The sequence below is a fragment of the Gymnoscopelus microlampas genome, assembly GCF_963454915.1.
Source record: "Gymnoscopelus microlampas genome assembly, chromosome: 1".
In the NCBI taxonomy this organism is placed as follows: domain Eukaryota; kingdom Metazoa; phylum Chordata; class Actinopteri; order Myctophiformes; family Myctophidae; genus Gymnoscopelus; species Gymnoscopelus microlampas.
This window is the reverse complement of record NC_139962.1, coordinates 2,789,926-2,862,014: the sequence shown is the minus strand read 5'-3', so window position 1 is coordinate 2,862,014 and position 72,089 is coordinate 2,789,926. Positions and strand designations below refer to the sequence as shown.

Here is a 72,089-nt window from a genome sequence, read left to right as displayed (position 1 = left end):
TGTTTGACACATAAACGCTAATCAGAAGCTGAGATTTGATGAAATTGAAAAACGGGCTTCACAGTTAAGTTCAGATGGTAATGGTCAATGGCTGTGTGCAAAATCAGAGAAATTGCTCCAGCCACTGAGGAGAACCGGGTAGTGACACCACTACAGACAGACAGACAGAGGTTACTAGAATTATAGTAGGATACGTGTATGATTTGTATTAGCTGGTTAGGCTCCCTTCAGAGAAAGCTTTACAACTATTCCACACAGCTCACCACCTGTCTGTTCATATACATGCCCTGCTTTTTAACCAAGCGCTTAGTGCCCTCTTCAGGCCACCACATAACATGTATGTTTACCACTCATAAACTAGATTCTAGAATAACTCTTTGCTTTAAAGCAGCACTATGTAGTTTGGGGTATCAGTGGCCACTTTGGACACAAAGAACATCTTTGACTTCATTCCTATGCTACTGTATTTACTGCTACTTTAACATCAGTCATAAATTATGACTGATTCATATGATTCATATGCTACTGTATTTTAACATCAGTATTTTAACCTCAGTCTGTGACGCCCTCCCACTCTGTCTACCAGTGCTAGTCTGTTGTGGATGCCTGGTAGATGGAGCTGGGAGGCCCTCAGCTCTGATCTGGAGCACCTGAGCCTATTGCTCTGAGGGCTTTAAAAGCAGTCCTATTTCTGTCAGATTATCTCTTCTCCTCTCTCCCCAGTTTGTTTGTTAACATACCTTGGTTTACACCTTACAACATTCACACTGCACATACACTCGCACCCATACACTGCCTTCACACTGATGCTCATTCATATTTACTGACGTGTTATGTTTGTTGTTTAGTTGGTTTATCTTTAAATAAAGACATTTTATACACTTTTAACTGTGCCTGTGTCTCCCTTGTGTTGCAACCTTGAGTCAGGTTGTAACAAATGGGGGCTCGTCCAACTTGGTAGGACAAAGTGAACTGTATCTCTATCCCTAGAACGCTTTAAAACTGGTTGTTAGCACTTTGGTCATCTTCATTTAATGGACTTGGGGCCCTTCAGGGGCAGTGTTCTCCAGTGGTGAGTACTGGTGCTGAGTACTAGTGCTACCTGTAAGTGCTAAATTGATGGGAGATACAGGTGCAGGTTAGACATTTTCAGTATGTAACTTTGGTAAAGTTAAACATTGTCTGGTTTGGCTATTGGTTGAGTTTGTTCTATTTTTGAGAATTCGTTTTTTCTAGTTTGGTGAGGAGAGAGGAGCTTTGTGATTGGTGCTTGTCTCCCTGGTGGTACAAGGAAGTGTGGAGCTATTCCCCTGATAGGTTTAAGAAATGTGTCCTTGATAGGGGGACTCATTTGTTTATTATTTTAGTAAACTGTTTTTTATTTATTTTGTGTCTTCCGTGCGGCCCTGGGGGCACATCCATGGCTTTGAGAGGGTCGCCATTTCATGGTTGTCCAATCTACCCATCGGGCTTAAGTGAGTAAATACCTCCCGCCTGTAGGACACATGAAGACTAGGGTGAGTTAGCCAGGTGGGGGAAAACTGTCTCTGTCATTGAGTCTGTATCCTTGTATGTACCGGGGAGGGAGCAAGGGTGGTCTTCCTAGTAACCTTGATCGTGGTTGCTACAGTAGCAGTATGGGGGGAAGGTTTGCTTATGGTGAAATAAAAAGTGGAACTTCCCCTGTTTTTATTGGTTTTGGTGCATTAGCTCAAGTAGTTATGTTGCGTTGGACAGTTAAATCATTTTTTTCCTGAAATTATTGTTGGTGTGGAGGACATGTAGGGCTCTCAGGAGTTGAGGGTTGTGTGAGGGAGTATATCATAGATGTCAATTGGAAAAACACTTGATACATTGTACCGAGGTGCAGTACATTTGGACTCACATTTGGATTTCAGTTTCGTCTGAAGTCATTTGGATTGGGTGCTTAGGCGTGGTGTCTGTCTCCTTAGTCTTGAGAGCAAGGAGGACACCGGTAATGCCTGAGGTCCGGTCTAGCGTCATAGTTGACGTTTTGGTGAGGTCCTTGTTCTGATTGTGTGGTCATTGTTTTGGTTTCTCTGAAGTTTGCATGGGATTTGGCCTGTGCACTCTCAGAGATAAATTGTCAGTTCTCCCTCACCTTGTCCTTAGATTGTCCTTTCACAGTACATTTCAGATCTAACCTGTTAAATCTGTTGTTCTTCCCATGCTAGCTGGGTCAATCCTGTTATCTTAAAGTGATTCTCGACTCTGTCAGTTGCTGAGATGGTGGTTGAGCTGGATAGGGAGTCTACAGCATTTTCCTAATTGAGCTAATGGTACATTTTGGTGTGATCAAGATGGTTTCAGTGACCCTAGGGTCCCTGTTTTATGGAGAGCTAGTGGCACACTGGGTTATGTGCACTACTGTGTTCTCTTGGTTATGTGTAAAATGAATCATGGTAGTGTCATTAATTGTCTGTATATACGTCAGAGGCAGTTTGATCAGTGTATAAAATTTCATCTGTGTTAACGCTGGCCCGGTGAGCCTAAGTGCGGAATTCAGGTTTGGGAACGTGACAAATGGTCCAAACGGTGCTTTTCTGTTTGCATGCGTTGTGGGTTATGTCACTTGTCCGTTGTGTGTTGCCTTGGTTTAAAAGGAGCTCACTCGTTGGTAAGGTGCCTCCTTTGGTTTTGTCCTGTTGAGGGCAAGGAGGACTTGTGCGTCCCCTGACTAAAAGTCTAAAATAATGGCTTAGATGAGGGGATAAGTTCATTTGGTTGTTCCATAGTTTGTTAAAGTCATGTTTATTCTAAAATTAATTTGGGTTCCTGTAGACCGGTCGTAATTCCGCAAAATAATGGCTGGTATATTTGAATCTGGGTTTGCCTACAACTGTCTCTACAACTGAGACAGTCTGTATGCTTGGCTTGTATGGTCCCTCGTTGGCATGGGAGTTAGCCTGTGTGTGGGGATCATTGGTGAAATTGTACACTGACTGTCTGGACATTTGACACTTGAGATGGACAATGTGGTAGCAGACATTGTTGAATACACTATTCCATGATTAACAATAATTTATTCTGTCTTGTGACCTGTATTGCCCTGGTTCTTTAGCTCCTCCTCTTAATTTGCTTCCAGGTACCAGTTGCTGAGGTGTGGAGGGAAAGTGTCAGGTTATAACAGGCCATAGATAAATGAAATGTATTGTTTTTTAGAGTTTTGTTTGTTTGGGTTAAATTGAGTTTTGAAGTTTTGTTTGTGAGTTGGTCACTTGTTTCGGTGTTCCTGTTGGGACAGCGTTTTTATGGAGGGGGGTGTGATGCCCTCCCACTCTGTCTACCAGTGCTAGTCTGTTGAATGCCTGTGTAGCAGGATGGGCGTGGGTTCCCACGCTGCCCACGGCCCCATCCTCCGCCCACTCATCAGTGGGCTGATTGATAACAGTATTAAAGCAACGCACCCCCACACTCAGTTAGCTGTCTGTCTCCACACCTGGTCCACTATCCATTCAGGCTGGCCTGTTGGGCTCGTCTGCACTTGCATCGCGCATCAGCGCAGGTATGTCTCTCCGTCTTGCTGTTTATGCTATTGTCTTATGCTGCGTGGAGCACGGTCTTGAACTTGACCATGACCGTTTGTGTCCTCTGTAGCCCTGCTTTGTGTCTACCCCTCCCGTTGGCGTTTGCGCCGAGCGTGTGTTCTTCACACTGCACAACGGGTACGTTGGTGGTTCTTCCTCTCCACAGTATAACAAGTAATATATATATATATATATATATAATTCTATGTCAGGCAGACACTATAATAATCATGGCCTTTATTATTACTATAGTTATTCCTACCGGTGTCCGCCGCTGCAAGCGGGCCATTGTGGCTTCCGCCTTTTGCTGCATAGTGGTACGTTACTGTCTGTCTCTCTGCTCCTGTCTTAATGAACATTAGTATTATAAATTGGTAGAATGACAGGGCCCCTTTATCGTTTCAGGCACTGATACCTGCTGCTGCTTTGCGGGGTTTCAATCACCCACGCTTTACTAACCCTGACGCTCCACGCTGAGGTTCCCTTCCCCCCGTGCCTAACGGCTGTGGAACAACTTGCTCAGCCAAGCTCACGCCTTTACATGGGTTAAAACTAAAGTACTCTTTTCCGACGCAACCGTCCACTCAGGCTCTCAGCCAGCCTCATTGTTTGTTTTGTTTATTATTTAGTATTATTGCTTTCGTTATTGTTTATTTAGTGTTATTGCTTAGTTTGTTTATTTAGTGTTATCGCCTATTTTGTTTATTTCGTTGTTGTTTATTTTTGCTTATTTAGTATTGGTTTATTTTGTGTTTATTTGCTTTTGTTATTCCCGGCAACTATAGGCCTACAGACGGCACTCTAGTATAATATATCTATATATATCCTCTATAATATATACATATATATATATGATACCAATTGATTGAATCTATTTCCCTGGCACTGCTTAACGCTTGATTTCCTGTCTTGCAGGCCTGTGGCTGGGGACCCCTTGGTGCGAGGGAGCAGGTGGCGGCTGCCCAGTGGGTCGTGGTATTTCTCCCCCCTTTTTGCTGTGTTTTTAGTGTGATATAGTCTTAGTTTGTTTTGCTGTGCCATCTAGGGGAGCCCTTCCTCTGGGTCAGCCGGCCTGCTCAGCCTCCCCCTTATCCCCCAGCACTGGCCCTATAGTTCTTATTATTAAGCGCATTGCCCCACTAATTGGTTTTAGCATATTAAACGTTTTTGCCACTTTTTATTGTTGATGAGACTACACTGTTTATTATTACAATAAAGCTTTTTGTACTTTCTAAATCCTAAATACTGTTTCTGCCTTTTTATCATGTTACACGAACTTGTGGGAGGAGTAATTTATGTTCAGGTGGTTGTTTAACACTATAAATATTTCCTGGGGTGCAACTCCCCAGGTGGCGTAGTTGGCTACATATATAATTAAATATACCGCCCTGCTACAAATTGGCGTAGTCGGCAGGACGTACAGATTAAAGGCAGAGACGTGTTTAGTTTTATTTTTGTATTTTTCACTGTGTTGTATTTTTCTTTAGGAACTGTATGTGGGGAGTGGTTGCGTTGCAGTATATTTTTCTGTTGTTAACATTTGTTTCTTTTGTTTAAAGCAAAGCAGCAGTGGGTATCAGTGGACGTGAAAGGACCCATTGGTCGCCTAGACGGGCTCCCTGGTTTCCACTTCAGGACCTGGGTCCTGTTTCTCAATTTGGTTGTAAGTGTCGAAGTTATCTGTCCCCCGCTATGGAGGCTGAGCTGCAGGAGCTCAGAGAGCTAGTGGCTCAGCTAAGGGCAGATAATTGTTCATTAAGACAGGAGCAGAGAGATACACAGCTAGGTACTAGTATAGTTTCCTCAGACGTGTCAGTCCCACCTCCTCCTGCACCCCCGTTGGGTGGTGCCAGTGCTATTGCACCAGAAAGGTTGGTCTTTGTGCCGCGAGATAGAAAGTGCCCATATTTTGGTGGCAAGTCGGGTGTAAGTATAAACGAATGGGTGGAAGAAGCACAGGCTTGTATGCGTGCTCGCTATCTTTCGGCCATAGACCAAGCTTTTTTCTTATTTGATCACCTGGAAGGTGAGGCACGAGAGGAGATAAAATATCGCCCTGCTGCGGAGAGGGAGGATCCCAACCAAATTATTGGCATTCTAAAAGACCTATATGGGTGTTCACAGTCCTATGTAGCTTTACAGGAGGCATTTTTCTGCAGAAAACAGCAAGACGGAGAGACACTGCAGGAATTCTCTCTCGCTCTCATGAGCCTAATGGAGAGAGTCAAACAGCGTGCACCGGCTAGCATGTTTAATAGCGAGGCCTTGTTACGAGATCAGTTCACTGAACATGTCTTGGACAGCTCCCTTAGACGGGAACTAAAACAACTGGTACGTCGTAGTCCAACCAGTACCTTGTTGGCAGTTCGAGAGGAAGCGATTCGGTGGGAACGGGAGGGCATGCCAGGGGGTGCGAGGGGTCGTAGCTTTTCTGTTCCTTCGGCACATGGCACCCAGTACGCTGTACATGGTGGGGCGCGCCCAGCAGGCAGTAACTCGCCTCAGCGCTCCGAGTTTACCGAGTTGAAGGAGATGCTTAAAAGACAACAGGAGCAGTTAAACCAGCTCACCCAGACAGTGTCGCTCCTAAACAGCACTCAACAGCCTAGTCGTCCACCTCGTGGTGGCCCGGTGTTCTGTAGGAAGTGTCAGCAGCCCGGCCACTTCGCCAGGGAATGCAATGCCCAATGGTTTCCCCCCTACCCTCCACCTCCCCCTACTGCCTTTCCACCTTCAGGTGGGGGCAGGCCGTCGCACTCTCGTGCACCGACGGAAAACTGATACCCACCGAACTGCAGAGCCACAGTTCGGGTGGGGACCCTACCGGCTCGGGAGTTCTTACGGATGCAGGCATGATATCCAGCCTGATGTCATCTTGCCCACATTTGGATGTTTGCATGGGTGGTGTAATTGTTCCTTGCTTGATCGACACTGGGTCCATGGTGTCTACAATGACTGAGTCCTTCTTCCTGCAGCATTTCGAACCCTGGGGACAGGATCGTCTTCGATCTTGCCACTGGTTACAGTTGAGTGCAGCTAATGGCCTTCCTATTCCCTACGTGGGCTACATGGAGCTCGATGTGGAGCTTTGTGGGAAGTCGGTGCCAAAATGTGGGGTGTTAATCGTTAAAGATCCCCCCACCACTCTTACTTCTCAGGCGCCGGGGGTTCTGGGGATGAATGTCCTGGTTCGGCGCTATCGGGAGCTTTTTGGCCAGCATGGGGCAGCGCTCTTTAAAACACGGTCTGTATTACAGGCCCCCAGTTCCATTATAGAGGCTTTACAACGGTGCCATAAGGCCGAAACTAGATCTACTGGGGGTGGCCTGGGAAGGGTTAAGGTTCGTGGTAAGAACGCATGGCGCATCCCTGGGGGCACGATGAAGCTGGTTGCTGCCACTTGTACAGAACAGGAATCTCCCACCTCTGTTCTCTTTGAGCCCCCGGAGTCGGGCCTGCCGGTGGGTTTGTTGGCCTCTCCAGCCCTGCTTAGAGTGACTCGAGGCACGGTCTACGTCCCCGTAGTCAATGTAGGGACCATCGATGTATTACTTTATCCACGGACTATCTTGGGCCATTTGAGTAGCACTCAGGTAGTCACCTTGCCTTCAGGTGTCACAGAGGTTGGCTCAGTTACAGCTACCATCTCTTCTACAACCGCGTCGACTTCCATACCAGAACAGATTGAGGCGCTTGATTTGGGTGCTCTGTCGAGCGAAGACCAAGGTCCGGCCAGGGCCCTGCTTCGGAAGTACAGTGGAGTGTTCTCTACTCACGAGGGGGACTTGGGTTGCACCGACCTGATCTCCCACGAGATCCCCCTTCTTGACGAGGCTCCTGTTCGCCATCGGTACCGGCGCATACCCCCCTCTGAATATGAGGTAGCAAAGGCCCACATCAACCAGTTACTGGAGAACCATGTCATCAGGGAGAGTAGTAGTCCTTATGCGTCCCCCATAGTACTGGTAAAGAAGAAAGACGGTAGCCTACGCATGTGTGTGGACTACCGGGGGCTGAATGCCAAGACTAGGAGGGACGCATTCCCTTTGCCTCGTATTGAGGAGTCCCTGGACTCTCTGTCCGGAGCTCGGTGGTTTTCTGCCATGGATCTCGCTAGCGGGTATAACCAGGTTCCAGTCGCTGAGAAGGACCGGGCTAAGACCGCGTTTTGCACCCCATTTGGCCTCTTCGAGTGGAACCGAATGCCATTTGGGCTCTGCAACGCTCCTGGGACTTTTCAGCGACTGATGGAGCGTTTGTTCGGGGACCAGCAATGTCAGACCTTACTCCTCTACCTTGATGACATTGTCATCTTTTCTTCCACTGTAGCCCAGCACTTAGAACGGATGGAAATCGTCCTTGGCCGGCTGCAGCGGGAGGGCTTGAAAGCAAAGCTGGCAAAGTGTGCTTTCTTCCAAAAGGAAGTTCATTACTTAGGCCATGTCATTTCTAGCAAGGGAGTCGCCACAGATCCCAGTAAAATCGAGGCTGTCGCTGACTGGCGTCAGCCGGCCACCGTATCCGATTTACGTTCATTCTTGGGTTTCGCGAGCTACTATCGCCGTTTTGTGGAGGGGTTTGCCAAAATGGCGGCCCCCTTGCATGCACTGGTAGCTCAGCTGGCAGGGACGAAGTCTAAGAGGGCCTCCCTTAGAACATCAGAAAGAGACTTTCATTCCTTCTGGTCCAAGCAGTGCCAGCTGAGCTTTGACGCCTTGAAGAAGACTCTTACATCCGCCCCTGTCCTTGCTTACGCCGACTTCTCCTTACCCTTTATTCTGGAGGTAGACGCCAGCCATAGCGGGCTGGGCGCCGTCCTTTCCCAGGAGCAGGCAGGCAAGGTGCGCCCTGTGGCTTTTGCCAGTCGTGGTCTCCGTCCCACTGAGCGTAACATGTCCAACTACAGTTCTATGAAGTTGGAGTTTGTGGCGCTCAAGTGGGCTATGACCGAGAAATTCCGCGAATACTTACTGGGACAACGGTGCCTCGTTTATACCGACAACAATCCACTCGCCCACCTGTCTTCGGCCAAACTGGGCGCGGTGGAGCAGCGTTGGGCCAGTGAACTGGCGCGATTCAACTTCGAGCTTAAGTACCGCTCAGGCAAGAGTAACCAAAATGCTGACGCGCTTTCTCGACAGCATCCATTAGGGCCTATGGCACTGCAGGGGTTGGTTCCTGGGACAGCCCTTCCAACGGTGTTACAGCTGGCTGAGCCACCGGCGCAAATAGCTCTGGCCACTCAGGCCACCATTACAGCACTGCCAGGCCATAGCTTGTCCGACCTGCAGACTTTACAGACGGGGGACGCGGTTGTCCAAGAGGTTCTCGGGTACTGGAGGCAGGGGACACGTCCCAACCCTACAGAACGTAAACAGCTGTCAAAAACAGCGTTAACGCTGCTTGGTCAATGGGACCGCTTGGTGGAGAGGGAAGGTGTACTCTACCGTAGGGTTTTCCGCCCGGATGGAGCGGAAGAGTCATTCCAATTGGTCTTGCCTATTGTCCTGAAGGACAAGGTCTTGACACAGTTACATCAGGAACATGGACATCAGGGAGTCGAGCGCACCACTGAGTTGGTGCGTCAGCGTTGCTATTGGCCCGGCATGTCCGCTGATGTGGCCCGCTGGTGCCTGGAATGCGAGCGGTGTCAGGTGGCAAAGGACACCCGACCGCCCGCACGAAGTTACATGGGTCACTTACTCGCTTCCCGGCCCAACGAGATTGTGGCCGTCGACTTTACCATCTTGGAACCTTCTCGGACGGGGTTGGAGAATGTCTTGGTCATAACGGATGTCTTCAGCAAATATACGCTGGCCATTCCCACTAGCGATCAACGGGCGTCAACTGTTGCCCAGGTTCTGGTGAATGAATGGTTTTACAAACTGGGGGTCCCTGGCCGCATTCATTCGGACCAAGGCCGAAACTTTGAAGCGTCCCTCATCCAACAACTCTGTAACCTGTACGGCATTCAAAAGTCTCGCACTACTCCGTATCACCCGGCGGGGAACGGACAGTGTGAGCGATTCAATCGAACTCTACATAACCTCTTGCGCACTCTGCCCTCGTTCCGTAAGAGGGACTGGGTCGATTATCTTCCCCAGATGCTATTCTGCTATAATACCACCCCACATCAGGCCACAGGCGAGACCCCTCACTACTTACTGTTTGGGCAGGAACCGCGGCTACCAGTGGACTTCCTGTTGGGGAGGGTCCCGGAACCGGTAGCGGGTAGCGTAAATGCCTGGGTCATCGAACATCAGACCAGACTCCAGATAGCTTTCGAGGGGGCTCGGGAACGGTTGAAGGTTGCGGCAGACCGCCGGAAAACGCATCATGACCTCAAAGTCCGGGACCCGTCCTTGGAAGAGGGACAGCTAGTCTATCTTCGTGACTTCAGTGTAAGAGGCCGCCACAAGATTCACGATCTGTGGCACTCTGAGGTCTATAAGGTACTTAGAGCGCCCATGCCCGGGGGGGCCGTATACACTATTGCACCGGTCAGTGACCCGAGCCGAGTGAAGCATGTCCATCGCACCCTCCTTAAACAACGGATTGGGAGAGAGTCTCTGGTCGGGACCTCCCCAAGTGACCAACGGATCGAGAAGTCACCACCCTTGCAGTCACCACCCTTGGTGGGGGAAGACCAGAGTGATGGGGACTGGTTTGTTCTGCCTTCAGAAATGCCCCCGTCCCGACGGGTTTCGCCCGCAGGTCCACTTCTAGTAGGGGCTCCCCTGCGCCCTTCTGGCCAACCAGATTACATCTCGGTTGGGCCTGTTAATCCGACTGAGCACCCTACGGTATCCATAGCCTTACCTTCAGGATCCTCTGTCCCTCGGTTGGACGAACCATCCGGCAACGGAGACCGTGATCCACAGATGAGTCCAGAGTATGGGGAATCTCCCGATGGTGATTCGGTCCCCATTGTGCTGGCGGCTCTTGAACCATCTGCGGTTGTGCCTGGGGACTTAGTCGAGTCCAACAGGGTACTTCCACTCTCTAGATCACTGGTCTCTCAACCGGATGACCCATCCAATAGTAGCGAGGCTGTCCAACGCCGAACTCCGAGGTCCACAGCTGGCCAACATTCGAACCTTTTCCATCTTCCACAGGCAGTGGATAGAGGACTGGTCCCCACTCCTGTTTCAGCATCAAATGCTGTCTCAGCCTTGTATAGACCCTGGAGTTAGGGTTTGGTCATGTTGGGTTGAGTCATCGTCGGGCCGACGATGCAATTGGGGGGGATGGATTGTAGCAGGATGGGCGTGGGTTCCCACGCTGCCCACGGCCCCATCCTCCGCCCACTCATCAGTGGGCTGATTGATAACAGTATTAAAGCAACGCACCCCCACACTCAGTTAGCTGTCTGTCTCCACACCTGGTCCACTATCCATTCAGGCTGGCCTGTTGGGCTCGTCTGCACTTGCATCGCGCATCAGCGCAGGTATGTCTCTCCGTCTTGCTGTTTATGCTATTGTCTTATGCTGCGTGGAGCACGGTCTTGAACTTGACCATGACCGTTTGTGTCCTCTGTAGCCCTGCTTTGTGTCTACCCCTCCCGTTGGCGTTTGCGCCGAGCGTGTGTTCTTCACACTGCACAACGGGTACGTTGGTGGTTCTTCCTCTCCACAGTATAACAAGTAATATATATATATATATATATATAATTCTATGTCAGGCAGACACTATAATAATCATGGCCTTTATTATTACTATAGTTATTCCTACCGGTGTCCGCCGCTGCAAGCGGGCCATTGTGGCTTCCGCCTTTTGCTGCATAGTGGTACGTTACTGTCTGTCTCTCTGCTCCTGTCTTAATGAACATTAGTATTATAAATTGGTAGAATGACAGGGCCCCTTTATCGTTTCAGGCACTGATACCTGCTGCTGCTTTGCGGGGTTTCAATCACCCACGCTTTACTAACCCTGACGCTCCACGCTGAGGTTCCCTTCCCCCCGTGCCTAACGGCTGTGGAACAACTTGCTCAGCCAAGCTCACGCCTTTACATGGGTTAAAACTAAAGTACTCTTTTCCGACGCAACCGTCCACTCAGGCTCTCAGCCAGCCTCATTGTTTGTTTTGTTTATTATTTAGTATTATTGCTTTCGTTATTGTTTATTTAGTGTTATTGCTTAGTTTGTTTATTTAGTGTTATCGCCTATTTTGTTTATTTCGTTGTTGTTTATTTTTGCTTATTTAGTATTGGTTTATTTTGTGTTTATTTGCTTTTGTTATTCCCGGCAACTATAGGCCTACAGACGGCACTCTAGTATAATATATCTATATATATCCTCTATAATATATACATATATATATATGATACCAATTGATTGAATCTATTTCCCTGGCACTGCTTAACGCTTGATTTCCTGTCTTGCAGGCCTGTGGCTGGGGACCCCTTGGTGCGAGGGAGCAGGTGGCGGCTGCCCAGTGGGTCGTGGTATTTCTCCCCCCTTTTTGCTGTGTTTTTAGTGTGATATAGTCTTAGTTTGTTTTGCTGTGCCATCTAGGGGAGCCCTTCCTCTGGGTCAGCCGGCCTGCTCAGCCTCCCCCTTATCCCCCAGCACTGGCCCTATAGTTCTTATTATTAAGCGCATTGCCCCACTAATTGGTTTTAGCATATTAAACGTTTTTGCCACTTTTTATTGTTGATGAGACTACACTGTTTATTATTACAATAAAGCTTTTTGTACTTTCTAAATCCTAAATACTGTTTCTGCCTTTTTATCATGTTACACGAACTTGTGGGAGGAGTAATTTATGTTCAGGTGGTTGTTTAACACTATAAATATTTCCTGGGGTGCAACTCCCCAGGTGGCGTAGTTGGCTACATATATAATTAAATATACCGCCCTGCTACACCTGGTAGGTGGAGCTGGGAGGCCATCAGCTCTGATCTGGAGCACCTGAGCCTATTGCTCTGAGGGCTTTAAAAGCAGTCCTCTTTCTATCAGATTATCTCTTCTCCTCTCGCCCCAGTTTGTTTGTTAACATACCTTGGTTTTTACACCTTACAACATTCACACTGCACATACACTCGCACCAATACACCGTCTTCACACTGATGCTCATTCATATTTACTGACGTGTTATGTTTGTTGTTTAGTTGGTTTATCTTTAAATAAAGACATTTTATACACTTAACTGTACCTGTGTCTCCCTTTTGTTGCAACCTTGAGTCAGGTTGTAACAAGTCATAATTAATGACTGATGTTAAAATACAGTAGGGCACTAAGGGCTTGGTTAAAAAGCAGGGCATGCATATGAACAGACAGGTGGTGAGCTGCATTGACTTTTACTTTCGTAACTACGAGAATCTTAGCAACCCCCCCCCCCCCCCCCCCCACCCTCACCAGTTTGACCTGGAATGTCACCTGTAAAGTCCGTATTTCTCCAAACATGTACAAATGCAAACTATAGGGTGCTTACCCGCTTGCCCCAAATGTCAACTAGGTGTCTGAAGTATGTGTGTGTAATGTATTAGTCCATATTTTTTAATAGAGAAGTGTTTTTATCCCGTCTCTGGCCGACTCTGTCGGAGTAGTGACGGTGCGCATCCGGTGAAAGCCGGAATTACACTCAATGTAAACAGGAATTAAGCGAGAGGGAAATGGCGTTCGGCCACAGACGGGATTAAAACACCTCTTTATTGAATAATATGGACTAATACATTGTGGAAATACTCCGGACACCTAGTTAACATTTGGGGCAAGCGGGTAGGCACCTTGTATTTTGCATTTGTACATGTTTAGAGATATACAGGCTTTACTGGTGACATTCCAGTAGATATGAAAGTAAAAGGCAGACCCATACAATACATACGATAGTCCTAAGGCTATGATTATACCTGCCCCTATCTAAAGGTCATCACAGATGATCTGTCCAATGGCTACCAACCAGTACATCAATACATACAGTACATACCATAAGGTATACATACCATGATTCATCAAATAAAAAAAGGAGGGGAAATAAACAACCACAAATTGTGAACGCAGGCCCCTCTGCTCTGGTTAAGCATATCCCATTGTATATGTTGTCAGAGTTCCATTGTTATAAATAACTTAACATAGCCTACAGCAGCATTCTGCATGAAGAGACAGCATGTTGTGCTTCCCATCTATGTTGTTTCACACTCACACCACCAGGTACACCAATATGTAATAAAGTAGAACCCATGTTTATGAATGAATGTTAACATTAAACACTGTAACATCACTGCACAGCTGTTGACAGATGTTGTATAAGCTCTGATGTACATGAAAACATGAGGCAGAGAAACTACTGTATGTCTCCATATACTGTATGAATGAATGAATGTTTTATGAATGAATGTTTTATTTCCGTGTCCGGACAATTTCTTGACCCATCCCTCATGGGATTATCAGACACATCAATTTTAAATGATTGATTTGAAACAAACCACATACAGTACATACATTTATATATACCTGCACATAGAATACATACACATTTATAAAGGAATTCATCTATTATAAGTCACACTTCTCCTTCTATCCCACGCTTTATAAAGATATTCTGAAAAAGCAAAAATATGAAGAAAAATAAATTCAATTAAGGCACCATTCTCATAATCTATCAAGTTTAGATCAGGGGTGTGGACTTTTTTAAACAGTATATCTCTCAAGTCATCATACAAGGGACAAAATAAAATAAAATGTATTTCATTCTCCACCTCATTCAAATCACAGTATTCACATATTCTATCCTCCTCAGCTACGCCTCTATATCTTCCCGTTTCAATATGTAATGGCAGAATGCCACACCTTATCTGCGCACAAAGTGACCTCCAACTTTTTGCCAAATTATACAAAACATAATTTTCACATTTAAAATCTTTTTTTACAAGACAATAAGTTCTTAATTTTGGCTTTTGCCAAATTTCTTCAGACCAGCTTTGTATGTATTTTTCACGGATTCTGTTTTTAAACTCCTCCACATTCACAGTTGTTCTTTGGAGATAATGGTCTTCCAGACCACATGCACTCAATACCTCAAAGATCTCAGAGGCCCATTCCCCTTCTCCGGACAGATCCCAGTAAAAAAGTTTGACTAGCTACCCTATTGGATGGCAGACACAGCAACCTGTTCCAGAGACTCACCATGCTGGCCTTCCATCTAATTTCACAGGAGTCCCACCCCATATCTCCATTAAATGCTGCAATTGGCGCATACTTATGTAGTCCCAAAAAGAATCGAATAGCCCGGTTCTGGACACGTTCATTTAACTGAAACCTTTTGTACCCCCAAACCCCCGAAATATAGTCTAAAATGGGACATACACATGTGTGATACAATTTAGAGTATGTAAGATAGCCCATGTCCTTCAACGTTTTGGTTTTGCCAATGAGGCCTCCCAATGCCCTACCGGCAGAATCTGCTAGGGCAGATACACCGTGAAGAAAGGACATGTTTTCATCTAGAAACAAACCAAGGTACTTGTACTTATCTGTAAACTCCAGTTGTTTATCACCCACACTAAACTTGAAGCTACTTCTTTCTGTACCTGGGTTTCTAAAATGCATTACTTGTGTTTTCTTTTGATTAATACACATTCTCCACTTCTTACACCATTCATTAACACAAGTCAACATTTTTTGTAAATCCTCTTCACTTTCTGAGAGTAAAATAATATCATCAGCATACATCAATATATCTACAAATACTTGACCACATGTAACCCCTTTCTCCAGTTGTTTTACCTGTCTGGCCAAATCATTAATAAAAACAGCAAATAAAGTTGGGGACAAAACATCCCCTTGTTTAACACCAGAGGGCGTAGGAAACCACTCTGTAAAATAATCATTCACTTTCACACAGGCAACAGGTTGTCTGTATAGAGAGGAAATAGCTTGATAGAACTTTCCATTTACCCCAATTTGATGAAGCTTATACTTTAGCAAGTTGTGATCAACAAGGTCAAACGCTTTCTAACCACTGTAGTCACTGCATAAATATGATCCAAACATGCTCTTCCCTTCCTAAAACCATTTTGTTCTTCTTCCAGTAAATTATTTATTTCCAAGAAATCAACCAATCTATTATTTAGAACAGAAGAATACAATTTATATACAGTACTCAGTAGACTAATACCTCGATAATTCAGTGGAATCTTAGGATCATCCTTTGATGATTTTGGGATTGGGGTTATGATTGATTTAAACCAGGTAGATGGTATAATACCCTGATCAAAACACATGTTCAACAAATAAAATAATAGATCAAACAAATTGGGAGCTTTCAACACTTCGTTTGGTAATTCATCTACACCAAATGCCTTCTTAACCTTAGCAGACTCTATTGCCTTTAGCACTTCTTCTCTACTCAGACTTATATTTAAGGTATCATCAGTAGTTGAATGTAAGCATTTATCTGTAAAACAAGATATGTGATCAGAAGAAACATTGCCCGTACTTTCTTCTTGTCTTGAAAATAAACCAGAAAAGGCTCCCTCCCATTCCCTTAAAACTTTAACTGGGTCAGATGATATTTCCCCTTCACTCCATACCTGCATAGGAATCTTTTTTGAACGTTTGGGGCCCAGATTCTTTATCTCATTCCAAAATTGTTGTGGGTTCTGTGTATGTAATTGCTCCATTTGTATAATTTGTCCTCTTTGATATCTACGTTTGTAGAACCTAAGTTTTTTGTCAAAACTATGTTGTTTATGCTTATAAGTAACTTTAAGTTGCTTTCTTAAGTCTGGATTTTTACATTTCAAAAAAAGACGTTCAGCACTGCACATATCTGACCATAAAACGCCCAATTCCATATTCCAGTAGGGATTGTTCTGATTAGATTTTCTAAATTTGGGTTTGTCCACTTTTGTATTCAATTCAGAATGTACTAAAATACAGAACTCTTTGTACCAGTTATCCAACTCCTCTTGATGTTTATTTAGAGTCTGTAATCTTTCAATTAAATTTAGCATACTGTATGTTTATACCTATTGTTCAATTTGCACTGAGACAAAGATCAGTACATGATGTACTACTAGACCATACCCGTGGGGGGATATGCGCACATGATCTGGCAACCCGGAAGCCAGCGAACACAAAAACGCTAATAAACAGCTGAGATTTTGTGTAATGGGAAAATGGGCTTCGCTGTCAGGTGCACATGGTAATGGTCAATGTCTGTGTGCAAATTCAGATCAATTGCTCCAGCCACTGAGGAGAACCGGGCAGAACAATTTTGGCCTCACCACCACGACACCATGTACCCACGCACTACAGAGGTTTGTCAAATTATTGGAGGATTCCTAGGTTTCACTGTCTGTCTGTCTGTCTGTCTGTCTGTCTGTCTGTCTGTCTGTCTGTCTGTCTGTCTGTCTGTCTGTCGGACTTAATTTACCTCTGAGTCTAAGGGAACCAAATGGACCTGTAAGGGTCTATTTGGTTCCATGTGTACACTCTGGACCTGTAGAGGTCCCTTGGGACCCCTGCTGGGCCCCTGGACATGACATTGAGTACCAATGATGTAATAACAGCATGGCTTCCATGTGGCTCTAGGAGGTCATGTGACCAGTCTATGACGTCAGTACGGTCAGTATGATGTCATAAGTCTATGACATCAGTGCTCTGTCATCAGTCATCTCCATATTTGGGCAAAGCTCAGCCCAATCTGACCTCCTCCACTGATATCCAGCATACACTTTAAGTTCTACCGGACCCCCGGACTTCCGGCCACCATGGGGACCCCCGTGGACCCCCGTGGACCCAAGGCCGTCACAGAGACCCCCGTGGACCCCCGTGGACCCAAGGCCGCCACGGGGACCCCCGTAGACCACCGTGGACGGGGGTCCGGGTCTCTCTCTCTGTCTCTACCACCCCCCCCTCTCTCTCTCTCTCTCTCTCTACCCCCCCACTCTCTCCCTCTCTATCTCTCTACCCCCCTCTCTCTCCCTCTCTCTCTGTCTCTCTACCCCCCCACTCTCTCCCCTCTCTCTCTCTCTAAGCAGAAATACAGGAAGTTCCGCCCGAAGAAGTTACGTTGATACTGTGTGAACTGCATACCATTCCAAAGCATGAAGACTGTGAGGTGATTGGTTGATAAAAGAGCTTCTGGACTAATAGCCACCCAGCCCTCATCTCTCTCTCTCTCCCTCTCTCTCTCTCTCTCTCTCTCTCTCTCTCTCTCTCTCTCTCTCTCTCTCTCTCTCTCTCTCTCTCTCTCTCTCTCTCTCTCTCTCTCTCTCTCTCTCTCTCTCTCTCTCTCTCTCTCTCTCTCTCTCTCTCTCTCTCTCTCTCTCTCTCTCTCTCCTCTCTCTCTCTCTCTCTCTCAGCTCAATTGTTTTAACTCTTAGAAACACTTTATTTACCAACCATAAACTTAAAAACAAGGACTTTATACTCATATACAAAACAACAAGACGTTGAACAACTAACAGAGAAGGACCCACTGACTCTTTCACTTCATCTGTTGCTGAACTCACAGGTAAGACCAGCTAACAATACAAAGTACGTAATGTAATGTTACCTTTTAAAAGGGTAATACACAGTGTTGTGCAGGTTACTTCATCTTGGGACTGTGTGTGTGTGGAAATAATCTATGATTATGAAAGATAATCGTGGATTATTATTAATGATATAGTAATGTACTTTGTCATCTGTCCTGTGGGAGAATACATGTCCCTTTAAGTTGAGTCTAGCAGGCCAGATTAGACCCCCTGGTGAGGTAGCTGCTTCAAAGGGCCCCTCGCATACCAAGCGGGGGAAGGTTGTGAGATAAGAGCCTTTGGTTGACTGAGCAGGGCCAGAGCTAGCCGGCCCTTGTGTGATGTGTAACAAGAGACAGGACCAAGCGCAAAGCCTTGTGGGTAACCAGAACTTCCTGTTGCTTAAAGATCTGCCCTAAAGGCGGACCTTATGTGTGAAGTTTATATAATAGGCTGCCTGAGCACAGGATTTTAGATTCAGAAGGAACAGTGCCGTGGGTTACCTGAAATATGGGTTTTAAGTAACTTACCGAGATCCTACAAGAGAGTGAGAGACCAATAGTGAGTAACATTGTAATTTTGTACTTGTGATGTGTACGTCTGATGTGAAGTCATATCCTTAATACTCTGTGTGTTATGTGCTTATTCTCTCTCTCAGGTTTTATTACCTAACCACTAACTACCGGTGCCTAAAGTGCTAACCGTTGCTAACTGGTAACTAAGTTTTAGACTAGATTATGTTTGTAATGTTTGTATAGTAAATAAAAAACCATGAAAGACACCAGGTATGAGTAATGTGCTTACAACTCTCTCCACTCTTCTTGAACCCTTTCAATGGGTCTAGCGATTGTAGCTTAGCTGCATCAAACGCAGAAAGTGCGATTTGCTACAAAATTGAACAGTAATAAAACTAATGGTGTCCCCGGAGGGGACAACCTAGAGTTTTAAGCAGCTTAACCGTGTTATACAGAGGGTATAACACAGTATTAAACTGTGCTGGCCTTTAATAAGGCCTTCAGAGTTGTGTATTACTAAAGTAATAAAACTACTGATGCCTCCGGAGGAGGCATGTTTGAGTTTTAAGCATTGAATTATGCAGTTATTAAACTTTAGAGTCTCTTATATAAGAGACATCTATCAGTTTTAAGTTTAATTACAAGTTATTAAACTGTAGTAGTCTCCGGAGGGGACTTTTCTACTAAGTTTAAGCGGCCTTTAATAAGGCCTTTGTGTTATACAGAGGTGTAACACAGTACTAGTTTGTCTGAGAGGGACAACTAGGTATAAGTATAATTACAAAGTCATTGACAAAGTTTAAGTGTTACATAGTAATCAACCACTAGTGTGTCTGAGAGGGACAACTAGTTGTGTGTATTGGTTACATAGTCATTAAACTGAGTTTAAATGTTACAGAGTAATTAAACAATTATAAACCCGTGGTAGCCTTGGTAAACTCTAAGAAAGTATTTGGCCATAGAAGCGGATGAACCTTGAGAAAAGGTCCCGTGGTAGCTTCTGTAATTCTAGGAAAGAGAGAGGCCCTGGAAGCGGATGATATAATTGAGTGCTGCTGTGTTGTTGTAAAGATATGACACAGATAAAGCCGTGGTAGCCTATGGCGCTTGAAGCGGAACGTATAACTATACTGTCTCTTTAGGTGAGGAGTTAGTTGCAACAAAATAATTATAAGGCCTGGTATGGGACAGGTCTTAAATAGGCTCACAGAACTAACGCTGGCGTAATGAACCAGTGCTAGTTGTGTGAACAAAGGGGACAAAGGGCCTCAACTAACACAAACTGTAGGAAGTCATCTGTCCACGGAGGCGAAGGGAGATACACGGAGCCGGCGGCCTACACGACGCTAGGACCGAGGCAGTAATACCGTACGGGCCCGAGGAACCACCGGGAAGAGACTCGCTATCAGGTTGCTATGAACAAAGCCCCACAGTTCTGCGAAGACCGTGGAGGACAAAGAGACTGTAGATTGTGAAACGCTGCGTGCTAAGAATAAGGAGCTGAGGGAGAAGCTAGAAGCTAACCACAGGTTATGTAGCTAGGCTACCGTTAAAAGTTTGATTAGCGTACCAATAAGGGGGTTTAGAAAGCTAACAGTCCTGAGAGCTACTCTTAGTGTCGCTAGCTCACAGTGCTAACAGATCTATTGTCTAGCATAAAGTGCTAGCTGCTAGCTAACTGCCACTGTTGGGTGGTGGGGGAGTAAAATTAGCATTGTCTTGTAAGCTAACCGCCAAATCCTAACACGCCTTGAGAGGTGGTAGTTAGGTTTGGTTAATATTCTAATCATAGATGCTTGCTTTGAGCTGATTAGACAAACTTTAAAATAGTATTCATGGTTTAACTAGGCTTTATGAGAGACCAGACACTGCAATATAGCTAAAAAATTAGACTAACAGACAGTGAATATGAGGTGATCTTCTCATTGGGAGTTAAAGGCCATTGTTTACTGATAAGGGGTGGGGGAGGTTTCCTACCACTAGTGTAATACCATGGTTAACCAGACGTTATGATAGACTAAAACTGTGAGCAACTAGATGGTTAGTTACGATAGCAGTGGATTAAGTCATCATTGTGGGTTAAATGCTATTATTTACTTTGGTAGAGCTAAATAAATCCTGCCAGTATTGATTAACAAAATAACTAAATGTGAATAGACCATTAACAGGCTTCTTGCATAGAATGCTACAGGGTGGGTGCTATTACAGGTTAAACGCAGTGTTAATTAATTATTGTTGTTATATAGCTAAAGGCTTAACAACACTACTACTTGCTAAAAGAACTGACGATTGCTTTCACAGCCTATCGAATTAAGACTAACTGAAAAAGCCTACCTAAAAGTCCTATTGGCCAAAAAGGCAAGGTAAAAAGGGGAAATGGCAGAGTTAGCTAAATTAGTGAAAAAGGTGAGGGCAGCACAGTCAGAATTTGAGATGGCAGCAGAGTACCTAGTCTACAGTGTTAGTTATCTATCAATAAAAGAGGTAGGTACAGCAGTATTGGAGCTAAAAGCCGATTTAGATAGATTCCTTGAGATTGCTACTAGTTCTATCGCCATACTAGAAGATGTTGGCGAGGATTCATCTGAGATCTGCAGTATACAGGATGCCTGTTGTGAAGAGTATGACGAGACCTTGAGGCAGGTCTGGTTTGAAATGGTGAGGGTTGAAACGGTGAGGTCACGCTTCACACAGCCCAAAGTGAGTGAACTCCCCCCTGCTGTGAGGGAAGAGCAAATGACCTCCCCCACAGAGATAGCAGCAAAGCCGGTTGTGCCTGGAGAGGGGGTTGGAATCACCAGTCCTACAGATGAGCCGGTCGTAAAGGACAGAGCAGCTGGAGGAGGTGAGGATGTCACCAGTCCTACAGATAAGCCGGTCGCTGCAAAGGGGGGTCGGAATGTCACACCTACAGCCGGATCAACTGGGCCAGCAGTGCTCAGAGTCCCAGATGGCATCACTACTGCACCAGGAGACGACGCTGAGAAGGTTCCAGAGGGAGCCGTGCTAGGAGCCGACATCGCAGATGAGCAGGCGGCCAGCAGAGCAGTCTCGATGGACAACGCGGCGGAGGGAGTGCCATCAGAGGTCGAACCAGGCGTTGCTGTTCCTGCAGACGAAGCTGCGAACGCAGAGACCCCACTCTACGCTGCAGAGGGAGGTGAGAAAGTTACTCCCACTGTGCAAGCGGCTGAACCAGAAGCTGCTACTGCTCCAGAAGACGACGCTGAGAAGGTTCCAGAGGGAGTCAACGTCGCAGAGGAGTCGGCGGCCGAGGAGGGAGTGCCATCGGAGGTCGAACCAGCTCCTGGAGACAAGGCCACGGGTGACGTGGTGGTCGAGGCGGAGGCGTCAATCGTGAGAGCCACGGAGGAGGACCCACTCAACGCAGAGGGATACCATCCACCAGAGGCCGCAAGAGAGGCGCTGGCGTGGGCGTCAGAGGACGTCTACACTGACTCACTCATCACGGAGGAGGTCCAGGGAGTAACTGCGGGGTGCCAGCCGCTGGAGGTCGCTACTGGAGAAGCTGCACCAGGAGAGGCACCGTCGGAGGTGTCAGCCACGACAGCTGCCATGGAGGACCGTCCAGAGGGCGCCGCTATGACGGACGTCGACACCAGCCCACCCAAGATGGAGGGGAAGCACACCACTACGCCAGGGCGGAGAGCCATGGCCAGCCAGCTGGGTGGTCCTACGGAGCCTCGGGGTAACCAAGGTGGCAGGCTACCTGCTCGGGGTAACCAAGGTGGCAGGCTACCTGCTGAAAGCGGCGGTCCCTCTGAGCCTCCAGTTCACAACGGTGGCAGGCGACCAGCTAACAGCAGACTGGTGGCGTTCGAGAAGGGCGGCGTTTGCCCCAAATCCGCGTGTCACAAAGGTGGCAGGCCTGGGAGCAGGCGACAAGCTAAAGGCAGACCAGGGTCTGTCCGAAATAGGGGGCTGGGCGCCAACCCAGCAACCCCAAAACCACTCAGAAGGAAGTCTGAGTGGGTGTGGCCTGGCGGACAGGTCCTTTCAGTTCTTACCGCCAGGATCCAGGCAGAGAGAATGCTTCGTCCTGGTGGGGCTGGAATAATTAGAAAAAAGAAGGTAAAGATAAAAGATAAGCCTTCCTCACCCTCTGCGGAGGGAGCAACCAGCTCTTTCTTGGCAACAGCTGAGAAGAGGCCCCAGGAGGGAGCTGCTGGAAAAGCAGTCCCACTGGCGGTTGGTGGCGCCAGCAACGTGACACTGGCAAACGAACTGACACTTGCGCTGCCACCCTCAGAGTAAGGGGGCAGTGCGGACGAGAAGCGAAAAGACGCCATGCGAGGTGTCTAAAAAATCGAAATGTCTTATTTGAGCGACTGTTTACATAGGAATTTCGAAATATATTTTGTAAATGAATGTATCATTTCTAGGATTTACAATATTACCACAGAAGAAATAACTTAACGCATAATGAAATGTATTAAGCTACTTGTAACTTCCAAAACGTCCAAAATGCAAACATAAGTTGGGAGGTTCTTCCGCACAACAACAATTATTCTCTACTGATATTTGACTCATGGTATGAGCAATCAGACCTGTTTGAATTATTATTTGTTGATTGTCTAAAAAGCATTTTTGTATGTGTGCTTGAAGTTTAAGTTAAGGCTTCTTAAGGTGTAATTGTAGATCAACTATTTTAATAATCTTTTAACCCTTTTGCCCAAATTGCAATGTCAGTTACCATGGCAAAATGCCCTAAAATAGGACATTGACTTAGTGGGAGGAGAGAAAAAAGACAAGACACGTGGGTGTCAAACAAATGGGCCTTGGAGGGTTCATGCTTGAATATAGATAATAACTACAATTACAGTTAATTTGTCCTGGGATTTAGGAAAAATCTCAGAAATAAACTAGTGGAAAAGAATTGTTGCTAAATTAAATTGGTCTTGATTTACTATGAAGTAAAGTCAATTTGAGATCAAATATTAGCCACAATGTCCAAAAAGTATTTCAAACAAATTGAGAACATTAAGTTGAACTGTTAATTGTTTCAAAATATGGGTTTGGAGCCACTGAGAGACAATGTGTGTTGAAAATGTAACCTGTATGAGTATGGGATCAAAGCAGTTTACAGAGAGCCATACTAAATAATTGTTTTACCGAGCCGTTATCTAAAGAGCCAAAAAGCTCACGAGGAATGTTTTGTGTGTGTCCTGGATCCTAGATCAGACACACAGGTGGCAGGTGTGGAAATAATCTATGATTATGAAAGATAATCGTGGATTATTATTAATGATATAGTAATGTACTTTGTCATCTGTCCTGTGGGAGAATACATGTCCCTTTAAGTTGAGTCTAGCAGGCCAGATTAGACCCCCTGGTGAGGTAGCTGCTTCAAAGGGCCCCTCGCATACCAAGCGGGGGAAGGTTGTGAGATAAGAGCCTTTGGTTGACTGAGCAGGGCCAGAGCTAGCCGGCCCTTGTGTGATGTGTAACAAGAGACAGGACCAAGCGCAAAGCCTTGTGGGTAACCAGAACTTCCTGTTGCTTAAAGATCTGCCCTAAAGGCGGACCTTATGTGTGAAGTTTATATAATAGGCTGCCTGAGCACAGGATTTTAGATTCAGAAGGAACAGTGCCGTGGGTTACCTGAAATATGGGTTTTAAGTAACTTACCGAGATCCTACAAGAGAGTGAGAGACCAATAGTGAGTAACATTGTAATTTTGTACTTGTGATGTGTACGTCTGATGTGAAGTCATATCCTTAATACTCTGTGTGTTATGTGCTTATTCTCTCTCTCAGGTTTTATTACCTAACCACTAACTACCGGTGCCTAAAGTGCTAACCGTTGCTAACTGGTAACTAAGTTTTAGACTAGATTATGTTTGTAATGTTTGTATAGTAAATAAAAAACCATCAAAGACACCAGGTATGAGTAATGTGCTTACAACTCTCTCCACTCTTCTTGAACCCTTTCAATGGGTCTAGCGATTGTAGCTTAGCTGCATCAAACGCAGAAAGTGCGATTTGCTACAAAATTGAACAGTGTGTGTGTGTGTGTGTGTGTGTGTGTGTGTGTGTGTGTGTGTGTGTGTGTGTGTGTGTGTGTGTGTGTGTGTGTGTGTGTGTGTGTGTGTGTGTGTGTGTGTGTTATTTATTTTTAATAAAAAATAAATAAAAAAATGTAATGTTTATTTTATTTGAAAGTGAAATATTCCTGTAACTAGTCATATTTTCCTACTAGACTAAGTAACAACCACCACAGCTGGGTTTTAAAAACAAAATCTAATTGCTTTGATTTAATTGACATGATTTCCCATGTTAGCCAGTCTGGGCTCGCTTGGCAGACAAAGAACTGTAACAGTGCTCCCTGGGCCACAGAAAACATTCACTGACATACTTTACAGTACGCTTTGTAATCATCTCCACTGACGCTGTCAAGCCAAGGCTTTGCCTCTTCCCACTCATGTCTGTACTGTTGGAGACGTTTTCTCTTTTGAGGACGCGGTGGAGTATCGGCTCTGTCTGTAGACATTTTAAAAATGTGTGGTGCCGGTGCAGTGAGCAGCACTGGTGTCGGTAACTATAGCAACGATGACAGTGCAGGGCAGGTAACTAGGCAACGGTGACAGTGCAGGGCAGGTACAGACAGAGGTCAGGTACAGACAGAGGGCAGGTACAGACAGAGGTCAGGTACAGACAGAGGGCAGGTACAGACAGAGGGGCAGGTACAGACAGAGGTTGGCACAGACAGAGGGCAGGCACAGACAGAGGGCAGGTACAGACAGAGGGCAGGTACAGACAGAGGGTTGGCACAGACAGAGGGCAGGCACAGACAGAGGGCAGGTACAGACAGAGGGCAGGTACAGACAGAGGGCAGGTACAGACAGAGGGCAGGTACAGACAGAGGGGCAGGTACAGACAGAGGGCAGGCACAGACAGAGGGCAGGTACAGACAGAGGGCAGGTACAGACAGAGGGCAGGTACAGACAGAGGGCAGGTACAGACAGAGGGCAGGTACAGACAGAGGGTTGGCACAGACAGAGGGCAGGTACAGACAGAGGGCAGGTACAGACAGAGGGCAGGTACAGACAGAGGGCAGGTACAGACAGAGGGTTGGCACAGACAGAGGGCAGGTACAGACAGAGGGCAGGTACAGACAGAGGGCAGGTACAGACAGAGGGTTGGCACAGACAGAGGGCAGGTACAGACAGAGGGCAGGTACAGACAGAGGGCAGGTACAGACAGAGGGCAGGTACAGACAGAGGGTTGGCACAGACAGAGGGCAGGTACAGACAGAGGGCAGGTACAGACAGAGGGCAGGTACAGACAGAGGGTTGGCACAGACAGAGGGCAGGTACAGACAGAGGGCAGGTACAGACAGAGGGCAGGTACAGACAGAGGGTTGGCACAGACAGAGGGCAGGTACAGACAGAGGGCAGGTACAGACAGAGGGGCAGGTACAGACAGAGGGCAGGTACAGACAGAGGGTTGGCACAGAGTGCACCCGTTGCAGCCACAGGAAGTGTATGCCCTTGCGAGGTCCTGCGTGACCCCCGCCGGCACAATGTAGCTGGCTTTAATATTTAATGTGTTTTATTTTGTTCATTATTGTTAAATTCAGTGTTGACGTGTGTGTGACTGACAGACGTGTTTGTATGGGGTCTGTAGGAAAATACAGGACAAATCGCGTCCTGTATTGGTTCAATACAGGACGCAACATTTATTTCTCAAATAAAGGACGATTCAGTATTTTACAGGACAGGTGGTAACCCTAGACCAGGTCTAAGTCTCACAGAATGTATTGACAACAATGTGGTAGCAATGCAGATGGACCAGTAATGCTGTGTGACTGCTGGGTGACCCCTCCTAGGCCGGGGAGGCATGCGTTAATCCGACAGACCTTTTCTCCGACTATGTGGCATCCGCGTGCGGTTAGGGTTAGGGTGCGGGTTTGGTTCACTGTTTAATGTCGGAGCACTGCGCTGTCGGAGGAATGCACTGTCGGACTAACGTATTGCACCCCCTAGGCCCTGGGGCTAAGCCACCGACCTACTTGAAAGCCAGCGTTGCCTCTGGTGTGTGTGTGTGTGTGTGTGTGTGTGTGTGTGTGTGTGTGTGTGTGACTGGTTTTAGGAATTGCATGAACTGTTCAACAATGTGTGTGTGCTCTGTCATGAGGTGACGTCGTCAGTCTAACCATATAGTAACCTAGATACCTCATTGACCTCTGCAGTTCATTGGAGCGATCTGTATCTCGAGCGCCATTTTGGAGAAGGCAAGCTTCCCGACTAACTGGCCAATCACAGCGCGTCTTTTCCAGGAATCTATTTGCATAAAAATATCCTGTTATACTTTTATACGACTAGATTCTGCCAAGTCCCGGAAAGACGCGCTGTGATTGGCCAGTAGTCAGGAAGCTTGCCTTCTCCAAAATGGCGCCCGAGATACAGACGCGTCATAGGAGGCGTGTCTACCTTCATATGTCTATGAGTCTAACAGCCGCCCCTCCCCCTCCCCCCTCCACAGCTCAGTCAGCAGCCAGGCTGCATAGCAGGCCCAGGCAGCAGACAGACAGGCAGTGTCACAAGATTCATTCACTCTTACACACAGTGAGGATGTGACTTGCAAACGAGTGATAGAATACTGATCGTGTGAGTGTCATCATTCAGAATACTACACCACCCAAAAAACACCCATTTCGGTACCCCCCCCCCCCCCCCCCCCGCCTCCTAGGTCGCCAATAGAGCGTCGCAGTTCCGCCACTTCCTGGTGCCGGAAGTGAATACTCGATGCATTTTTCCCATTGACTTTTCCAAAAATATTTATATCAATCAATTTAAGCCTAGAATCAAGCCATCCAGGATACTGGTGAATCATGACCATAAAACCTTTTTTTCTGTGATCTTTTTTTATTTTATATTTAATGATATGATATACTATATTTAATAAATACCCTTTGTTTTGCCGTTTTCAAAAACGTTTTTTCACAGAATCAAACGTTTTATGGTCATGATTCACCAGTATCCTGGATAGCTTGATTCTAGGCTTAAATTAATTTATATAAATATCTTTGTAAAAGTCAATGGGAAAAATGCATTGAGTATTTACTTCCGGCACCAGGAAGTGGGCGGGAACTGCGACGCTCTATAGGGAGTACCACAAAATCCTAAAGGGAGCGTCAACATGTGTCACTTGGTAGATGCGGCCATTGTTGGGGACGGAGGTTACATAAACAGCTGGAAAACAGTGACTTTCTCCTCCGAAAATAGCCAATCTACAAGCGCAGTGCACTTGTAGATCGGCTATTTTCGGAGAACAGATTTAATCTGTAGATTACCAATCTCTTAAAAAAAAACACCCTATCTACATTCATTAATAAGTGTTCTTGAATCTTGAAACAGTGTCATTCATATGTAGCGTACCATGAGTTATTATAAAACATTACTAAGTTCTGAATCAGGTCTTCATGATTAAAAACAATGAGAAGTTATAATGTCTACATTACAGAGAACCGAAAATACCATGTGTTCTCAAATTATAGAACATTACTACAGTTATGAATCAGTTATGAATGCTTTATTTGTGCAAGTACAACAGATACAAAATAAAGTGTCTACTGTACATTAACAGTCCCAGTGCAACTCTGCTACAAGTAGAAAAAGGTGTCTTTGTAACTTTCAAGTACAGGAAAATGTAAATTACAAGCCATTGGCAAGACAAAAATGACTCTTTCAGAGTGACCAAGGTTCTATCTAGACCAACAGGTTTTCGTGCAACGACTACAGCATACAGATGCAAAACAGCTTCTCTAGAAACAACACTTTACAAGTGAAATATAATTTACAAATGAAACACAATTTACACGTGAAGCCAGACAGGGTAATGATGCTCCGCGTGGCAACCCTTTGGTGACAACACCAGTGGGGACAGGGGTCCAGGGACAAGGAAGTGGGAGAGGGGTACAGGGACAGGGTAGTGGGACAGGGGTCCAGGGACAGGGGAGTGGGAGAGGGGTCCAGGGACAGGGTAGTGGGACAGGGACAGTGGAGTGGGACAGGAGTCCAGGGAGTCTCAGGGCCGTTTCAGACTATGGTTTCGGGTGCGCACTCCAGACCGCTCCGTTTCCGAGTGCGCTTGGCTGGCCCGCATTCACACTGGCCAAGTCTCTAACGCGCTCGAATACACTTGCATATATACCCCCGATCCTATAGGTGGCGGCATGCACATAGTGCTTCCCCAGTGGACACAGACGTCATCAACTATGCGACAATGTTTGTGCTGGTCGCGCATAAATATAGGGTTGCCGCTGGGGACTGGAGAGAGTCAGGAGCGCACTGAGCGCACAACGACGCGAGCGCACAGAAGTCAAGGCACAGACTGCTGTGTTGTTGGCGCGCGTGTTGTTGACAGACAACGGATGCACGCTTATGAGAAACAACACAAATAAAACCTGGTGAAACACTTGTGTGCATTTGCGCAAGATGAGGATACAGGAAACATTCAGTCTAAATGTCCAGTTTGCTAACCTTCACAACAACTACTACTTTTGTATTTGAAACCTTACATTTCTCTAAATATTATAAACTTTCACGACAGCTTAAGTACAAAAATATATAATTTATGAAAAGGCAACTAGCCTATACAGTGAAGTCGGACTGAATGACTGAAACCTTGTATTGTGAATTGTACTTCCATGTACTGTTTCTCATGTCTTACTAAATAAAGTAACGTCTTTTCTTTTTTTACTCTCTTTGTGTGGGGATTATCTGGCACATGTATGTATCTGTTATGAAAGAGAAATTGCATCATGAGTGAAACGGCTATAGTCCTTGGGAAACCATAAACCTACGTAGGCATACATCTAAATGAGTTATATTTACTTACAAATTTCAAATTACAAAGCCTTATAAGCTATATATTTCTGGGATGCATAGTAGCTGAAACTCCACAAGATATCCACAAGATATACTATTATATATATATATATATATATATATATATATATATATATATATATATATATATATATATATATATATATATATATATATATATATATATATATATATATATTGTTGCTGTCATTATATGGCCATGACACGGCCTCTCTTTCTATCTCGCGCTCTCATTCTATTTCTGTATGTAATGTTTTATATAAATAAATAAATAAGTTTTATATATAAATATTGCGGGTTTTAGCGCATCATCCCGCGGGTTCATTTGGTTATTTAATGATGAAATTAACCCGCGGGATCCGGCCATGGTTGAACCCCTGTGGATTGATCTGCGACGTCTTTTTGTTGACTGTTTTTGGCGAGTTTATATACCGTCACCTATTCCAAATAGCGGGCCACTTCCGTCAAACAGTACGCTTGCTTTCACACTGCAGCGTACCGTCTCCGAGGACGCATGATTCGGATCCGAGACTGCCTCCGGAGGTGGTTTCGGGAACGGAACGGGGATCCGTTTCGGGGAACGATACGCAACGTTCACACTACCACAACATCTGCCAAGTGGCCCAGGGTGCGCACCCGAAACCGTAGTCTGAAACCGCTATCAGATACCTAGAACCAAATCAGCACAAATCATTCCATACATTTGGGCCAGTTGGGTCTATTTGGTCTATTTGGCTCTGGTAGGCCGCTATCAGCCATTCCTTTGGTCACAGCACAAACCCCATTCTAGCACCTGCCTCGGCGGCGTGCCTCACTAATAATTAGACTTTCAGCCCCAATCTCCTGGAAGCGAACTTGAGCCACTTGAGCCATCCTACAGATTCTGTCCAAACATCATGTAAACCGGTACACATTATCTCATATAGTCATGTGATCAAGACAGATCTAGCTGACTTTTCATATTGCATCCTGATTGGCTAAGATTAGCATCTAAGTTTGCATGTCTGTGAAATAACTTCATTAACATTAATTCCTCAACTTCTACAGATTCCACTCACTCTATAATGACTGAATTCCTAGCATTGCTGGACCACAATAACCTACCTGACCTGGCGGAGACCTGTGCTCCGAGAAGCACTTTTTCTAGTAGTAGTTTTCTTTCTATGTGTGTGTGATCCATTAATGACTCAATGTAATCCTCTCCCACATCTCTTCAGTGAACAATGGCCAGTTATCCAGAGTCCAGCTCTGCAGATCTAGCAGTGATTGATGGGAAGAGTCTGGACGAGAGCTGGAAGCTGATTGGTGCAGGTGGATTTGGGCAAGTCTATAAAGCCAGACATCTTCAGTGGGGACGGGATGTGGCCATTAAACGATTATGTCTTGATGACGGGTAAGTGCAAAAGTACAAACTGGCGATGATGCAGTATTTCAAATGTCTTCCACTCCATGTGTTCTTGGAAACCTGTTGCACACACACACACACACACACACACACACACACACACACACACACACACACACACACACACACACACACACACACACACACACACACACACACACTGTCACTTCGTAGAGGCGGCCATTGTTGGGGACGGAGGGTACATAAACAGCTTGGAAACAGTGACTTGTAGATCAGCTATTTTCGGAGAACAGATTTAATCTGTAGATTACCAATCTCTTAAAAATAACACCCTATCTACATTCATTAATAAGTGTTCTTGAATCTTGAAACAGTGTCATTCATGTGTAGCGTACCATGAGTTATTATAGAACATTACTAAGTTCTGAATCAGGTCTTCATGATTAAAAACAATGAGAAGTTATAATGTCTACATTACGGAGAACCGAAAATTATAGAACATTACTACAGTTATGAATCAGTTATGAATGCTTTATTTGTGCAAGTACAACAGATACAAAATAAAGTGTCTACTGTACATTAACAGTCGCAACTCTGCTACAAGTAGAAAACAGTGTCTTTGTAACTTTCAAGTACAGGAAAATGTAAATTACAAGCCATTGGCAAGCCAAAAATGACTCTTTCAGAGTGACCAAGGTTCTATCTAGACCAACAGGTTTTCGTGCAACGACTACAGCATACAGATGCAAAACAGCTTCTCTAGAAACAACACTTTACAAGTGAAATATAATTTACAAATGAAACACAATTTACACGTGAAGCCAGACAGGGTAATGATGCTCGGCGTGGCAACCCTTTGGTGACAACACCAGTGGGGACACTGTGGGGAATCTGTGAGCAGACTTATTATTCGTATCTATTGTTATTATTTTTGGTCGAGCACCCAGCCGCGTGTCTTTTGGCTGTTTTTCAGCTTCTCTTCCAATTTAGCCAAATATGCTCACATTAAATACTTCTTATTTGTCTTGTTATTACTATCCTTCAGGTCCAGCTCAGATAAGTCCTTGCTTCGTGAAGCTAAACTGATGCGACGGGCAGAGAGCCCCCATGTCATCCAGGTCCTGGGCGTCTTCAAGGGCAGTCTACCATCTCTCTCTGGCACACACGTTTGCCTGGTCATGGAATTGATGGAGAGAGGATCCCTCGCCTCCTTGCATGTCAGCTTTTCCCCCTTTATTGATTCACTGATTTATTCAATGATCCAGTGATGTTTAACCATTTTCAATCTAATGAGCTGAAACTTGATATAAACGTATTCATAAAAGAAAACTACACGATGTAACTACATTACATCACCTTCTAAAATTCATAGAAAAAACAACATATTGAACATAAAGTATACCAGTAATGGTATATGAACATTAGTACATAATATATAATATATAAAACATATAGTATACAGTACCTAAACCGTATTCCGTATATTTAGTGATGTATTTTGTATTTGACAAATCAAATGTAGGTGCACACAAACAATGAGCTTCTCTCAGGTTTTTGGTTTTGGACAGCCATGCGTTTCCAGAGACTGTTCTGCTTTCAACAGTGTGTCCGTTATTTGTTTTCAAATTACCCCCCATTTGCAAGAGAGACATTTCCGACTTCATAAAGTCCGAAATGTATGAGTTTATGAAGTATGAAAAACTCAGAAAAGCGTATTTAAGGTGGCACGTTCCATTCACTTTCACTTTCAATGGAACATATCCTCTACCATCGCCACTTCCACTTTGCAATTGGTCTAATCAAATGTTACATTTCAATCAGATTTAGCAATAAGGAAGTAGACTACTCTTGAATTAAATGAATCAATAGAAGAAGGCTTTACTCAATGCGTAATGGCTACGCGCTGTGTGGGTGTCCAGACTCAGAGGATTCCTGTGCGCCGGTAAGGCAAATTTATGCTTTGTCGTACGAAGGGGTCGCGCACCTAAAATACCCGATCTACAAGCTCACAGCATGTGGCAGACCCGACACGTTGTGAGCTTGTAGTTCGGCTATTTTTGATGTGCGATCCGCTGCACGTCAAAGTATAAATCGAGTTTCGGGCAAATTCAATCAACATCATCTATGAATTAATCCACTGATTAGATTACTTATAGCCTATTGGCCTGACGTGCCGGGACAGCTTGTACACGACCCAAAACCTGTCTGGTCTCACGTGGTATGAGTCTGTAATCCATTGCCTGGAAGACTTTAGGTTAGGGGGAGGGGACAAACAAACCAACTCCAAAACTCCAGAAGCCATAACTGGTGGAAGGTTGGGCTTTGGGCTAGCAACCCGAACTTGTAAAAAAACTCTTATGCTACAGAAACATTGATGAAAAACTTAAAACCCCAACGTCTTGGAAAGGAAGCCTCTTCAGTGTCCCTCACCGAAGAGAACATGACGACGTACATGGAAAACCGCAAGGAGACGCGTCCGAAGCTTTTGACCCCTAGACGACCCACCAACATTGCTACATGGAATGTGAGAACTATGTACGCAGCCGGAAAGACGGCTATAATAGCGGAGGAGATGAAGAGGTACAGACTATCTCTCCTTGGTCTGTGTGAAACCAGATGGCTCCAGTCAGGGCAGGTCAAGTTGGCAAGCGGAGAATCCATACTGTACTCTGGACACCCAGACGACTCGGCACCACATACAGAGGGAGTTGCGTTCATGCTTTCCACAGAAGCGCAGAGGGCCCTCATCAGCTGGGAACCCGTCAACTCACGGATTATTACAGCCAAATTCCAAACTACACATAAGAAAATAAACCTCCAGGTAGTACAATGCTACGCTCCCACAAACGACGCAGACGATGAAATCAAGGAACACTTCTACAACCAACTATACCACATACTTGAGACCAAAAAAGGAAAAGACATCATGATTCTGATGGGAGACATGAACGCAAAGATAGGAGGAAACAACAATGGCTTTGAACTGAACATGGGAAGACAGGGACTAGGAACCATGAACGAAAACGGAGAAAGATTTGCAGCGGCTTGTGCAGACAACAGCTTGGTCATTGGTGGGTCAATTTTCCAACACAAGGATGTCCATAAAGCAACCTGGGTGTCTGCTGACCATGTAACAGAAAACCAGATTGACCACATCTGCATTAGCCAAAAGTTTAGGCGCTCATTGCTGGATGTCAGAGTGAAAAGGGGAGCTGACGCTGGATCTGACCATCATCTAGTTACAGCAAAAATCCAGCTAAAATTAAAACGCACAACACATAGAGAAGGTAGAGTCAAATTCAACATTCAGAAATTTCAGGATATAGGCACATCAGAACTGTACCAAGTCACACTACACAACCGGTTCCAAGCACTACAAGGTCTACAAAACCAAGAAACCCCTAGATCACTGGAGGATAAATGGGCTAGTCTGAAAACGATATGGAAAGAGACATGTGAAGAAGTGGTAGGGAGAAAGAAGGTAAACAACAAACCGTGGCTTTCCATGGAGACGTACACGAAAGTGGGTGAGAGAAGGGGGAAAAAGGAGGTACTAAACAGAAGTAAAACCAGAGCAACAAAGGCTAAAGCACAAAAAGAATATGAAGCAGTAAACAAAGACGTGAAGAAAAGTGTCAAAAGGGATAAAAAGAAGTACATAGAGGATCTGGCACAACAGGCAGAGGAGGCAGCAGGAAAAAACAATCTTAAAGAACTTTACATGACTACAAAAAAACTCATAGGCAAGTTTCAACAGACACAAGCGCACATTAAAAACACACAGGGTACACTACACACAACTAAGGAAGACCAACTAAAGAGGTGGACAGAACACTTTAGAACACTGCTCAACAGAGAGCCCCCCCAACAGACAGCAGAGATCCCACCAGCCACAAACCTGTTGGAGATAAACTGCAACCCTCCCACCAAAACAGAAATCAAGAAGGCCATCAAGGCCCTCAGAGGAGGCAAGGCAGAGGGGCCAGACGAGATCCCAGCCGAAGCCCTCAAGGCAGACATCGAAACCTCCACCAACATGCTTTACCAGCTCATGCAAACCATCTGGGAGGAAGAAAATGTCCCATCAGATTGGAGAGATGGCATCATTGTTAAGATCCCCAAGAAAGGAGACCTCAGGGAGTGTAAGAACTACAGAGGTATAATGCTGCTTTCAACACCAGGGAAGGTGCTCAACCGCATCCTACTTGAGAGGCTTCAAAAGGCAGTCGATGGGAAACTGAGGGAAAACCAGGCTGGCTTCAGGAATAATAGATCCTGTGCAGATCAGATAGCCACACTCAGGGTTATCATCGAACAATCGATTGAATGGAACTCTCCTGTCTATGTCAATTTCATAGATTTTGAAAAGGCTTTCGACAGTGTGGATCGGGAGATGCTGTGGAGACTGATGGCGCACTATGGCATTCCCCCAAAGTTGATTAGCATTATTAAGAACACCTACCAAGGGATGCAGTGTCGTGTCCTCCATGAGGGATGCCTATCAGAGGCCTTTGAGGTCCTGACTGGGGTGAGGCAGGGATGCATGCTCTCGCCCTTCCTGTTCCTCCTCTGTATTGACTGGATCATGATAAAAGCAACGAACAATAGCCGAACTGGCATTCAGTGGAGCCTGACCGAACAGTTGGAAGACCTGGATTTTGCTGATGATTTAGCACTCCTAGCACACACACACCAACAGATGCAGGAAAAATCAGGCAAACTAGAGACAGCAGCTGCTTCACTTGGGCTTAAAATCAACTCATCAAAAACTAAGGTAATACGGATCAACAATAAGAACAACACCCCAATAATCATGGACCAAAAGCAGCTAGAGGAGGTAACCAGTTTTACATACTTAGGAAGCATAATCGCGGTGGACGGAGGAACGGATGAGGATGTCAGTGCTAGAATAGGCAAAGCCAGGACCACATTCAACATATTAAATAAAATCTGGAAAGCAAAAGACATTTCCCGCAAGACCAAACTGCAAATCTTCAACTCAAACGTCAAATCCACCCTACTCTACAGTTCAGAAACCTGGAAGATAACAACCACCATACTCAACAAAATACAGACATTCCTCAACCGCTGCCTCCGACGCCTCCTAGGAATATACTGGCCCAACACCATCTCCAATGTCAACCTGTGGGACCTCACTAGACAGGACACAATAGGAACACAAATCGGGAGGAGAAAATGGAATTGGATAGGGCACACACTGCGAAGACAAAATAAATCAATTACAAAACAGGCGCTAACATGGAACCCGCAAGGCAAGAGGAAGAGAGGAAGGCCTAGAGCCACCTGGAGAAGAACCACAGAGCAGGAGATGAAGGCGCAAGGGCTGTCATGGCAACAACTGGAACGGAGGGCACAAGACCGAAGGGGATGGAGGAGTTTCATCAATGGCCTATGTTCCTCAGGGAATTTAAAGGCCTAAGTAAGTAAGTAAGTATTGGCCTAAAAAGGAGGAAACTGTGCCTGCATGTGCAAAAGATGTGTAAACGAGTCAGAGAGTCTGTGTGTCTGTCTGTCTGGATAGATGGATATATCCATAGACCTTTATTGATTCCCGTCAGGAAGTTCAGGTGTCATAAATATTGATAGCAATGTTGATATTCCACTGTTAAATATAGTCTATAAAGTGGTTAGAATCAGCACCATACCACGGAACGGATACTGCCAAGGTGCAACCTCCGTGAAGTTAGCACCCCATATGATGAGAACATGAATGGTGTCATTCTTTAGTACTGGATTTGTGCTAATACATTGTGCCGTAAAGTTACTAATATCAGTGGCGTAAAGTAATTAAGTACATGTACTCAAGTAGCCTACTGTACTGAGGATTTTTTTGGTACTTTTCTATACTTTTATTTCCACTCCATTACATCTGAGAGGCAAATATTGTACTTTTACACCCCAATTATTTGAAAACTTTAGTTACTTTGTAGATTTAGATTATTAGTACATCCCCAACCACTTCAGCCCTATTTACACGTTGGCTATTTCAAAATAGCCGATTTACAAGCACACAACGCGTGCAAGCTTGTAGATCTTCTTTTTTGGTTGCGTGGTTGCGTGTGTGTGATGATGAAGGTTTCCTCCTCCTTTGGACTAGGAGTAAGGCTATAATTAAGCAGTGGATTAATAGGCCTACATCATGATTGTTTGTTTTCATTATACATTTATTACACCGAGCTGGAGGGTGCACGCCTACATTCTTTGTTATTGGAGAGTGCAGGCACACTCTCCAATAACAATCAAACAAGCAGTGTCTTTCTCTTTTTAGGCCAATTCACCTGTTTCCTAGGCTCTGTGTTTTCCACTTCCTGTCGATTTGATCCAATGAAATCCAATGAAATCGACAGGAAGTGGAAAACACCCAGCCTAGGAAACAGATGAATAGGCTATAAGTAATTTAATCAGTGGATTAATTCATGATGATGTTGATTGAATTTGCACATAGCTCGATTTATACTTCGACGTACAGCGGATCGCACGTCAAAAATAGCCGATCTACAAGCTCACAACGTGTAGAGTCTGTCACATGCTGTGAGCTTGTAGATATAAATTTGCCTTACCGGCGCAAAGGAATCCTCTGAGTCTGGACACCCACACAGCGCGTAGCCATTACACATTGAATAAAGACTTCTTCTATTGATTAATTTATTTCAAGCGTAGTCTATTTACTTATTGCTAAATAGCAATGTATCATTTGATTAGAGCCATTGCAAAGTGGAAGCGGTGATGGTAGATGCTATGCCAGTGAAAGTGAAAGGATCGATCGTGCCACCTTAAATAAACACATTTCTGACTTTATAAACTCACACATTTACGAGATGAGTTTATAAAGTGAGACATTTCTGATTACATTCTCAGAAAGTTGCCCCGCCCCCTCCGACTTTTTTTGTTGTTTTTTTTCACCAAGATGGCTCTAATACGCCGTTGTAGTTATTTATAATTATTATTATATAATTATTATTATAATCGTGAGCTTGAAATCGAAAAGTCGAATCGAATTGTGACGTATCCTCCGTTAGTGGCTGCCGCTATTTGGAGCATACATTGTAGTTTGAACGTTGTTGCAATTACGTCTCTCTCTGTCGGGAGAGGGAACAAACATATAACTTAAGGATTATAGCTTTGAATGAGCCTATCTGTGATTCTTTGTGGTTTTGGTTCTACCCCCTTAGTAAGGCGGAATTTTGCTGTTTTCAATACACGATAGTGCACTTGGTGATACAAGCGCGAAATTTGGCACAGATGTCCTTCATATGACCCTAATTGATAATCAACCTCTGGCCACGCAAAAATCCTAAGATTTCAAGATGGCCACCACCAGTTTTCAAAATGGCTGCAACTGGGCCAATGTGTTGGACTATATTACTCTGCTGGGAATGTAAATCTTTGATTTCCCCCTTATTTTAATATAGGAGAATATGTTCTGAAGGTATTTCTACCAAGTAAGATAAAAAAATAATATTATGTTCCAATATGGCGGCATATTTTCCAATATGGCTGCCGATAAATTGCATAAATGTACATTCACATGAGCTTGTAGCACATGCATTTGTATTAATTACCACACACAGAATCAATTTATAGCACATTTTAAAGTGATTTGGTAGCTTTTTAATGACCTAGGGCAACAGACTTTTCAATATGTTCACCAATAAATACAAAAACCTTTGTTTTCTCAAACAGGTGCTGACCTTTTTCTCTTTCCGTGGAAGGACAAAACTGTATGGCATCTGCTGAACGCATGAAAGAAGCAAAGACCTGATGACTTTGATCGAATAGCTGATGCATTTTCATGAAGGGGGATCCATCTGAGGTCCTTCGACAGCTTTTTTTTTTTGATCACATAGTCATGGGTTCGATCAGGATCAGTGTATGAGTAGGTACGGTGAGTGTGGCGCTCCACCTCAGCAATACCAGGGGGTCTATAAGACCCCTGCGTTCTCAGCTGATACTGACAATAAGTCTCAGACTTACTTAATATGAACAAGTGCAACTGCTATGACAACAGCGTCAGTATCTGAGCTGCGAATCATGATGTGTCTATGATGCTATCCTCTGCAGCTCTGCCTCAGATACTGACATTGTTGACATAACAGTTTCACTTGTTCAAAGACTTGGCTTGAATTAGCTGTGGATTGCCTTTGGAAGGAGGGAAGGATCTCAGATGGATCCCGTTCATGAAATTGCATCAGCTATTGAATCAAAGTCATCAGGTCTTTGCTTCTTTCATGCATTCAGGGGATGCCACACAGTTTCGTCCTTCCATGGAAAGGGAAAAAGGTCAGCATGGCAAACAACTTCTCCAAATTAGGTTCAACACCTGTTGCAATAAATGATAAACATATGCAAGTCATTGAGGAGTTCATATACTCCGATAGAACTTCATAGAAGTAGTTCCTACAAGGAAGTGAATGCAAGTGAAGTGCATTCCAAGCATGCAGGACATATATGGGGCCAGTCACTTTTGTGCAGTCCTGTTTGCCAAATTATGCCAGAAGCTGACACGATGTGGATGTAAAAAAGCATGTTCTGGACACTGCAAATGCTTTAAATTTGGACTTATCTGCACACCCCCCTGTGGTTGCAGTTGCTAGTACACTGGCCTGTCACTTGCCCAGCCACCATTGTAAATGAAAATGTGTTTATAATGACTTGATAACAAAACAAAAAGTAAGCACTAAGCTTTACCAAGCTAATAAATCACTTTCAAATGTTCCATAAATGGATTCTGTGTATGGTAATAAATACAAATACGTGTACTACAAGCTCATGTGGATAAACCATAAGCAGATGTGCCATATTGCCATATACAGAACGGGAGGCATGCGTTAATCCGACAGACCTTTTCTCCGACTATGTGGCATCCGCGTGCGGTTAGGGTTAGGGTGCGGGTTTGGTTCGGGTTTACTGTTTAATGTCGGAGCACTGCGCTGTCGGAGGAATGCGCTGTCGGACTAACGTATTGCACCCTAATACCTCCAGAACATATTCTCTTATATTAAAATAAGCCCCAGCAAAGCGATATAGTCCAACACATTGGCCCAGTTGCAGCCATTTTGAAAACTGGTGGTGGCCATCTTGAAATCTTAGGAATTCTGCGTGGCCAGAGGTTGATTATCAATTAGGGTCATATGAAGGTCATCTGTGCCAAATTTCGCGCTTGTATCACCAAGTGCACTATGGTATCAAAATTCCGCCTTACTACCTTCCTTACCAGAAAAAACTAAACCACCCTCCTCTGCCCTGGTCCCTGGTCTTTCGAGTGGCTCACCAAGTGGCTCAGGGCATGAACCACCTTCACAGTCTCACCCCTCCTATCATCCACAAGGACCTGAAGCCTGACAACGTCCTGCTGGACACAGACCTAAATGTCAAGGTGAGTCCCAGACAAATGTTTGGATGATTACCATCAGTGATGATGGGTCAAGCATGTCCATCCTCTGGGATTGTTCAAGCCCATATTCATTCATTGTGTTTGTTTGATTGATTGATTGAATACTTTATTAGTCAGAAATGTAAAACAGCATTAGTACAGTCAGACATTTAGGCTAAAAGGATAACACAAAAAAGGTCCTTGGGAATTGTTTCCATTGTGGTCCTATGTATTCAATTCATAAACATTGCATTAAAATAACACAATAATACATGTCATCAACAAAACACTATTATGTACAAAGGAGAAAAGGGAAAAATGTCAGGAGTGAATGACACCTCCTTTCTATGGGAACAATTGTGTTTACCTCGCCTTGTTGTCTCCTGATAGATGGATTTTCAGGTCTGTTTTGAAAGAAGCCAGTAATACCATTTTTTTAATGGATGGTAAATGGTACTTCTATTTATTTGCATACGAAAAGGTTAAAAGTGTGTTGGGTGATTCAACTAGAATGGGGAGAATGGTTACAAAACATATCAAATCAAATAATGAAGGGAAAGGAACAGCGGTCCATACAGGTTCCACATGGACCAACAACCAACGACAAAGCACATAGTTCACAATATGCACATGGCACAAAGCACACAGCATGTAATATATATACCAACACAATATAATGCACTATATATCTACAAAATGTCACGTTTCTCGCTGGACGAGTTTCAGACGGACCGATTATAGCTGCGCACCAACCCCAACGTGCGTCTCACACAACAACACACTGCAGTCAGCACGGTGCACGAAAACATGAATGGAGACGCGACCGCATAGCCTGCTTCATAATGTTGGCTGGGCAAATCAGAATCTGTAATGGATGCCCCCCCCCACGCGCGCGCGCTCCCCCCACCCCGTTTGTCCCGTTTAGGGGGGGGGGGGGGGGGGGGGGGCTGCACAGTAACAACAACAACACACTCTACCAGCCTCCAGTGGTGGAAAATAGCAGATCTACAAGCTCAAAATGCATTGCGCTTGTAGATCTGCTATTTTCAAAAGTGGTTACTGTATGTTTTGTAATAATAATCGAAATCTACAAAGTAACTAGTAACTAAAGTTTTCAAATAATTGTAGTGGAGTAAAAGTACAATATTTGCCTCTGAGATATAGTGGAGTAGAAATAAAAGTATTAGAAATTGGAAATACTCGAGTCAAGTGCAAATACCTCGAAATTGTACTTAAGTACAGTTCTTGAGTACATGTACTTAAAGACATATGCCTAAATCCTAATGCCAAAAAAATGCTTTTCACTGTTCTCAGGTCAAATATTGATATGCGATTAAAATGCTATTAATTGCGGTTAATTAATTACAAAGCCTCTAAGTAGTTAGATTATTTTTTTTAATCGAGTCCCAGCCCTAAAACGGTCGTGGTAATCAGTTGCATAGTTGTAGCCAATTGAATGTGGCTTGTTTTTGCCGTAAAGCAAGAGGAATGGAGATATAACCATTTTCCCACAGGACAGACAAGCAACATCCACAACAATTAGCACTAATTGGCACAGACCTTTTACCAGGTCAGCAGCTGCACCCAAACATCCCCCTCTCACCACACACTACCGGTGTGGGTGAGGACCCACAGATTGGCCATCTGCTACCTGCCTGTTCAGAAAGGCCTTAAAGGGATATTTCACTTTAAAAAAAAACGTTGGGTCATTTTATCGTCTACTCAGGCTTTTGTGAGCCCCCCCAGACCGTTTTTAAGTTGCTTGATTCAGTATTTAGATATTTGATATACATTTTATCAGACACGCCCCCTTCCTATACAAACCCGTTATAACTTCAAACTCCATTTTAACCATGTTAGATTCATCAGAAACACCCGTCCTTGGTTCTGGTGACTCACCCTGTTCTCCTAATATGTGAGGGGGCCGTGTTCTTTCGATAACTTTTTTCATTTATTTTTAATATTTCTTTTGGAAAATGAAAAACATTAAATACAATTAAAAACATCAATAAAATAAATGAAAAAAGTAATTGGCCCCCTCGTGTATTAGGAGGGCAGGGTGAGTCACCAGAACCAAGGACGGGTGTTTTTAATGAATCTAACAAATTTAGTTTGAAGTTATAATGGGTTTGTATAGGAAGGGGGCGTGTCTGATAAAATGAATATCAAATATCTAAATAGTGAATCAATCAATTTAAAAACTGTCTGGGGGGCTCACAAAAGCCTGAGTAGATGATAAAATGACCCAAAGTGTTTTTGAAAGTGAAATATCCCTTTAAATACCTGTGTCACTTATGACATCACTTTATCTCTGCCTCCCTCTAGGGGCCAAACATAGCCTCCGTTTTGTGTGAGCATGGTAAACAAACCAATGAAATGACTGATCTGTGTATGGTAGGGCATTCACAAATACTGCCTAAAAGTATTCAAAAAGCAGAATATTTGTGGGTGATATATCATATTATTTTTTTTCCAATATAAACAAGCATTTAAACGCTGTGTCGCAAGCCTTGAAAACAACCAGCGGGTAAAGGGTTAACTAATGTAGGCGGGACAAAAGGCGGGGTTGGTGAAATAACCTCATCGATTGGCTGTGAGAGGCTGTTAAATGGCAGCTGTGTGTTCTGATTGGACTAAACCCTGAGCAGCCTTTCCGGGCAGGCATGAATCATGGCAGACATACAACTTCACAATGTCTCGTGGATGGACGCGTTGTGAGCTTGTAGATCTGCTATTTTTGATGCACAAAACAGTCCTATGAAGCATGGGCACATAACTGCTGCCATTGGTTGAACCGTTGAAGTTAAAAGTAAAAAACACATTCATTCAGTTCATTTATCATGGAATAAAATGATAGTTCAAGCCTATCCTATCTATGTCCATCCTTCGGGTCCCATTTCTTGGACCCGTGCTACCCTCTAATGCATACTAACGCGTACTATATCATCATTCACTCTTGCTCTCTCTCTCCTAACCCTGTCTCTATTCCTCCTTCCATTTCTCTGCATGTCTCTCTTCCTCCGTCTTTGTTTACTTTATTTTCTCTCCATTCTCCTCTCTTTTCATCCAGATCACTGACTTTGGCCTTTCCAAGTTTGTCGACTGTTCGACGTCTGCTGGTATCAAGGGGGCGGGAACGACAAGCTACATGCCTCCAGAGGCCTTAATGTCCTTGTCATACAAAGCCAACCCCACCTTTGATGTCTACAGGTATTCATCATTCCCTGTGGGATTGTCTGTGTGGATCTAATTATATCTTCAACTCAATCGACTCAGCTGTCTGTTGCTGCAAAGCCCTGTGAATGTCCAACATAAATCATGAACTGCTCATTACGTGTAGTGGATAGGCTTCATAATATTCAAGTGGAAAGTTCATGTAGTCATGTTTATCTTTTTTGAAGAAAATAAAGTAAATTTAACTCATCTCTCATCTGAAATGGCCAATCCTTGAGTAGCACCGGCCCACATCACCTCCAGTATTTTATCATTATTGTACATTTTTCATTGTATATTCTTATTATAAATAATAACATTGTTTATTTTTATTATAAATAGAAATATACCACTCATCGGTTAGTATTTGGGACCTCGCCGTAAGGCCGGAGACAAAACAAAATTGGCTTTGGACATTTTATCTATTGCTTATTCGATGTTTTTGTTTGTGTTCTCAATTGGCAAATTAAGCATGAATGCTATGTAAGGTTATTGCTGACGTTGCTGATGTCTCTCTTTTTATTTTAGCTATGGGATACTTCTGTGTTCCATTGTGAAGGGGAAAGAACCATATGGCAAGTGATTCTCTCTCTCCTTTATTTTTTCTTGCTTTGTCCTTTGTCTTCATTTCCAGTTCTCTCTCCATCAATCTCTCACTCCTTAAATCACACATACTGTAGCCTCTGACTCACATATGGCACCATTTGGCTTAATGTCAATTCAACAATAGCAATAATTAGAAACACATTGTTTGACAAGTACCTATTCTCCTAGCTCTGATTCATAGCCGTTAAGGGGTTCCCCTTAAGGCTATGGTACTTTCGATTATTTGCGCTCGCACCACAGGCTGCGCAGCCTCTCGTCGGGAGTAAAAATTAAAAATACACTTTAGCTACTCACTCAAAATATTTCACCGGAAAGAAAACATTTTTTTGTTACTCCGCTGCGCCCTCTACAGATCCGGTCAGTAGAAAAATTCCATAGACCAGATCTGTAGAGGGCGCAGTGGAGTAACAAAAAAAGTAACAAAAAAATATTTTCAGGTGAAATATTTTACATTCTCCATAAAACCGTCTTTGTTTTGGTGAGTAGCAAAAGTGTATTTTACATTTTTACTCCCGACGAGAGGCTGCGCAGCCTGTAGTGCGAGCGCAAAGAATCGAAAGCCTTAAGGGGAACTCCTTAACGGCTATGAATCAGAGCTACTATTCTCCTATAGATTACTAAGGATTCTCTTCAATTCATCCATCCCCTCCCATCATCTATCCTCCACTCTGTTCTCTCAGATGCCAACCCCGCCATCATAGAGTTTCTGGTCCCGAGGGGACAAAGGCCGTCCCTGGAAGAGGTTGACCCAGAGCAGGCCACGGGGCTGGAGGACCTGGTGAAGCTCACGGAGAGGTGCTGGCACCAAGAACCAGATAAAAGACCTCTGTTTCCAGGTGAGAAGGCCGCCATGCAACAACCATCACTTGGATGGAAAGTTGAATAGTTTTAGACCTGCAAACTGCAGACACTGGTGAACTGATCACCAACGGGAGAAAAATGACATGACACTGAACACAATAGATGAATAGAATATAAGAGAATATAATGGAGTATAAAAGTTGGAACAGCAGTTCGTTGAGAAAACTTTGCGGGCTCACTGAAAGCAAATATGCTCAGTAGAAATAGCATTTGAGAAGAATGTATGTTATAGAAGCAGCGTGAACTTGAAAGTTGGAAAACAAATCACACTCATTGTGCGGTGTCTTTGATGAGTTTATTTATTTCATTGAGACATATATGAACGAGAGGAACAATGTTCAATCCCTGTCCATTCATTTCAATAGGCTGCTTACCAGCGCGACTTCAAGCAAATAATTGTGCAAATACTAATTAAAGGTTAACTATAGGTAACTTTGAGCCTAAATTTAATTTAAAAAAAAGATGGGTATGGGTACACTGTCATGCCGGGTTGGAAGTTGTAGGGAAGCGTTGAAAGTCTTTCGACCGTCGGATAGTAGCCAGCTGGCGGAGAGGAGGTAGAGCTCTCTGGTTGGCGGATGATGATGATGATGATGAAGAAACGTTTAATAACATTGTGCGCAAGGCTCGTGTGGTGAGTAGCCCATGTAGGCTACTCGAACAGAAATTACAGGCTTCCATTTTTTTCCTAATCATTCTAGCTATTTATTACATTATATTGATTTAGTTGAAGCAAAATGATATGGCCGTGTGTGTGCTGCCGCTTGGTGCAGGTACACAGCGTGTATTGTTTCAATTAACATTACATATTAAAGATATGATACACCAATATAGTTTAAATACAGATGACCTTGTGCCCATGCCCTAAGCACCCTGCAGTATGACGTGTTGGCTCTCAGGTGCATTCAGAAACTTTATTTCACACTTTCCAACCGACTGATCTCCCGATTTCATTTGATTGCCAGTCTGTATAGTAATCCATAGCTCTGTCAGACAACACATGAATCGATTTTTTTTTCTTTTCCCAACTCTGTAAAAATGGTGGGTTTTTTTGTCTGTATTTTTTGTGATAATATTAAACTGTTGGTGCTACTTTATATGTCTATGAATTGAATACCAAGAACCTCAATGGAAACCAGACCGCAAGGACTTTTTTGGATGGACTTTTTAGACAAAGTGTTTAAAGTGTACTTGTGCTGTTATTTACATTCTGCCTAAAAACATATCCAGTCAATCAATCAATCAATCAATCAATATTCAATCAATCAATCAATCAATCAATCAATCAAACTGCAGTCTGTCTGACCAGCTGAATGTACTGTTCCCAGAATGCACTGATGTGACAGGAGCCCTCTATGAGAAACACGAGCAGGGGATTAAGGATGCCGTCCACCAAGTGGTAGCAGAGCTGGTAATGAATACACGCAGTCAGCACTCACTTTCTCACTTTAAAAGTATGCCGTCCTACAAGTGCTAAAGGAGCTGGTAATGAGGGTAATGATAACACATTTTTTCATGTCTTTGTTTTCTTTTAGTTTCCTCCCTCTCCTCCTCCCTCTCTCCAGGACCAACAGGAGTCAGGTATGTGCTTATTCTCAATGATCGTCTTTGTAAATCAAGGTTCAAGGTTCCTTTTATTTGTCATTTACATGCTTGCACATGAAAAGAAAATCGTACTCAGGACCAACAGTGTCCAATAAAACAAGAAATGACTAAAGTCATAATATAGCCGCTTGCGGCAGGCTTCTTTTGCCCCAATCTTTTCATAGACCTGATTACTTGTTTTTTGGATTGCTTGTTTCTCTCGCCAAACCTGGCAACATTTAGCGTCACACAATCTGCGACGCTAAACGCTCTAATGTTTTTTATATAAGTGGTGGTAACATTTTGTGACACCACACGGATCTTCCCAACAATAGCTAAGATTGAACATGGCCAAATAATAACTTAATAGCCAAACTAGGTCTAATGAAGCACGCTAGCATTTAGGCTAACCCTCCTGTCTGAGGCTCTCTCCCTTTCTCTCTCTCTGCTGCAAAGAAGGAGAGGCGGGTGCTGCAAAGGGCCGTCTCCCCATTGGCTTAAACGGGGGGAAGTGTGAAGGACAGCCAGGACAGCCAATGACAAATAGGTGTCAAAGGAGGAGAGGCGGGTGCTGCAAAGGGCCGTCTCCCCATTGGCGGGAAGTGTGAAGGACAGCCAGGACAGCCAATGACACTTAGGTGTCACTTGGGTGTCGGACTAGGACTAGTGCTGTCTGTAGAGCTGCCAGCTTTCAGCAAGTGGCTAATAACTATCAATACATAAAGAATAAGCATAAAATCCTAAAGTGCAGTGAATTCAAACTGAGCAGTATTATAACAAAGGTAGCATCCAGCATTTATCAAAACGAGATAACCTGGCAGCATGACATAGAGTATAACAGCACAGCAAGGCAGAACAGCCAACGTGCATTTATTGGGGCTTAGAGTTCATCAGCAACCCCTGAGTAGAAGCTGCATTTAAGCCTTTCAGTTCTAGCTTTGATGGACCACAGCCTCTTGCCCGAGCGGTCAAACAGTTTATGGGCCGGGTGAGTGGGGTCCTCCATAATGCGGGCCGCACTGCTCCTGCACCTGCTGACGTAGATGTCCTCAATGGAAGGAACACTGCTGTGGGATCTTCTGGGTGGTTCTCACCACCCTCTGCAGCACCTTCTTGTCAGCAGCAGAGCAGTTCCCATACCAGGTGGTGATGGAGAGTGTGAGAGTACTCTCCACCACACACCTGTAGAAAGCCTCCAGCACTGATGAGGTATTGGGACCAGCCTGCCTCAGCCTCCTGAGGGGCCTTCATTAAGATGTTAGCAGTGTTAGTGGTCCACTTCTTTAAGATGTTACAGTGTTAGTGGTCCACTTCAAGTTCTCGGAAATGTGAACGCCAAGGTACTACCAGGATGTCCCTTCTAATTGCAGTCTTCTTGTCCTCAGAAGCATGAATCACATACAGTTATGCTGTATTTATATCTATGATTGTGGATGCTTCAAGTATTTTATTTGCTTACTGTACATTGCATTTCTTTTTGTTATATTTCATAATTTCAGAGAGTGTTCAACAGGATGCTGTTGACAACTGGACTTCAGATGAAACGGATGCACGACCAGGTGAGCTTTTTTTGTCCTTGTTAAAATTCAATGCTTGATGTAACTTGTATGTCCACTTGTATGTCCACTTGCAAACCAAGAACTTGAAAAATGGGATAAACACCAAATTGAGATGGAACGCTGGATTCTGCAAGTCCATTCTCTGCATCCAACGGAAAACTCAAAACAATGCATGCAGAGCAGAATTAGGACGATATGCCCATTACTTAGTATTATTAGTGTGGTTGCCACACAAGACATTATGTCAAATTGACACATTGGGAATCGTTTGCTTGCATTTTGTAAAGTGATGTGTTTTAGAGTTTAATTCATTCAAAACCCAGAAATTGCTTCTGGGCAACCACACTTGCAATTTCCCTAAAGTGCATCTTCCTAGTCATTGTGGGCTCGCTGCAGCAGCAGTTTAGAGCAACGTTTAGAGCAACATACAGGCGCATATGTAGAGCATAGGCCACCACCTAGGTTGCACATGAACTCTGCAGCCGCACTGAGGCCACTGCTGGGAAGCATCCCAGCCCAAACATTAATGTAACTAATAATTGGGCCGCGCGACCCGGAAATTACCGTAATAAAAGGCCGGATGGCAACTGCGAGGCTCACAGTTCGATCCCGGGCTCCCCCAGAGTTAGTGTAGAAGTGTCCTTGAGCAAGACACTGAACCCCTAATTGCTCCCGATGAGCAGGTGCCTTGCATGGTTTCCTTCGCCATTGGTGTGTAAATGGGTGAAACTTTGATGGCAATATTTTTTTAAATTTCAAGCTCCAATTTAACACTAATGGTGTGTATTGGTCAACATAACCCCACACAACTCCCTCCACCCCCACACCCCATACCTTCTCTCTCTCTCTCTCTCTCTCTCTCTCTCTCACACACACACACACACACACACACACACACACACACACACACACACACACACACACACACACACACACACACACACACACACACACACACACACACACACACACACTATCAGCTATTCAAGCAGGTGTTTAACTGATGACAATTAGGAGAATGATAACAGGTGCTCCCGATCTGATCAACCGGAGGCAAGTCTACACCCACACACAACACAAAGACAGAGATACAGAGTCCAACTGAATTTGTACTTTTTATAACTACAGTTTTTTGGCTTTAAAGCGAGCCCACATTGTTTCTTCAGGAACAATATTTCTAGTATTATTATTATTATTATTATTATTATTATTATTATTATTACTATTATTAATTCTATTATTATTATTGCATGTGAAGTATTTCATTAATACTTCACACTATGTTGAACTGAGTTTGTTTCACTTTTCATTATTTTTGAGAGAGGGCTTAAATGAGTAATTATTTACATTATACTTTTGTAAGTTTGGTTCCCAGGGAGACACCAAACTTCTCTTTTGGGACCCGAGTTAAAAAAGTAAACTCAAACTCAATTCAGTCATGGACCCAGGGGCGCCAATTTCTGTCCGTGCTATTGGGTGCGTAACGCGTGGTTATTTTCCAGGTTTGTTACCTTTTTGGGCGGTTTTATGTGGTTCATTTGGTTAATTTGGTACAAAAAAATGCTCGTAATTTCTCCTGGGTGCTTTAGACCCGAGTCACCCACAGTATCGGTGCCCTTGCATGGACCCCATTTGATATGATTTGAGACACTGTTGTTGTCCTGGATAGTGCAGGACGGAGCACGGTGAGACACTGTTGTTGTCCTGCATAGTGCAGGACGGAGCACGGTGAGACACTGCTGTTGTCCTGCATAGTGCAGGACGGGACACGGTGAGACACTGTTGTTGTCCTGCATAGTGCAGGACGGGACACAGTGAGACACTGTTGTTGTCCTGCATAGTGCAGGACGGGACACGGTGAGACACTGTTGTTGTCCTGCATAGTGCAGGACGGGACACGTGAGACACTGTTGTTGTCCTGCATAGTGCAGGACGGGACACGGTGAGACACTGTTGTTGTCCTGCATAGTGCAGGACGGGACACGTGAGACACTGTTGTTGTCCTGCATAGTGCAGGACGCGACACGGTGAGACACTGTTGTTGTCCTGCATAGTGCAGGATGGAGCACGGTGAGACACTGTTGTTGTCCTGCATAGTGCAGGATGGAGCACGGTGAGACACTGTTGTTGTCCTGCATAGTGCAGGACATTTTTTTCCTAATCATTCTAGCTATTTATTACATTATATTGATTTAGTTGAAGCAAAATGATATGGCCGTGTGCGCATTGTGCTGCCACTTTGTGCAGGTACACAGTGTGTATTGTTTCAATTAACATTAAATATTAAAGATATGATACACCAATATAGTTTAAATACAGATGACCTTGTGCCCATGCCCTAAGCACCCTGCAGTATGACGTATTGGCCCTCAGGTGCATTCAGAAACTTTATTTCACACTTTCCAACCGACTGATCTCCCGACTTCATTTGACTGCCAGTCTGTATAGTAATCCGTAGTTCTGTAAGACAACACATACATAGATAAAGACAACACATAAAGGATAAGATATATTTATTGAATATAAAATGAGCAATATATTTATTATGGTTTGGCGATGAATTGGATCTGCTTTTAGGTACTCTGATAAAGCGCATTTCCCAACCAGGGACTCAGAATCCCCCCCATAGTAGTACATAAACAGCAGATACAAAACAACAGGTGGTAGCTGGGGTGGTGGAGCGTGAGCAGCAATTTTAGCAACAACAATGAACAGCAGTGCAGCAGCAGCAACAGTGTGTGTGCAGTAAAAGCAAGCAGAATGAGAAGTGCAACCTTCCAGCTTAAATAGAGCGGTCTGAGAATGAAATGAGTGTGAGTGGATGTGTATACATGGAGCTAACGTGGTCCAATGGTAGGCCACCAACACTGTGTTCCCTGACAGAACTTGCTCTGTGCATGTCTGTGACATGCGAGACGCTCATTCGTCTGTTTGGTGGAGAGCTACCAGGTCATGCTTAGTTGAATTAATACTTAATTAATCATGTGTTTTCCCTTGGAATACATAGAACCTCAATGTACTAGGACTTTTTTTTTCGTATGACTGTACTCGTGCTGTTTGCATTTATGTCTAATAAAGTATTCAATCAATCAATCATTCCTTGCATCATTACACAACTCCCCAAATAGGCTACGTCCATTTCCACCTGTAGTGAAGTGATCAAGATGTATCTTTCACATTCTATTCCGATTGACTATGATTGGCTTTCAATGTTTGCAGGAGGGGCCCGTTTTAAACAACACGCCACAAGCCAGATGTGCCAAATTACATCCTCTCAGTTCTAAGATGGCAGAACAGAGAGGAGAATAGAAGAGAGTGGTGGAATAGAACAGCGTATAGTCATGGTTCTAGGAATCAACTCATAAACTCATGAACTCATAAACCACCCATAAAACAAACATGGGTAAATTCTCCTTCTACAGCACTGCCACCCGGGTGTGGAATAGTCTAACCCCATCCCTCAACAAAATGTAGTTCGCTGGGTTCATTTAAAACAGCCCTGAAAATTCACCTTTCAGGAGGCCAAAGGGAGAAGTAGCACCATTTCTCCCATTGACAGACGACCCCCCCCCCCCCTTTCTTTGACTCTCAACTCTCTTTTTTTTCTTTTCACATCTCTGTAAAAATGGTGTTTTTTTTTGTCTGTATTTTTTGTGATAATATTAAACTGTTGGTGCTACTTTATATGTCTATGAATTGAATACTAAGGACCTCAATGGAAACAAGACCGCAAGGACTTTTATGGAGGGACCTTTTAGACAAAGTGTTTTAAGTGTACTTGTGCTGTTATTTACATTCTGCCTAATAACATATCCAATCAATCAATCAGTCAATCAAACTGCAGTCTGTCTGACCAGCTGAATCTACTTTTCCCAGAATGCACTGCTGTGACAGGAGCCCTCTATGAGAAACACGAGCCGGGGATTAAGGATGCCGTCCACCAAGTGGTAGCAGAGCTGGTAATGAATACACGCAGTCAGCACTCTTTCTTTCTTTCCTTTATTTATTCAGGGGAGCCCACTGAGAGCAAGCTCTCTTTTTCAGGGACGCCCTGATAACAGCATAAAAATACATACAGAATGAAAAACAATAACAAACATTTGAAACATATTACAATCATCACAGATGCAAAATAAACAGTGTTACATGAAACAGGTGCAGTTACTATGAAATGTGTCCTCGAGAAGTACCCTAAATGTCTCTATTGAGACCAATCGCTCCAGTTTCAGAGAGTCCTGAAGTTTGTTCCATTTGTGTGGAGCATAATACACAAAGGCAGTCTTTCCTTGTTCACTTTTCTTACATGGACTAGTATATCTAATGTGTTTTTGTGAACGTGTTGAGTGTCCAGAAACCTTTGGTTCTAAGAGTGAAGATAGGTATAGAGGAAGCTTGCCACTTAAGGCCTTATAAATAAAAAGAATACAATGTTGTTCTCTGCGTACTGCGAGAGATGACCAACCCACTTTATCATATAAAATACAGTGATGGGTGTGATAGTCATCACCAGTGATAAAACGTAGGGCACTGTGGTAGACTGCTTCAAGAGGCTTAAGTGTAGAAATTGAAGCATGCATGTATAGCACATCACCATAGTCAAACATAGACATTATGACAGATTGAATAACAGTTTTTCTGCTGGAAAGAGAAAAACAGGATCTGTTTCTGTAGAGGAAACCAATTTGCCCTCTTAGTTTTTTCGTTAGGTTCTCCACATGAATCTTAAATGAGAGTTTAGTATCTATCCAAATGCCCAAGTATTTATAAGATGAGACCAGTTCAATTTGCTCACCTTTAAGAGTGTAAACACCAGCAGAGGGATTTGTGTTTGGAGATCTGGTAAATACCATGCATTTTGTTTTGTTTGCGTTCAGGACAAGCTTAAGTTGAATTAGAGCCCTTTGAAAACTGTTGAAGGCAGTCTGCAAATTTGCAGTGGCCGTTTCAATCGTTGGGCCAATGCTGTATAAAATGGTGTCGTCCGCATACAAATGGACATCCCATTGCGGGGAGGGGAGTGTAATATTATTAATATAGAGGGTGAACAAAAGGGTCCCCAAAATTGAACCCTGAGGGACACCTTTACCAATAGATAGAGGACTCGATTTAAAACCATCAGCTACCACAGCTTGTGTTCTATCCGTCAGATAATTAGAAAACCATCTGACAGATAGATCATCCAATCCAATGGAGGATAGTTTTTGTAATAAAATAGGATGATCCACGGTGTCAAATGTTTTGGAGAGATCTATAAAAATGGCTGCACAGTGTTGATGATTATCCAGACCGGTTATTATATTGTTTGTGACAAGAGTTGCAGCTGTCATAGTGCTGTGACCTGGTCTAAATCCTGACTGTTGAGATTGGAGTATGTTATGTGTGTTTAGGAATGCACGTAGCTGTGAACTGACTAGTGACTCTAGGATCTTGGCTAGACAGCACAATTTTGATATTGGCCGATAGTTATTTAAGTCTGATTGATCACCACCCTTGTGTAGTGGTATGACCTGTGCATCTTTCCAAATTGCGGGAATTAAACCTGATGTAAGTGTTAAATTAAAAATATGTGCAAGTGGTGCAGCAATTAATCGTGCACTAAGGTGCAGCAAATATGGGCTCAGATCATCTGCACCCTTTGATTTTTTAGTGCATATTTGTCTAAGTGCATTTAAAACCTCAGAATGAGTTATAGGTCTAAAAGTAAAACATGGGGGGACGGGTCGAGTGAGTTATCAGTGAATGATTCACCACCATGATCTGGCAGCGCAGTATTGACAGACTGTCTGTCAAATAGATGACCAGCTAAAATAAAACGATTGTTAAAAGCATCACAAATGTCTGGTTTATTTAAAACAACCCCATTTTCGCTATTAATTTGTGACGGGAGAGAGGAGGCTGGCCTAGCTTTTAAGGACTTCACAACCTTCCAAAAACTGGCCGCGTTACCTTGTGTCATAGCAAAACTGGATAAATAAAAATCTGATTTTGCCTTTCTAATCATAATGATGGCTTTGTTTCTCAGTGTCTTAAATGATGACCAGTCTACTGGTATGCCAGAACTTCTGGCCTTTGACCAGGCCACATCTCTGTGGCGGAGGGCCATTTTGAGTTCTGCTGTAAACCATGGACTGGAGCGATTTTTAACTCTGAAGTTCTTATAAGGTGCATGTTTCTCAAAAATGAAAAATATTAAGAAATTGACTAAAAGCTAGCTCTGGGTCTTGAATCGAGTTGACCTTGTACAGGTCAGAATAAAATAAATCATATAAAAAACCCTGTTCAGAAAAAACTTTAAAATTACGCTTTTTAATCACCTGCCCCTTTGTTTTATTAGCTTTAGCCACTCTGACGCAGACTATAGGACAGTGGTCACTTACACCTTGGGCAAACACCCCACTATAAGGGTACTTGGCTGGTCTATTTGTTAAAATTAGATCAATCAAAGTAGATCTAGCGGGGTTGTTTATATTTGGTCTGGTGGTATGCTGGATGAGTTGGGATAAATTTAAATCTATGCAAAGCTGTTTCAGCCGAGCAGAATTGCTAGAGAGCCAGTTTAGATTAAAATCTCCCAAAATCAAAACCTCCGAAGACACGTATTTGGACAAAATCTTCCCAAAATCCTCCAAGGCCACAGCTGGCGCTGAAGGGGGGCGATAGGTACCGATAACTGTACAGTGGATATCACCACCCAGACAAATGTCTAAAATAATATATTCAAATTGTTTTGGGATAGATGACATCTCGAGTACATGTGCATTTAAATGTTCACTGACAAAAATTACAAGCCCACCAGCTCTTGAATTCCTATCTATTCTGAAAAGATATAGCCATTTATGGCAATATCTGATTCTAATGTGAGCTCGGTCAGCCATGTCTCTGACAGGACAAACACATCGGGGGAGCTCCCCTTAATCAGAATATTAATAAAATCAAGCTTTGGCGCCATACTCCTAATATTTAAATGTATGAATTTCACACCATCACAATCTTGCAGCTCTTGTGCAGTCTTCAAATCCATGCAATTTACATTATTAATGAGAGCAGAGTGCGTCATTTTAGGAGCAGTATTTATATAGACTAGGTTACTCGCTGTGACCCCCTGTGGCCTTGAAATAAGACGAGGCAGGCGTATAATGGAAGGGGTTGTAATGGCAAAGACACATTTGTCATCAATTACTGAGGGTGAGACATGAGCAGTTAGACCACCTGGCCACAAGGGGGCAGGTGCTGTGTGGGGAGTGTGAATCATGGCGGAACAGAGTGTGGAATGACCAGTGAGGACCATGTTTGACTCGGACCTATTTGAATGTGGGACCAGTCAGTTTGCAGCATGAGCGTCCAGTATGCGTTGCAAGTGAAACGAAAGTGATTTGTTTCCTAAGATACTCGGATGCAGCCCATCTCGAGCATAAAAGGTTGGACGAGCCCAAAACAGATGAAAGTTATGAATGTAATTTACATTGCAAGAGGAACAGACAGACTGGAGCCAATAATGCACGTCCAGTAGACGGGCAAAACGCGCCTCCCCTTTGCGCAGCAATGGAATGGGACCAGAAATAAAGATACGTTTACCACAGCTAATGAGGAGATCAAGGATGTTTTTAAAGTTTGCCTTAGTTTCAACGGAGGGTCGGTCATTTACACCAACGTGAAGGACAATGTTATTGATTGTGGATGGGAGGGAAACCAAAATAGTGGGGAGTCTATCCAGGATAAACTTTGTATTTGCACCTGGGTAGCAGTATGTTAGTGCGTTGGAAATGCGAATGCTTCGGACCATAGAGTCCCCAATTATTACCACAGTGGGAGGTGAGGGGGATGGAATGTACAGAGGACGGGACTGTGTGGGGGGGCCGTGGCTCTTGTTGATCGGCGGGGCGGGGCTGTGGATGACGGCTGTAGACTGATATCCGTAGCGGAGATCACTGGTGTGGGCACCGCTGAGATCAGGTGAGAGAAGCCCGGCCGTGGCCGTGGTTTGGATACCACAGCAGACCGAGGCAGCGTGCGTTGAGCACTGGATGATGGCCAGGAGGCACGGTGGACAGCAGGAGCAGCGCGCGCTTCAGGGCGCACGCAGTGGCCAGAGACTACCACCTCGCGATGACGGAACGAGGGGTCGACATCTCCAGCTCGGGTGCCCAGGTTGGAGCTGCGGTCGGAGACTACCACCTCGCGATGACGGGGCGAGGGGTCAACATCTCCAGCTCGAATGCCCAGGCTGGAGCGGGAGCTACGGTTAGGGACTACCACCTCGCGATGAAGAAGCGAGGGGTCAACATCCCCAGGTGAGGCAGGTGATGGAGGCATGGAACTGCCCCAGCTTTTCGCTCTCTTAGCCCTGGGGGAGGACTGATGCTCCTCCAGGAGTGCTCCCAATAGCTCAAAGCTGTTTCCCAGCGGGATAGGAGGAGAGGTCGCTCGCAACGTATTCCTACAGCGTTTCCTCCTGTCTCGGCGCACTGGAATCCAAGTAGCGGCCGTGCTGGAAACGGACCGTTTGGGTTTGGCACCTAGTACGGGCCATACCTCCTCGTTGAGGACACCATCGAACAATGGATCCATGATCGGAGGCTCCTCCAGCGGGACCGGTTGACAGCCAGCCACGGAGTCCTCTAGGACACCGGAGACACAGCCTGTAGCTGTATCAGCCAGGGAGTCCAGATACTCCTCGTCCTCCCGGATCGTATGCAGGAGCAGGATACGAACCTCCAACTCCTTAATCCTTTTTTCCTGTCGGATACAACTTTCACAGTCCGGAGCAGAGGTGAGTGGTAGCATGATAGCCACAAGCCCAGTTTGGGCCCCGCTGTTTTCCTCCAAGCTATGTGACAGCGGCGGTGGTGACAGCGACCGGCTTTTTGTGATTACGAGCGCTCTGAGCGTCCGATGATTCAAATGTGCAACTGTATGTGAAGTAGACACATCAATCTATCACAATCTGATTAAATGTAGCTTAAAAACTGGTTTAAAAGTGTTAAAATGTTAAGATCTTTAGCGAGAGGCGAGAGCTCTACCGGCGTGGGTGTAGACGCTCACGCATGCGCATTCTGAGGATTCTGTCTAAATGAGATTAATAGCGTTGGGTAATGCCTGGAGAAAATATTTCACAGAAGGCACCCCTCGTGTTCAGTGTTGAGTGTGACTCACTTTCTCACTTTAAAAGTATGCCGTCCTACAAGTGCTAAAGGAGCTGGTAATGAGGGTAATGATAACACATTTTTTCATGTCTTTGTTTTTTTTTAGTTTCCTCCCTCTCCTCCTCCCTCTCTCCAGGACCAACAGGAGTCAGGTATGTGCTTATTCTCAATGATCGTCTTTGTAAATCAAGGTTCAAGGTTCCTTTTATTTGTCATTTACATGCTTGCACATGAAAAGAAAATCGTACTCAGGACCAACAGTGTCCAATAAAACAAGAAATGACTAAAGTCATAATATAGCCGCTTGCGGCAGGCTTTTTTTGCCCCAATCTTTTCATAGACCTGATTACTTGTTTTTTGGATTGCTTGTTTATCTCGCCAAACCTGGCAACATTTAGCGTCACACAATCTGCGACGCTAAACGCTTAGTCTCGCGTCGGAGGCGGAAGCATAGTCATAGGAGCGGTAGATTCATGTTATTTGTGCGAGGATTGTTTATCACAGAAAACTGAGAAAGGTATCATGGAATTAACGCCGAAAAAACTGTGAAAGAAGACACTAGTAGACATAAACGATATTTATGAGATTCGTTGATTCCAGTCGGACTCATTTGCGCCACTGCACAATGCTGAAACGGACGTGGGTAGGGGAGGGGCATCCGCTTTCCCCTTACACATGATCAGAGCTTCCGAGTCCCAGACTGTATGTCGGAAACATTTGTAAATTGTGGGAGGCAACAGTCTGGTGACGCGAGACTACTAAACGCTCTAATGTTTTTTATATAAGTGGTGGCAACATTTTGTGACACCACACGGGTCTTCCCAACAATAGCTAAGATTGAAGTCAGTGTGAACATGGCAAAATAATAACTTAATAGCCAAACTAGGTCTAATGAAGCACGCTAGCATTTAGGCTAACCCTCCTGTCTGAGGCTCTCTCCCTTTCTCTCTCTCTGCTGCAAAGAAGGAGAGGCGGGTGCTGCAAAGGGCCGTCTCCCCATTGGCTTAAACGGGGGGAAGTGTGAAGGACAGCCAGGACAGCCAATGACAAATAGGTGTCAAAGGAGGAGAGGCGGGTGCTGCAAAGGGCCGTCTCCCCATTGGCGGGAAGTGTGAAGGACAGCCAGGACAGCCAATGACACTTAGGTGTCACTTGGGTGTCGGACTAGGACTAGTGCTGTCTGTAGAGCTGCCAGCTTTCAGCAAGCGGCTAATAACTATCAATACATAAAGAATAAGCATAAAATCCTAAAGTGCAGTGAATTCAAACTGAGCAGTATATTAACAAAGGTAGCATCCAGCATCTATCAAAACGAGATAACCTGGCAGCATGACATAGAGTATAACAGCACAGCAAGGCAGAACAGCCAACGTGCATTTATTGGGGCTTAGAGTTCATCAGCAACCCCTGAGTAGAAGCTGCATTTAAGCCTTTCAGTTCTAGCTTTGATGGACCACAGCCTCTTGCCCGAGCGGTCAAACAGTTTATGGGCCGGGTGAGTGGGGTCCTCCATAATGCGGGCCGCACTGCTCCTGCACCTGCTGACGTAGATGTCCTCAATGGAAGGAACACTGCTGTGGGATCTTCTGGGTGGTTCTCACCACCCTCTGCAGCACCTTCTTGTCAGCAGCAGAGCAGTTCCCATACCAGGTGGTGATGGAGAGTGTGAGAGTACTCTCCACCACACACCTGTAGAAAGCCTCCAGCACTGAGGTATTGGGACCAGCCTGCCTCAGCCTCCTGAGGGGCCTTCATTAAGATGTTAGCAGTGTTAGTGGTCCACTTCTTTAAGATGTTACAGTGTTAGTGGTCCACTTCAAGTTCTCGGAAATGTGAACGCCAAGGTACTACCAGGATGTCCCTTCTAATTGCAGTCTTCTTGTCCTCAGAAGCATGAATCACATACAGTTATGCTGTATTTATATCTATGATTGTGGATGCTTCAAGTATTTTATTTGCTTACTGTACATTGCATTTCTTTTTGTTATATTTCATAATTTCAGAGAGTGTTCAACAGGATGCTGTTGACAACTGGACTTCAGATGAAACGGATGCACGACCAGGTGAGCTTTTTTTGTCCTTGTTAAAATTCAATGCTTGATGTAACTTGTATGTCCACTTGCAAACCAAGAACTTGAAAAATGGGATAAACACCAAATTGAGATGGAACGCTGGATTCTGCAAGTCCATTCTCTGCATCCAACGGAAAACTCAAAACAATGCATGCAGAGCAGAATTAGGACGATATGCCCGTTACTTAGTATTATTAGTGTGGTTGCCACACAAGACATTATGTCAAATTGACACATTGGGAATCGTGTGCTTGCATTTTGTAAAGTGATGTGTTTTAGAGTTTAATTCATTCAAAACCCAGAAATTGCTTCTGGGCAACCACACTTGCAATTTCCCTAAAGTGCATCTTCCTAGTCATTGTGGGCTCGCTGCAGCAGCAGTTTAGAGCAACGTTTAGAGCAACATACAGGCGCATATGTAGAGCATAGGCCACCACCTAGGTTGCACATGAACTCTGCAGCCGCACTGAGGCCACTGCTGGGAAGCATCCCAGCCCAAACATTAATGTAACTAATAATTGGGCCGCGCGACCCGGAAATTACCGTAATAAAAGGCCGGATGGCAACTGCGAGGCTCACAGTTCGATCCCGGGCTCCCCCAGAGTTAGTGTAGAAGTGTCCTTGAGCAAGACACTGAACCCCTAATTGCTCCCGATGAGCAGGTGCCTTGCATGGTTTCCTTCGCCATTGGTGTGTAAATGGGTGAAACTTTGATGGCAATATTTTTTTAAATTTCAAGCTCCAATTTAACACTAATGGTGTGTATTGGTCAACATAACCCCACACAACTCCCTCCACCCCCACACCCCATACCTTCTCTCTCTCTCTCTCTCTCTCACACACACACACACACACACACACACACACACACACACACACACACACACACACACACACACACACACACACACACACACACACACACACACACACACACACACACTATCAGCTATTCAAGCAGGTGTTCAACTGATGACAATTAGGAGAATGATAACAGGTGCTCCCGATCTGATCAACCGGAGGCAAGTCTACACCCACACACAACACAAAGACAGAGATACAGAGTCCAACTGAATTTGTACTTTTTATAACTACAGTTTTTTGGGACACGGTGAGACACTGTTGTTGTCCTGCATAGTGCAGGACGGGACACGGCCATTAAAACCCATCATAATTATTAAAAGTTTTTTTATCATGATCTGACAATGTCAGTGTGGGTTCATTCCCGACAGCCTGGTGGTGCTGTGTCTCACAGCGCTGCAGTTATCCCATAGATCAGCCTATTCTTTGTACCATGGTGTTGCGCATTGAAAATATCAGACCTACAAGCTCACAACGCGGCACGCTGCACTCCTCATGCATTGAAGGAAGCATGAGCTTAGTTCAGGGCTCTCTCTCAGAGGGAGAGTAGCGCCCAAGTCCTATCTGATTGTTTTAAACAACGTTAAACTCACCAACTTTGCAGCTGTACGTAAAACTTGAATTATTCTCTTTCTATCTGCAAAGTTTTTGTTTCATTAAAATCCACCATAGTCATGTTATGAGATACCTTCTGTCAATAAATCTGTGCAGGTGATTATGTTTTGAAGTGTTGGAGTTTGGATGCGCTCCTTTTCAACAACCCAACGTCCTGCTGCCTGCATTATGTGACATTTATAAACAGGTGGTACGCAGGACTGTTGAGTGATTTACAACGAGCGCTTCCAAACTCAGCGCTCCATGGGCAGGTGGGCAGGGGGCCAAACATCCATGAATGGTGGTTCCAGCTGACGACCCTGCAGCTGAGCCAGTGTGTACCAGAGGGTGGATGGTTGCACTTTGCAGCCAAGACGGAATATTTAAAGGGACAGTTCATCCAAAACATTACTTATTTTCTATCCGGAGACTCCACCGGTCATCAAATTATTGGCTTAGGAATCCGACAAAAACAAACAAAAAAATGTCATGAATTCAAGGCTCCATGGGGTGTGTAATCGATGTTTTGGGGGACGAATTATCCCTTTAACCCATTCAATACGGGAACGCATCTGTCATTTTAGATTTCTTTGGCTATTCAAAAATAGCAGATCTACAACCTCATAGCGCGGCACTCAGCTTGTAGATCTGCTATTATTGAAAAATCATGAAAATGTATGCAAACCTCTGAATATATATATTTTTAAAGCGAACATTTGTAACTCAAATCGTTGCTTCTGAGGTGGGGGGGTCCCTGGAACAAAACATTTTGAGATGGGGGTCCGCGGCCAAATACATATCTAAAAACGTTTTCTAAATCCTAACAGTATGTTGCTTTAGCAGTGGTGCTCCAACTTTTACATGTCAAGGACCCCCAGAATTATATGTGATTGTTCCAGGGACCCCCCAAAAGCACAGAGTTAAAAATGTTCGCTTTAAAACACAAATGTTCACGATTTTTCCCCAAAACGTGCAGATCTTCAAGCTCATAGAGCGGCACTCGGTGCCGCGCTATGAGCTTGTATATCAGCTATTTTTTGGCCAAAGAAATCTAAAATGACACAAGATGCTTTCCCGTTCTAAATGGGTTAAGCTGCTTGAGCTCAGCTCAGTGTTACGCCATCTGAGGCTTGATTCCAAACCACTGGGTGAGGTTTCGGGGACAGAGAAGGGTGTCATATGCTGACCTTATCTGGAAGATGAGTTGTGTTTGTGGAGTTCACCTGCTGCTGTTGTTTATTATTATTATGCACCTTACAGACTGTGACCTATGACCTGGTTAGTTCATATTTAAAACAGAGCCATGCACATATCCTACAACACATGACTATTACTACTGACTACTGTAACACTGTGCACGGTGCCAATCATTCAAGTTGAATTTTTGTTTAAGCTTTACTATATTTCAAGGTCTAAATTCATATTTGAGTATACTAATGCATCAATACTTGTCTCATATGTTTGAGAGAGATTTTGTGCTGGCAAAATGAATATCAAGAAATCTACAAGAAAAAAAACGCAGCATAAGATCTTAGTTGTTTTATATATAGTTTATATATAGTTTATAAAGTTATCCCGTGGGGAAATTCACAGCAGTTAAGGTTACAGAGGTACAGGTAAAGAGTAAGGACAAGAAAAAGTACTGTCGGGTACAGCAATACAAGACAAATAAAGTGTCCATAAAATGTATTAATAACACATTTTCATTAATATGAAATTGGCCAAATTGTAAAATATTACGTGTAGTTTGGCTATTTCCACAATATGTATCTGTGGAACCGAGTCAAACTAAATGAAATGCTTACAATTCCAAGTGTTTATCAGGGTGGAGGGTCCCCAGTTCAAATATGATTATTTTGGGGGGTCGCGGCCTGAAAAGTTTAGCCTACTAGTCTGTAACTCTGAGAGTGTACACATGTAACCAAATGGACCCATAAGGGTCCACACTCTGAGTTAAATTAAGCCTGAGGATTTTTCAGTGTAGCCTAAACTGGGTTCCCACTGAGATGGAAATCCTATCAAATGGGGTCCATGCAAGGGTGTCAATACTGTGGGTGTCTCGCCGCTAAAGCACCCAGGAGAAATGACCAGCACCCATCACAACTCATTATAAAAAAAGAAAAACCCATGGAGCACAGATTAACTTTTCAAAGTTATTTTTTTCCATGTGCCCAGGCGAGACTGTACAGCAATGTTTTTTTTTTCTTTTGACTGACACAACATTTAGAGGTTAGGTTCATGAGTTCTTTCAAACACTGTCATTTTTATTTGGAATGGCAACGCATTCTCACTCCAAGGAAATGTTGCGACACCGCCCACTCCTAATTCTCAACAAATCTCTGTGATTTAATTGTTTCTATAATCAGCAGACGTGAGAGTGTCAATTGTGTTTATATAAGACTTTAGTCTATTTAAACACAATGATGGTTGCTATGCGATGCCATTCACTCCGAACCACACACTATAAATGTCATTCATCCATTGCGCAGGAAATAATGACTGGATTACAATAATTTAACATTCTTTACTATCAGTAACATGTTGGTGATACCTATGTCTATCAAATATGGTTTTGTTGAAAGGCAATCAAAGGTTAGAGCTCATGATTCAAGAGTCGGGTAATTTCCGACATTACATAAGCAGCGCATCTGTGCTTTAAACTGGTGATTTTATTGTGCAGATTCTTCAGTGCCCCGTGATGACATAGTGGTGGCTCCTGTCATCTCTGGAGCTAACATCAGTGGTTCAGTCAACATCACCGTCAACGCTACACACCAAGGTACACACTGTAACAAACACATCACTGTTACTGCTACACACCAAGGTACACACTGTAACACACACATGTACACACCAAGGTACACACTGTAACACACACATCACTGCCATCACTACACACCAAGGTACACACTGTAACACACATCACTGTCACTGCTACACACCAAGGTACACACTGTAACACACACATCACTGCCATCACTACACACCAAGGTACACAATGTATACACTACTGTATTGTTTACCAGGTTGATGTGGCAGTTCTACTGGCAATATACTGTATATTGTCTTCAAACTTGGTTTGTGGACATAGACCACCAATAGGGAAGGGCTGTAATTGATTACCTGGCAGGGTCACCCATGCTGGACAGGTCAAAGGGTAGAGGTGAGACAAATTGGACCAACCTCACCCAGAGGTTAAATGGGTTTGCGTAGGGCCAACAACCCTACCTGGAAAAAAAGTAAGTTACAAAAGCATCTACGAAAATTCAAAACCAACTCGACCTGGGAAAGGAAGGGCTCCCACACAGGAGACGTGGCATCAGACTATCAGCTCGTGCTGACTGTCATAAAACTACGTCTGAAGAAGTACGCCACAACCACCAGCGCAAGGACCAGATATGACGTCGGACTTCTTAGGAACAAAGAAATACAGAGCAGATTCCAGATCAGCCTTTCCAACAGATACCAGCAACTACAGGAACAGGATGAAGACACAGATGCGGACATGAAGACTCAATGGCAGCACTCAAAAACGTTAAGAAATATTGGGAAAAAATAAGACAAAACACAAGGAATGGGTCTCAATGGAAACACTCCAGAAACTGAAGGCAAGAAAGGAGAGGAAAGAGAAACTGAACACAAGCAAAACTAGATCAGCAAAAGCAAGGGCACAGGAAGAATACACCCAAGCCAATAAAGAGGTGAAGAATAGCATTAAGAAGGATAAAAGAGATCACATAGACAACCTAGCCAAACAAGCAGAAACAGCGGCAGGGCAAGGCAACTTGAAAGACCTCTATATGATCACTAGGAAGTTAGCAGGCAAGTTCCAACAGACAGACAAACCGGTAAAAGACAAACAGGGAAACCCACTCACAACAACCGAGGAGCAGCGGAGAAGATGGGCCGAACATTTTAAAGAACTACTGAACCAACCAGCCCCGACAGAGCCAGCGGACATTACACCAGCGGAGAGAACACTTCCAATAAACTGTGATAAACCCAGCAAAGCGGAGATCAGAAAAGCTATAATCTCAACAAAGGACGGAAAATCTGCAGGGCCAGATGAAATACCAGCAGAAGCCATCAAGGCCGACTTGAAGACTGCGGTGGACATGCTTCATAGCCTCTTCACCAAGATCTGGGAGGAAGAAAAGATTCCAGAAGAATGGAAAGATGGAATCATTATCAAACTACCAAAAAAGGAGATCTCACCAACTGCAACAACTACAGAGGAATAATGCTTCTATCAGTACCGGGAAAAGTTCTCAACAGAATTATACTGGACAGAATGAGTGCAGCAGTTGATCCCATGCTTCGAGACCAGCTGCCAGGCTTCCGGAGCAACAGATCTTGTACGGACCAGATCGCCACCCTGCGCATCATCATCGAGCAATCCATCGAATGGAACTCCCCATTATATATAAACTTCATAGACTATGAAAAAGCCTTTGACAGCGTGGATAGAGAGACTCTGTGGAAACTGTTGAGGCATTACGGTATCCCAGAGAAAATCATCACCCTGATTCAAAACACCTATCAAGGAACGTCATGCAAAGTTTTACATGCAGGCCAACTGTCAGAGAGTTTTGAGGTAAAGACTGGTGTGCGTCAGGGATGCCTTCTATCACCCTTCCTCTTCCTCCTAGTCATAGACTGGATTATGAAGACCACCACAAAAGGAACAAAGAAGGTCATACAGTGGACCCTATGGACACAACTGGATGACCTCGACTTTGCTGATGACCTGGCTCTCCTGTCACACAGCTACAACCAGATGCAGGACAAGACAACTAAGCTGGCAAATACATCCCTTGAGACCGGGTTGAGAATAAACAGGAAGAAAACCAACCTAATGATGATCAACTCCTCTACCAACAGCACAGTCACAGTAGGTGAGGAATCCATACAGGAAGTCAACTCATTCACTTACCTAGGAAGCATCTTAGATAGGCAGGGCGGCACAGACAGCGACGTCACAGCCAGAGTAGGCAAAGCCAGAGCAGCCTTCATCATTCTGAAGAACATCTGGTCCTCCAAGGACATTGCCATGACAACCAAAGTGCGGCTCTTCAACTCAAATGTAAAATCCGTCCTTCTCTACGGTTCAGAGACGTGGAGAATGGCAAAAAGAACATTGCAGAAGATACAGACTTTTATAAACAGCTGTCTGAAACGCATCTTTGGGATCAGGTGGCCAAACAAAATTAAGAATGAGGAACTATGGCTGAGAGGAAGACAGGAACCAGTAGAGAAGCAGATCCTAAGACGAAAGTGGGGGTGGATAGGTCACACCTTGAGGAAACCGACAACCAGCACTACACGCCAGGCCCTGACTTGGAATCCCCAGGGGAAGCGGATGAGAGGGCGGCCTAAGAACACCTGGAGGTGGGACACTGAGGCGGAGCTCAAGAGACAAGGAACCAGCTGGGGGGAGGCAGAAAGGACAGCCCAAAGCTGTGTTGGATGGAGAAGAGTCATAGATGGCCATGCTCCACTGGGAGCGATGGGCCTAAGTAATAAGTGTAATTGAAGCCCCGCCCCCTATGTCACAGTCATAACTCCATTTTGCAGCATGCTACCATCTCCAAACTTGGTTTGTGGATTATTATAATAATAATAATAATAATAACTAGAAAAAGTGCTCCTCGGAGCACAACTCTCCGCCAGAAGACTTGTGTTGGGAATGTTGGGAATGTTCTATCTATGTAATGTTGGGAATGTTCTATCTATGTAAGTGTCCTATCCCTCCTGTCTGTGTAAGTGTCCTATCCGTCCTGTCTGTATAAGTGTCCTATCCGTCCTGTCTGTATACTGTAAGTGTCCTATCCGTCGTGTCTGTGTAAGTGTCATATCCCTCCTGTCTATGTAAGTGTCCTATCCGTCCTGTCTGTGTAAGTGTTCTATCCGTCCTGTCTGTATAAGTGTCCTATCCGTCCTGTCTGTATAAGTGTCCTATCCGTCCTGTCTGTATACTGTAAGTGTCCTATCCGTCCTGTCTGTGTAAGTGTCATATCCCTCCTGTCTATATAAGTGTCCTATCTGTCCTATCTGCCAATTATGTATCAGCCATGCAGCCATTTCGTGATGGTTCCTGTCTTACCTCATTTTGAAAGTGGCGCAGACACTTTCAAAACGACGCCATGTATTTATAGACCACTATGTGTCACTAGCCAATCAGATCACAGTATTTCACCGTATTGTCACGTGTCACGTGAGGCTTGACCAATCGGTGTGTCATATTTAGAAAGTGAAAACAATACTCTCCTGGCGCCACTTTCAAAATGAGGTAAGACAGGAACCATCACGAAATGGCTGAGAAATGGTGGATACTGTAACAATTAGATAGGATACATAATTGGACAGATAGGACAGATAGGACACTTATATAGACAGGAGGGATATGACACTTACACAGACAGGACACTTATACAGACAGGACGGATAGAACACTTACACAGACAGGACGGATAGGACACTTACATAGACAGGACGGATAGGACACTTATACAGACAGGAGGGATAGGACACTTATACAGACAGGACGGATAGGACACTTATACAGACAGGAGGGATAGGACACTTACACAGACAGGACGGAAGAGGACACTTACACAGACAGGACGGATAGGACACTTACATAGACAGGACGGATAAGCGGCCTATAAATACATGTGTCACTTTCAAAGAGTCATAAGCCAGATTCCAATACCGAAAATCCGGCCACTCGCTCACTCCCACGAGTGGGAGACACGTGACAATACTGTGAAATACTGTGATCTGATTGGCTACACAGACAGGAGGGATAGGACACTTATACAGACAGGACGGATAGGACACTTATACAGATAGAACATTCCCAACATTCCCAACACAAGTCTTCTGGCGGAGAGTTGTGCTCCGAGGAGCACTTTTTCTAGTTATTATTACACTCCGCCAGGAGAGTATTGTTTTCACTGCGTTTTCACTTTCTAAACATGACACACCGATTGGTCAAGCCTCACGTGACACGTGAAATACTGTGATCTGATTGGCTAGTGACGCATAGCGGCCTATATATACATGGCATCACTTTGACAGTGTCTCTGCCACTGTCAAAGTGAGGTAAGACAGGAACCATGAAATGGCTACATGGCTGATACATAATTGGCAGATAGGACAGATAGGACATTTATATAGACAGGAGGGATATGACACTTACACAGACAGGACGGACAGTGTACACTTATACAGACAAGACGGATCGGACACTTACACAGACAGGACGGATAGGACACTTACACAGACAGGACGGATAGGACACTTACATAGACAGGACGGATAGGACACTTATACAGACAGGAGGGATAGGACACTTACACAGACAGAACGGAAGAGGACACTTACCCAGACAGGTTGGATAGGACACTTACATATACAAGAGGGATAGCGACCTATAAATACATGTGTCACTTTTAAAGAGTGATAAGCCAGATTCCAATACCGAAAATCCGGCCACTAGCTCACTCCAAATTGTTCCTATCTGTCTTATTGGACAGATAGGACAGATAGGACAGATAGGACACTTATATAGACAGGAGGGATATGACACTTACATAGACAGGACGGATAGGACACTTATACAGACAGGAGGGATAGGACACTTACACAGACAGGACGGAAGAGGACACTTACCCAGACAGGATGGATAGGACACTTACATATACAAGAGGGATAGCGACCTTCGCGACCTTCGAACCAACACAAGTCTTCTGGCGGAGAGTCGTGCTCCGAGGAGCACTTTTTCTAGTTATTATTATTATTACCCTTATTAAACCGGGCCCTCGCCGGGCCCTCGCACCTCTGTCGACGTTGGGGGCAAATATCGACCAATCAGAACAGGTAGCAGAGCTAAGTAACAGAGCTAAGTAACTATTGATGGAGAAGGATTTTCAACCGAGTCTAGTGAGACCACTCATGACTCTGTACGACAAACTGTTCAAGAGTTATGGAAAAACATAGGAACTATCAAATATCGCCCAATCAGAAGAGGGGGCGGAGTTATGTAACACCAATGAAGGAAAGGGACTTTAAACTGAGTCCAATGAGGCGACTCACAAGTGGCTACGACAAACTGTTCAAAAGTTATTAATAATTCATACTTAAATGATAATTATTATTCATTATTAATAATTATTAGCAGTAGCATTATTTATATGAAAATATCGTGCCCATGTTCGAAACAATATGCAAATGGTAGAAACTAAGACATATCGACCAGTCAGAATAGGGGGCTGGGCTGTAACCATCCACACTCTGGAATTTGGGTGCAGGGGATTAATGGGCAGATCAGCAATCCAGCTTCTCTGTGCAGCTGGAATGACGGAGGCTAACGTTAAGAGGGCTATTACAGAGGCAGAGAAAGCACGCTACTGGTTGAGGCTAAGGAGGTATAGTATTGGGGTTCAACACAACAATGAGGACAACTTGTTCCACAGCGAGAAGGTCCTGGGTTCCATTCCCGCTGGGGGCGTGTTCACTCAGTGCCCATACCCTAGGTGGGGTTGGCAAAAGGGCCTTTCTGTGTGGAGTTTGCATTTTCTCCCCGTGTCCCCTAGGGCAGTGGTACTCAGACTTTTTCATGTCAAGGACCCCCAAATTGACACTTATTAGCCCGCGGACCCCCATTTGAAAAGATAAGCCAGGGACCCCCATAAGAGAAGATTTTTACGGCTCTAGCTGTGATTTTCAACCATTTTAATTTCAAGGACCCCCAGTTTGACATGGATTAGGCTACGGACCCCCATTTAATGGTATTTATATCTCTGGGACCCCAATTCATATTGTAAAATCAATGTTAATTTAACTCTGAGAGTGTACAAATGGAACCAAATGGACCCGTTACCTAGGGTAGGTACCCTCACAAAAACATGCAGTAATCCTGGTCTCTATACTGTACTGCTTCCCCCTGGTCAGCCGGGGCGCCTGATGGAGGGGAAAGGAACTGGTTGGAATGACGTGTTCCTTCCACGCGCTACGTCCTACCGGGGAAACCAGGCTGGCAGAGGGAGAGTAGTGCCCAGGATTACATAGGCAATTGGCACTGGGTGAAAAAAATGGGTTAAAAAAATTGTGGGATAAAAAAATGAAGTACAAAAAAACAATGAGGACAACTTCAGGGCGTGGCGGGGAGACGTCCCCATTCAGCCACTGCCCACCAGGAGATGTAGAGGGCAGGGGGACAAACAACCATGAAGGTGGTTCCAGCTGACGACCCTGCAGCTGAGCCAGTGTACCAGAGGGTGGATGGTTGCAGCCCAGACCAGGTCTTTGAACTCTGCAGCCAAGTCAGAATACTTAAAAGGTACAGTTCACCCAAAACATTACTTATTTTCTATCCGGGGACTCCACCGGTCATCAAATTATTGGCTTAGGAATCCGACAAAAACAAACAACAAAAAGTCATGAATTCAATGAAAATGTGTGCAAACCTCTGAATATATATATTTTTAAAGCAAACATTTGTAACTCAAATCTTTGCTTCTGGGGAGGGTGGGTCCCTGGAGCAAAACATTTTGAGATGGGGGTCCGTGGTCAAATACATATCTAAAAATGTTTTTAAAATCCTAACAGTATGTTGCTATAGCTGTGGTGCTCCAACTTGTCCATGTCAAGGACCCCCAGAATTATATGTGATTGTTCCAGGGACCCCCCAGAAGCACAGAGTTAAAAATGTTCGCTTTAAGACACAAATGTTCACGATCAGATCTTCAAGCTCATAGAGCGGCACTCGGTGCCGCGCTATGAGCTTGTAGATCTGCTATTTTTTGGAATAGCCAAAGAAATCTAAAATGACACAAGATGCTTTCCCGGTCTAAATGGATTAAGCTGCTTGAGCTCAGCTCAGTGTTATGCCATCTGAGGCTTGATTCCAAACCACTGGGTGAGGTTTCAGGGACAGAGAAGGGTGTCATATGCTGACCTTATCTGGAAGATGAGTTGTGTTTGTGGAGTTCACCTGCTGCTGTTGTTTATTATTATTATGCACCTTACAGACTGTGACCTGGGGTCTATTTCACGAAACCTGGATTAGGGATAAACCGGGTTTAATCGGCTATCCTGGCTTAAATTATCCAGGAATCGGTTTCACGAAAGCTGAGTTAGCTCGGCAGATTAATTTAGCCAGTAAACCTGGATATGTTTATCCATGATCCAGTTTCACGAAAGAAAATTGAAGCAATCCTGCCTTAGTTACCATGGCAATTTAGCTGTGAAGTTAGCCTGGTCCGGACCAGGCTAACAGCCAAGCTTTATTAATCCAGTGCCTTGTTCTTCAGGTTTTTGTGAAATAGCTGTTAGTCCAATGACTCCAATCGTAAACCAATGAGTTTTTCCACACTTATTCAATTCTTATGCGAAAATCGAAGATCTACAAGCTCGGAAAAAAATTGTCATATGGCGGCCGGGGGTCCGCGGGGGTCCCCGTGGTGGCCGGGGACCCCGTGGACCCCCGGCCACCACGGGGACCCCGTAGACCCCCGCCCCCCGTTGACCCCGGCCCCCGTGTACCCCTGGACCCCCGTTGACCCCCGTGGACCGGGGACCCCCGGCCGCCAAAAGGGAAGCTTTTCACTTGTAGATCTTCGATTTTAGAAATTAGAAATTAGAGTGTGTTTATAATTATAATTCCAATATTCACATAAACTCCTCATGTTTAAGCCTAACTGAATTATAGTATATAAATTAGTTGCATATTTTTGGACAACTTTTGCATTTAATTTGCTAATCCGCTTTCTCTCTGGATCTATATTTATTGCGGCCGTGTTTCCTTTCTTGCTTATTATACATTTTAATTTAATTCCTTGTATGATTCCATGAGCTGCTGCAGTGCTGCTGTTCAGCCACAGAGAAGAACGCCACTCTTGTTTTGGGCTCCATGATTGGTCAAGTTCAAGGACTCTGCTATCGACTTTCATGGTCTTTTATAGGAATAGGTGAACTCACATTCAGCCTGGTTTAACGATCCTGGCTTGATAAAGTCACTCCTCAGCCAGGCTTGGCGTTCGTGGAACTGAATAAACCAGGCTGAACAGCGCAGGCTTGTCAAACCTGGATTTGCCTTTTAAACCAGGATAATTTAATTCCGCTTTCGTGAAATAGACCCCTGGTTAGTTCATGTTCAAAACAGAGCCATGCACATATCCTACAACACATGACTACTACTACAGACTACTGTAACACACTGTGCACGGCGCCAATCATTCAAGTTGAATTTTTGTTTAAGCTTTACTTTCAAGGTCTAAATTCATATTTTAGTATACTAATGCATCAATACTTGTCTCATATGTTTGAGAGAGATTTTGTGCTGTCAACATGAATATTAAGACATCTAGGGACAACAACAGTGTCTCACCGTTTCCCGTCCTGCACTATGCAGAACAACAGTGTCTCACCGTGTC

General features: G+C 44.3%; 1 protein-coding gene and 1 long non-coding RNA gene across 2 annotated transcripts; both read left to right on the top strand.

The window, feature by feature from the left end:
• Positions 1-30,621: 30,621 nt before the first annotated feature.
• LOC311048711 (ankyrin repeat and protein kinase domain-containing protein 1-like) lies at positions 30,622-43,954 on the top strand (the record flags this gene model as incomplete). Its single annotated transcript, XM_084061980.1, has 5 exons — positions 30,622-30,791; positions 31,810-31,981; positions 40,003-40,161; positions 43,229-43,368; positions 43,900-43,954. 5 exons carry the CDS (start codon positions 30,622-30,624, stop codon positions 43,952-43,954), a joined length of 696 nt encoding a protein of 231 aa, XP_083918106.1.
• A 708-nt stretch (positions 43,955-44,662) lies between these two features.
• Positions 44,663-57,276, top strand: LOC311061168. The gene is made up of 3 exons (XR_014602377.1): positions 44,663-44,813; positions 51,858-51,940; positions 57,231-57,276. It is a non-coding gene; the product is annotated as an uncharacterized lncRNA (long non-coding RNA).
• Positions 57,277-72,089: the final 14,813 nt, after the last annotated feature.